At 43.8% G+C, this 72,089-nt stretch overlaps 1 long non-coding RNA gene across 1 annotated transcript; it reads left to right on the top strand.

Annotated features, from left to right (window-relative positions):
- Positions 1 to 27,993: 27,993 nt before the first annotated feature.
- Positions 27,994 to 46,065, top strand: LOC133960281 (uncharacterized). Its single transcript, XR_009921906.1, has 3 exons — positions 27,994 to 28,262; positions 44,690 to 44,797; positions 45,595 to 46,065. It is a non-coding gene; the product is annotated as an uncharacterized LOC133960281 (long non-coding RNA).
- The last annotated feature ends 26,024 nt before the right edge of the window (positions 46,066 to 72,089 follow it).

Consider the following 72,089-nt stretch of genomic DNA (forward strand, 5'->3'; position numbering starts at 1 on the left):
GCACAGTACAAACCCACGATTGTCCTGCACACACACACACACACACCCACACACACACAAATGCATGCATAACAGCGGCAGGCTCTCAAAGATTTTCAACACAATAATTACATGCATTTAAATGGAAGAATGGAAAAATTCCACGATTATTTTCAAAATTCAATTTGATCATATACCCACAAAATCCCCGTATTTATTCACAAATGCCGACTGGGTCGTTAAAATTAACCTTTTCACTTGGCAGGTGTGAGACGAGGGAAATGTCCTTTTTATGTGGTTATTTAGGAAGGACGACACACACACGTCCAGGAATTACACATGCTCTGGCAGAAAGTAAATTCCCGTTTTATGTGGCAATACTTTCTGCTAATTGTTTCCCTGCACCTTGATCCCATAATTAGGCCTTTTACTGATTACCTAATTACCCAGCAGCAGAAGGGCAGGTTGACGGCAACATTTCAGCCATCGTTCAAAGGCTCATTATCCCTCTGAAAGTCACTCTCTCTCTCTCTCTATCTCTGCCCCCTCTTCCTCCTCCCCCCCACCCCCCGGCGCCAATTCCCTCTGCCTCCTCTCCTCTCCTCTCCTTCCATCCTTTTCCTCTCCTCCTTGCGTCACCTGCTCTCCTCTCCTCAGCGCGCCGAGGGGAGCAGGGAGGAGGTGCAGTGTGTGGACCACAACGCTCTGCCACCCCCTCGCATTTGTCAAGCCGTCCGTTACAATGGCAAGTTTGCCACATCGCAACTGCCCCTCTGACAGCCAAGTTTATATTGCAATGGGGAAGCGGCATGTCGAGGGGAGTCAGGCAAGGGGTGGTGGTGGGGAGGGGTTAGGCAGGGGTAACAGGCAAAAAGGGGAGCATATAAAGGGGGGGGGCAGGTGGAAGGGGGTGGAGAGAGAGAGAGAGGGAAAGAGAGCTAAAGGAAGAATGAAAGAGGTAATTTATAGGTGGTGGGTTTGATTTGCACTGGCGCTCTTGTCTCACGGCAAGATATATGTCAGCAGCGGCTTGGAGGAGGATGGAGGAGGATGGAGGAGGATGGAGGAGGGGACCAGGGAGGGGATGTTCCTGCTCGAGCTCTCCCGACGCCTCGGGCCCCTTCCTGGGCTTGCTCAGGTGCACAGAGCCTCTTCTCATTTCACTGCACAGTGGGGCCTCCAGACACGGCAGTGCAATGAGCCCCGGGGACAACCCCTATCTTGTTGCTGTCATCCAGTCCTGTCCCCTGCATCCCCTCCTTTTTCTGTTTTTAGGATCCTTTTAAACTGAAATTCTTCGACGTTACTGTTAAGAGAATCCATCATAAACCAACCTTTGCTTGTTTATATGGAACAGAATCAGTTGCCATATTGCCACCCCCATGTGTGACAGCACAGCGGAAACAGAGGCATGAAACTTTGAATACAAGAGCATCAGAGTCTTTCCCTTTTCATGCAGATGTCTGTGACTGTCTCCGCTGCTGGGGAAAGAGCTGAACAATAACCCCCCCATGATTATTATATATATTTTATTAATATTAAATATGAATAAAGACACAACATTCCTGCCTTGACCAGTCTGCGCAAAAGTGGCATCAGCTTCTCCCTCGTCCTCCGCCCTGCACACACCCCCCTCGCTCCCTCATCCCGGGGCCCCTCCGTCTCTGTCCCAGCAGGACGGGCCCCCACAGACCAGGCACCGAGCGGCTTTTTATGTCGCAACAGGGATTTGACTCAGTGTGGGACAACACGGTTAATCACTAATCCAATTTTGGGGGCCCTGTGTGTCAGCAGGGTAGAGGGTCTGTGCTCCTGTCACACTTCATTAGGGCCATTACAGGCCATTCTCCTTTTTTCTGTTTGCAGGGTTAATGTTCTCGGTGACACATTGAACACCTAGAGGGCAGGTGGGGGGGGGGGGGGGGCACACAGTAGAGGGAGCTAGAGAGATGTGAGGGCAGGGATCAAAACCATGCATAAACTAATATACGAATAAAATTAACCAAAATTTGACTCAGCAGCTTGGAAAGGAGTTTCAGTGGTAGAAGTACACATATTTGAGGACTGTTAAAAAGTTCACAGACAACTACATGAATTCGGAATAAGTTATTTGAGTATTACAGTATAACAGCATGTGTATAAACTAATTTACAGAGATAATTTAGTTACTCAAGATTTTACCCGACAATCATTAAGCCTCCGCACAAGTGCTCACAACCAAAAGTATTTGTGCGATGTGCAAAGAATGCGTCTCGTCTCCAGCCGTGTTTTTGTGCGACCAGGCCCGGAGCTGCCAGTGCATCTGCTGTGACTATATCACAGAGTCTAATTGGCATGAAAAGAGCCACACAGAGCGCCATAGCTCGCAGGCCGGCCGTCCCATTATCCCCACGGACATCTCATTTAGGGGGACTCATGCAGGGAGCCCGGGCTCCGACTTGCATGGTTTAGCATCTTTGACAGGAACATGTCCCCCTGAATGCCGCTTTAGTGACGCTTATTCAGAAAGCAGTGGGGCGTGCAGAGAGAGGAGGATATATATTTACGGGGACATACTCACAAAGGCCTCTATGTTTATAAGGAGTTTTTTATTCCTTGGTGATTTGAGCGGGTCTTTCACGATAACAAGTAGGTTGGGGAATTGATTTAGAGGAAGGTAAATGATTAAATAATGAATATTATCCCTTATTGTCTCCTTTTTACTGTTTGGTTCATACGTGATTCCTGGTTTTAGCTTAGTAAATAACCATAAAACTAAATAAACATTAAAAGTTTGATAAGTAGAGGGATTATTGTATAATTGGTGAAAGATATTTGACATTATATACATTGAAATCATCAAATCAGAATGACTATATATTTCATTGGATGTTAATTGAGGTCAGGAATCCAGTTTTTACCCAGAATACCTGGAGCTACAGAATGATACCGTCACAGGGAGAAGTGCATGTGTCCTGAGAATAGAGAGCTCTGTGACAGAGGAGGCTTGCAGCAGGTTTTGGAGGAAGCATCCATCTCGTGGTGGGAGATCAATAAGAGGCAGTGGGGCCGCTCAGCGATTGATCCATTTTAGACTATGCTATCAGCTCAATGTACAATTCAATATAATTTACTAGGCATGTACAATTTAACAGTTCTGCATATGTAATCGGGGTTGTAGTCAAATAAACAATATATGATTTTAAATTTGCAAATAATATTCTGTTCTTCTAGTCAAAACTGAATTTAATTTTCTTGGCTTGGGATTTCCTGCTTGTCTGTTTTCGCTGTTTCCCACCAGTTTACATATCTCATATTCCCAGTTAGACTTACCTCTATGATATGGTCTATCTGTCTTGCCTTTGCCGACTGACTTCCTGTCTCCCTGGTCTTTATTCTGTCTTTATTCTGTCTATATCTACCACATGCCTGAAGGCCCCGAGCAGGCCTCCCTCCTGAACAGGCTCTAACACACCACCTCATTAACGCCCGTAAATAAAGACGGATGGTCGGCGATATTCCCACAAATTTGTTTCCCATTACACTGGGGTCAGAAGTAATTGCAGCTGGCGCACTACTCCCCCGAGTGTGCATACAGTTACATTCATATTACAGTAAATCAACAAGGGGCTAACAAATTGTCCCGTAACACCCACCACCCACCCGTCCATGAGGGGGGGTGGACGCTCATTCACGACGGTCAGCTGTACGGTCGCTGCTGTGGGAGGGAAAGTGAAAGAGAAAGAAAGAAAGAAAGAAAGAAAGAAAGAAAGAAAAAAGAAAGAAAGAAAGAAAGAAAGAAAGCAAATCTGGGTAATACCCCCCTTTCGTCTGTCTCTATCGCTCTATTAGTCCTGAGAGGGCCACAGGGCCTACTTAGCCTGTCCAGGCCTCAGGCGTCAGGCCTTTGTGTGTTGAATGCAACTTGATAAATGTGAGAACTTGCATGTGTTCAATATGCACTCTGCATACAGAGTAATCCAGTATTTAATATAATATGGCAATTATATCTTTGATGCATGTATTCAGTTGTTTTTACTGTGTGCTACTTGTTCTGTCTGTGATGCAGCTGCTCTTAAAGACCTTCACGTGCTCCTCACTGCTGCTTTTAAATGTGTCCTCAAAACAATGAAATCTATCACAGTGTTAAACATGGCCGTCTCTACTGCAGGATACCACTGAGGCCCATTTCAAGAAATAAGAGCCTGAGACTGAGGCTTCAGCTCCTTTTGCTGCTCAGTATAAAATCCAGCAAAACAGTAAAGCTGTTTTCAGACATGAACAAGAAAATGTCCGGAAAATTAGGTACAGACATTTTCCATTGTTTGTCTCTCACATATGAAGAACCCAACAGGAGATAGTCCGGGTCAAATGGTAAAATGTTCTTAATATTCAGGCGTCTGGGACGTATCAACACGGCCTCTATCGTCTAAAGCTCTGGACTCTTGTTGTCTTTCCAAGTTAACATCTTCTTCTGTGTGTTTTTTGACTCGATTCTCTTGACATTGGCTTTTTTACTTGGGTGCAAATAGTTTCGGGAATATGTCAGGAGTAACCGGCTCAGACGATAACATTCCTTCGTACATCAACTCTAGAAAATATCAGGAAAATGTGCAGACTTCATTTTATGTCCGAGAGCGTCTCATTAATGCAGAATTCAGATTAACTGATTATATCACAAATATTCCACCTTCCATGTTTGTGCTAGATTCTCACAAAACATTAACCTGAAAGAAACCTCTTCCTAATTCAATTTGTATCTATTACATCTTAATCTAAAATTGGTTATAGCCAGGAAAATTGCATTTGTATTTTTCTAAAATTAAATCAAATATGCATCTCAATTAAAAGATAACTGAGAGTTGCACAACCAATCAAAAGAATCGGATTTTCTTTCTGTGAAACTGGTTCTTACAGCATGTGGTGTTGGGGAGAACCTGAGACGGAGAACAGGAGAGGGTAAAAAAAAAGAAAAGAAAGAATCCCTGTCTGTTTCTGTATGCTCCTGTGAACTCCCATGATCCATCTGGAGAGGCTGAGGATGAATGAATGAGCGCCGCACCCGGAGAGAGAGAGAGAGCACCGCGATAGTTTCTTCAGTTCCCACCTTATTGATTTCTGCAGGAAATATAGAGCCCCGGGCGCAGAGGTAGAAGAGGGAGGACCATACCGATATTAAGTCGTTTTCCCATCTTTTCCAAAAAATCTTTAATCAAAGTTTAAGTGAACTACTAACATGCCACTTGACGTGACCTTTTAGCCCCTGTTATGAACAACCCCCTATTTGAGCTGGAGTTCGAGTCGCCCGGAGCGGTTTGAGATATTTACTAATCACAGAGCTCGCGCTGCAAATAAGTAAATAAATAATACATTTAGTGGCAGAGCTAAATGGCCACTGAAGGGCTTGTTCGCCATTGACCTTTGACAAATGCTAGATAACAAATCTATGTTTAAAGCACTCGGCCAACTGGATTCCTTTATAGCACTAAGTGACTCCCGGGAGAAGCCTCGGAAAAGTGACTCCAGCTCGAGCCAAGAAAGCTCTCGTACATCCGAAACAGCAGAAGACACAGAGCGGCCCCTGCACAAACACGGCTCTACCAAGGAGGATTTACTGCAGAATATGGAGGGGGGGGGTTACGTATCTGCAGGGACCAGGCCAAAAGGAGACTATTCGTGAGCATACGAGCGCCTCGCGTATAATGACAAATATGAAATCAATATAGTGACCTTAATTTGCCCAAAGCATAACCGATGTAGTACACGGTGTTTCGATTAAAAGGAGGTATAAAACGATGGTGGCCGCGTGTCGCGAGGGCAGAGAGGCCGTGCCCTTTTGAACCCCGGCGCACACGCACAGCACGGGCGGCCATAAAAAAACGGCCCTGTTTGGTCATTGAATAGGATCCTTATGGCTCATGGGTAATAATGTCACGCCTCGAGACGCTTTTTAAAAAGAGCCGGCGGAATGATAGCTACCAATGTGTTCCGCAACACTGGCAACATTATGGCAGCGGAGGGGGAAAAATATAATAGCTTGAATATGCTATGAATAACAAAGCCTGTCAATACTCACCTCTAGAAAAATCGCTGATCAGACACAGTTCACGTTAAATGTACGAGAGAATTTATGATATGTGTCCCTATATATGAGAGTGGTTGTGTGTGTGTGTATTTGTGTGTGTGTGAAAAAGTGAATCCCATTCTGTGTGTGTGTGTCTGTGTGTGTGTCTTTCAGCGCGTCTGCTGAATTTGTGCCATGTAATGGATCCAGCAAGGTGTCCATTTGAATTCCCATCTGCTGGAATTATAGGCCCATAGCAAATCGGCCATTTTTTAAGCAAAATCATTGACCTAGCTGTTTTTTAAACAGCCGAACAACTTCTTGGCTCTAAATAACTGTTTTGATGTCGTCCAGTCAGGATTCTTCACCTCAGCACTGACACAGCTCCAGATGAGATCTAAGACTTTCTGGAACGTTATTAAAAACGGGTCTGAATCTCAACTCAAAATACAGGAGCCACTTTCAGAGGTGATTAAACAGCTGATTGAGTCGATATGACATGAAGAGTTCCCCAAGGTTCTATTCTGGGGCCTCTTCTGTTCGAAATCGATGTGCGCCCACTTGCACAGGAAACATCAAAAACATATAGGTTATTATGCAGATGACACAAATTTACTTCACCTTATCAACAGGGGTCTCTAATCCTATACAAGCACTAAGAGGGTAGATAAAGGAAGAATGACTGGAAGTCAGCACTGAGCTTCAATCAGATTATGTTTGCAGGTAGGTATTATATAATTATATTATATTATTATATTGCTTAGGGGCATCGCTAAAAGAATGAAGCAGTGAGTCGCTGATTGACTGCTAACAAATGTTGATGGATAGAAGTGTAATAAAACAGTTATCAAATTCCTGTATAAAATGTTTTTTATTTCTATGTATTTCAATTTTTTCGCAGACATGGCTACTCTCATTGAGTTTAATTGACGAACAGTACTTGCACTAGATTAATTGGTCTGCAACAACCAGTGTGTTCTTGGGTTGTGTTGTGTCAACACAATTACACCACTCCATAATTACAGACTCGACACTGTTGTGACGCGAGTACAAGTAAAAGCAGGAAACTACCAACTTTCACTGAAGCAAACAAACACTCGAATTGCCTTTAGGAATATTATCATTTCAATTGAGTAAAATAAGCTGTTATCTTGAGCATCGGCCTTGGGCCTGCACCAGGCTTCAGAGAGGAATCTTGAATTGAGGGTCTTCTGTAATTGAGTAACTCAAAGTGTCGTTGGAGCACAGCAGCACTGAGCCGGTCATAGAGCCTGTAAATGACTCCATCTTGTTAGGCCCTGCACCTGGGCTGTTAGCAGCCACGGGCAGAATGGCTCACACAATGGAATCATTCGGTTAGAGCTTAGGCCTTAAAACAACATGCCACTCAATAAGCTCAATGATCCTCCTGGACAACAATGCAGGGACACATCAGTCAGGCCTGTGTGGGAGGGACTTTGGCAGGGGGGGACAATGACGCCCCCTGTGGCACCGTCCCGTTGGGAAGACGTTCCCGACAGGACGGCTCTTTTCACAGCCTGACCTGGAAGAGAACAGTATGTTTGAGGGAGTGGGGGGGGGGGGGGGGGGCACAGCCAAATCATCCATCTTAATAACCTCTCTGAAGTTAGAGAACTATGAAGATTCTGGTTAATTTGAGAAAATTCCTCCAACCAGCAAATTCACCCTGGAAGCAAACCCCAAATTCTCATTCATTAACTCATTAGGTTTCCTCTTGCTTGCTTTTTGTTCTATGACAAGAAACTTAACAGGATCCATCTCAGTTCCAACAAGCCCCAAGAGCCTGGGGAGAATATTCCAAATGTTACGATGCTTCAGTGTTTGTACTCTGAGGCATTAACTTAGTGAGTCAACAAATACAAATTAAGAAATGATGATTAAAGAAGAAAAATTTTGAGATTTTTTTGGAGCTGATATTTCAAAGGTGTGTTTTTGAAAGGGCTTAGGGAAACGCACCACGCCTTAGTCCAATCAAACTTTCACATTTACCATTTTTGTGAAGGATAAAGACATGAGAGACTAACACGGAGGTAAAGAGACAGTCATTTTTTGGGATAGGGAAGACATGAGAAGGATAAAGCAGAGACCCCCTGGGTCATAAATACCATAAGGCCTCCAGCATATATATTACCCAGTGCCAGGCCAATCTCTGTTCATTACCACTCCATGCTACTCAGCACTTCATTTAAACCTCACATTCCTCTAATTAACACACACTGCTGGGTACAGATGAGCCAGCACAGAGCCCTGTCTGTCTGCCCCTTGCTTTTACTGCTCACTCAATTATGTGTCTCTGTCATCACATATCTTCGGCTCTTTATTCCCTTTTCTTCCCTCCGGTCATTTAATTTCCTGCTTTGTGGCAATTTCCCTCTTAGCTGAGCTTCTAACTGACTGTGTTGCTCACAATATAAAGCAAACATACGTCAGTGCTATTCCTCCAAGTACATTCGATAAATGCAATTAGACGCCCAGATATAATATTTTGGTCTTGTGACGGCTAATAAGAGGAGATAGGAAACATGGCTGCATCAGAATCTGAAGAAACAGTTTGTCCAACAAATTGGATGTGGTAAATGTTTCTTCATTTGTCATATCAGCCAATTACGCCGCGACAGAATTAGTTCCATTACGGCAACAACAGGCGAGTATTTAAAGAAGGAGAGCCACGCCGATTTCTCCGCTGCACTCAAACCTTCACGTCGGCTTATGTTATGTGACTCCGGGATGTTTTTCATGTTAAATGATTCCCGCGGAGTGATACACAGCCATCTGCAATGATAGATGCACGAGGCAGAGATGAAATCTGGAATTTTTATAATGTCCTCCGTGTTCCAAAAGACACAGGGGGGGGGGGCATCCATTCATCTGAGCCCTGCAAAGCTTTCAGAGCACAGTGTCTGCTGTTATTAAAGGAGTCTTCTGTGCAGCTTTAAGTAAATGATTCCGCTTCCATCACGGGCGCTTATGTAGATGAGCTGATGCGTCTGCTGATAGGTTTGTAATGGACTTTTCCCGTTCATTAACTGAGTTATAGCGCCGGGATTTTATGCCTCGCAGTTCCAAATTGAATAATACATCTCCGGCGTTTAAAGTAATATTAATATTTTCAAAATCAATGTTAGTAAAATTTTATGTACACAGTTGTATTTGTTGATGGCCGGCCGCCCGCGAATAAAGATGAGATTTATGAAGGGGGGGGGGGGGGGGGGGGGGCTCCTCTCGCCTGCACTCTTATAACAAGTGAAACGCGGACCATAAAAAACTTTAATTAAAATTTTAATTAACACCGGTAATCAATAGGGTGTAACATAACATCTCACATATTCTCAGTGGCACGGACGAAAATGTAATCAAACAAATACAGAGGGACCAAATATGATGATTTTATAGGCTAATAAGCTCAAGGTAAGTGTGTCAGGGCGGACGAGCGGGACGTCTATCTCTCTTTTTCCCTGTGGTGCATTTTGCTGAAGGCTTCAGTGCATCTGTTTGTCTGTGGGCTTGGAACCATCCTGGAATCTTACACTAGAATATATCCCATCTTTAAAAATGCCTGTTATTAGATTACGTCAACCCTATACTATGTTATATTACAAATGTAAAACAATAATAGAAGGTTGAATCCAGCTACAGCTGTGAAGAACTTAATAGTCAGTTTACATTACAATACTTTAAAGACCCTTTAAAGAACTGCAGGTTTGTTTTTCCATTTCTGATTCACTTGTTCCTGTCATGACCAAAAACCCCAAATCAGAAACCAGAGCTCTACATCATATTGTTCAGCCTTCAAACAACAGCTAAAAGAAAAGATCATCGACAGCCAGGCAGCTGTGGCGGCATCACTCCCATGACTCTAATCTCCTGTGTTACCATTGTAGAATATCATTTCATCCTCGATAATGTTGCAGTACACCGCTGTATTATATTTTGCACACAGAAAATCATCAAAACGCAAAGAGAGGTTAATATCACTATGTCTCAGGTAAATAATCAAAATGCAAAGGGTCCTAAAGTGTGTAAACATGCACATATAATGATCACATATCTTTTCATTTGTAAACGCAGCATTAATGAACCTTAAGTCCTGCAGAAACCTTGTGAAAACCCTGGATTGACGGCGAACCCTGTGCTACATACTCTATTAGGGGTTGAGTGGAGCTGGAGTGAAGCATGAACGCTGAACGAAGAGAGAAAAAGAAAGTGAAAGAACAAAAACAGTGAGAAAGAGAGAGGGAGAGGGAGAGTATTAAGGTAATAGTCCCTGAAGATTGTCTGCCACTATCATCGTCTGTCTGCCACCATTTCTCTTTCCTTCGCCCGACGTCTGCAGAGGTAATCCCGCCACAGCCCGACGCGGTTATACCTTGGCTCAGCCAAACAATATATAAACTAGATTGGCCACAAAATTGCATATAAGGCAATAAAGCAAATTTCAATCATGCTCCATGGGGCTTTTCACATCGTAATGGAGGGTAGGTACACTTGTCCATCCTCGGGTCGTTGAAGGAGAGAGACAGAGAGAGAGGGGCCACGCGTAGAAAAGGAAAATCTATATGAAAATGGACCTTCTTCCACTTAACTCAGTGTGACTCTAAATATATATCTAACATACTAATAGAGGCATAATGCAGGTAATTTAGTATAGTCTCAGCACTTTTGGATATTTTAACTTTTGCACATAATTACACATAAGTGCACTAAAAATACATTTTTGATAGTCAATTATATAATTTTTTATTCAATTTTTTTTTTTTTGGTAATATTCTGAGCATTACTATAAGAGAGCCTGTGACCCAGTCACTTATTGCCAGTAACTGCTTATTATTGTAATTGTTGTGCATTTGACAATAAACTCTTAAACCTCGAAACTTGAGTAGAATAATACAGATATTGGGCCCTGTGATTATTCCCCAGAACAATGGGCCAATCCTCTGGGTGGCTGTGGCTCAGGGGGTAGAGCGGGTTTAACACCTGTCTTCCCCATTCCGCATGCCGAGGTGACCTTGGGCAAGATACCTGTATGAGGGATGTATGATATGAGAGTTGATTCCTCCAGCTGGAGAACAGAACACGACCTTGAGGAGTCAATTCAAAATATCATTAAAAAGTATATATTCTGTTCAGTACAGCTGCTGCATCAGACGCATCAGACTCCAGTTCACTTGCATTTCTGTAGAATCTGTGACCTTTAGTCCTTCCTCCAGCTGTGTTGTCTCAGCGTGTGTAGCCATGTGAAGGTATGTGTCAGGATGAGCGTCAGGAATGAGGGGAGACAGTGCAGGTTTGTGCGTGTGCGTACGTCCTGTGTGTGAGTGTGTGTGTGTGTGTGTGTGTGTCTACGTGTGCGCCGCAGACAGTGATAAAAGGCCTCGCTCCCTGGACCTCAGAGTAACCCTGCGATGACAAATAGTTTCCCACTCTCCCGTCTTCTCATCACGGCCCTCGACCCTAACTGTGAATTTCATCTGCAAACAGCTCGATTTGATTGGCAAATGTTTGTGCGGCTCGAAAAAAATGGGTTGTTTTCAGACCGAATATTTTTTAAGTCAACGTTTGCACAGTCGGTTTCTACTTTTCTCTCTTGTTTTGTTTCTCTTCCCATTTTTTTTTGTCCTTGTTCTCTTTTCCTTGGGGGTAAAAAAGAAAAATCATCAGGAAAAAATAAAATGTCCTCTCAGGGTGTTTTTAACGTCATAACAAAATGGGAGCAGTTTGGTTTGTTTTAAGAGTTTTGTCGTTGCAGGGGGTGGGGGTGGGGGGGGGGGGGTTGTGTCTTTTCAGTGTCGGGGAACAGATGGTGTAACTCTCCCTGGAAAAACCGGCTTGCTCCCTTCTCCTTCCCCAGTGTCAAACTCGCCGGCCAGCTTTGCAAACGGAACAGATTTTTTACTGCTCGCATCTAATAAATATTTAGGATTAACTCAATGAAACGATGCAAACACAAATGAAACGTATTTAATGGGCATCCTGTCCATTGGAGGAGTTTCAATAGGGCACCATTGAGGTGTGAAATGGCTACAACAGGCAATATAACACTCACATGGCCTCTCTCTCCATCCCTGTGTCTCTTTGTCTCTCGCTCACACACTCCGGTGTATGCACATACACAAGGGCAGGCGGGCGGGGGGTGAAAAAAAGCAGCTAATATTTTCTGTCAGCAGGATTGTGCATACCCCCCAACCTTCAAATAATTTACTGCTGTGTGTCTACAGATGTTTGGTGCCAAAGTGTCACTAAATCTCAGCCCTCAAAGTCAAACGTCAGGTAAACCGCGGAGAAATAATGTTTATTTTCTCTCAGCCCTGGCCCTGTTCTTAACCATGCTGTCAGCGCACCAGGAGCTCGTATATCTCACAAACTCCCCTATGATCTGTACAAGTAGCCTTTGAAAAGTGACTGAAAAACACACTCCGGATGATTCTTTATTACATAGAAGTCCTGGAACAATGAAACACATTCCTACCCCTGCAGCTTCTTAACGATATTCACATTTGTAACTACAGTATGATTCAAATAAACATGTTTTACTTATGATGTAGAGTGAATACACTGTGCGGATATCCTGAGTGTTATTATAGATCCACAGACTCAGAGGTTAACACGCTGAAAAACCATCCTGGGCATTGGCGCCTCCATTTTTGGTTTACCGATGGTCAATAGCAGAGACTGTAAATAAAGATGAACGATATGACATCTCCCCAAAAGTGAAGCCAAAGAATCTGGATCTTTACCTGGTGGGTTGACTTGCAGTGTAGTTCACATCCACCTCGGCCCTCCTGTTAGCAGATGGGACATAATATTAAAAACACAAATGTCATGATCAACAACTGCACCTGACTCACGATTTGCTCATGGTTACCAAATATATCAATGGGACCTGCACATACACTGGGTCCAAAAACATGTGGCGTCCATGTTATTCTACAGTTGATTTCTTGATTGTAAATATTACATTTGAACACGTACTTCGAGTTTCAATGTTTAATTTCCACCTACATTCCAATTAATGTTAGCATTGTGAATATAAAGTGAAAACCCTCTTGTAGACCTGTAATAACCAAGTCTCTGACCAGGTCTAGCCAGAGACTTTTTTGCGTTACCAAGCTATTAGAACTCCTACCTGCATGATGCTCAGTGTCCCTTTCTGTGTGTGTATGATGTGAGGTTTCTATTTTTGTGTATTTGTTTTTTTGAGACATACAGATGACAACACTGCCCTCCCTGCAACACAGACAGACGACTCCCCAGTTCTCTAAATGATAATGTCTGCTTGTGCTTAACCCAACAACCCCATTCGCCGCTCTAATAGAATTTTTCATCCCATTCAACCCTCCCCTAGCTACCCCCCCCCCCTCCCCCCCATACAAACAGTCTGCCCCATTTCACTTAAAACCCCTATTTCATACATGTATTCACACAATCCCACAGTGTGAGAGGGGAGAGAGTAAGAGAGATGGACAAAAGCAAGCAGGTGGATGCAAACCCCTCTCGCACGCCCACAGCTCACCCTCCACCACTGTCATACATACTTGTATCCCCGCTTACAGATTCACAATAGGGCATACTCTAATAACAAATCATTTCTTTCAGAGTATGCTTTTTAATCTGGCCGTGCTTGACAGGGCCCATCCTTTCCGCTGAAGGGGAAGACCACTTAGAGGCCAGGCCAATAATGCCCGGCAGCCCCCTGGCCTGACTGGGGTGATTTGTCAGGTCCCTCTGGTGCGCCTGCGGTGGTCACACCAATGGATTTATCCCAAGGTAAATGGAGATAGCCCCTTGCCGGCCGTGGGCCCCGGCACTCTGATTACAGGAGCCCTCTTCAAGTTGCGCTGATAGATTCTGCTTGTGTTTATCTATTTACAATGCCACAAAATCTTTGAAAACAATATCGCATGGGCAGAAGACTCAGGGGGGGGGGGGGGGGGGGGGGGGGCGCTGAGGAAGAGAGGGAGCGACTCCCGCGTGGGTTTTGATTTATGCTATGCTATGCAGAGCAATAGAGAGACAGCGGATGAAGGTTCTGCGAGGGAAACCGCTCGGCGGGGCAGAGGTTGTGGTTTTGCATTAGGGTCGGGGGGGGCGCTAGGATGAATCTCATGCATCTCTCTCACTGAGCGCTGTCCACCACGCCATAAGAATAACAAACACTCAGCAAAAGGAAACGAGAGGAGCATTTCAGGCACACGGGGCAAAAACAGAATGTACTTTCACAACAGCAGCGCGGAGCCAATCGGAGATGCACAGTGGTGAACATTCATCCCCGCGCTCCCACATCGGTGGTGAAGAGTAATCCCAGCCAGGCACAATCACCGGGACAGCTCCCAGTTCAGACAGCCTCTTCCATCTCATTCCCATCAAGCCCAAACCTAAACCATCGCTGCTCCACAGCCCTGTGAGGAACTCATCGGGTTACAGCTTTGATAAAAATGGTTTTGGGTTCAAATAAGCAGGTTTTTGAAGCTATGTCTTTTGTTGTCTTAAAAACCAAGAAGCAATGTTGGAGATTCTACAGAATGAAAGACACAGACTGGTGACGAATATACGAAAAAGACAATATATACGGATGAAAACATGGTAAAATAAATACAGCAAACTGCGTCCCAGTTGTACATGTGTCTGTGTCTTCGGCACCATGCATGTAAACTACATTTGTTCTTTGTGACGTGGTGAAACAAGGTTTCGAGCAATGGGCCTTGATCTCCTGACTCTTTCTTTTCAGTCTTTCAAGGCTACAGATGATAAACAGCAACATTTTGTGCCTTGACTCAAAATATCATCAAAACAAGACCAAAGTCAGCAGCATTTCAAGATCCGGGACGCAAAAGTGGGACAGTCCCGCATCGACCTTGCTCCCATCTGCCCTTTGGACAATGTCCAGTTTGAAAAATGTGAAAACAACAAGTCTGCCAAGCAAAAGGTAAGTCAATGCTATGAGTCTATAGACAAATCACATTGTAGGCCTACGGGTTCCAAAGTTTCTACTTCAGAAGCCTCGGAAACAACTATCTGCCAGTATAAACCCCAAGTAATCCTCAGGACGGATCACGGATCAGTGAGTCCCCAGAAGACCTGGAGGAAGAGGCAGGGGAGGAAAACAACAGCGCTACCAAGTCACTGCCATCGTGACTGTGACCCAGAAGAGTGGCTGAAAATTGGAATATGGAAAAAGGTTGTACAGTAATCAAATGTTAATTTTTTTGCAATTAATAAAAGGGTAGACAGGAAATAAATGATTGCGTCCAGAGCTTAGTTTTGACATTATTAAATTATTTTATCGTTTTTTCACCTAACATATGCATTTGAGCATTGATGTCTACTTTTGTCATTGATCAACTGAAACTAGTTTGACTCACCGCATGTGGACTGTGGCTGTCAGTCTGCCATTGGCAATGGATATCTTGCAGGATTCTCTTTCCTTTTAGCTTTCTACCATTATCAAAATCCCCTTCGCTACAGGAAAATAAACTGCAACTTAAGAATTAGAAACCTAAGATGAACACAGGGAACCATTTAGTTATAGTACAGGAGATCCTTCCTCCCTATGGTAGAACGTTCTAAACTGTGGAGATATGAAACGACCCGAGACAGTGATGTCGATTGTTAGAGTAGGTAGAGTGTGTCTTGGGCCACAATTTTCTGTTAGGATCCCTCCAGTCCCAAAAGAAACCAAAACAAAATCAACCTGGACCCAAACCCAACAGGGATTCCATGACCGAACATGACTAGAACCTTGTTACCATTTCAAAATGTTTGTCCAAACCTGGATTGACCCGTCAGTTTATCATAGGTCCCAACGGGCTCGGGTATCCAGACTACAACACAAGGATCCAGGATCTATGGGGAACATTGGATGTCTGTGATACATTATTTAGCAGCTGCTTTATTCAGACTATAGAATCCTTGAGGAGGAGCTCCTCTCTGACTGGAAATGATTCTCTCTCCACCCCCAGAGCACAGTGGTCATAACCTTGTCGTACCAGTATCACTTGAACCCATTTAGATCCAGCTGTCAAACCTCAAATCTTCCCCAATAAAACCTGATCCCCCACTCGTCAACGGCGGGTCCATCTTTGTTCGATCTCCGCCGGCTGGACGGCTACATGCACAAACACCCCTGTTATTCCTAACCACAGTACAGTATCCCCCGACCGTGCACGCCCACACACCCTAACAACCCCCCCTCTTGCCCCAACCTCTTGGAAAGCTTATGTATGGCGCTCTTATTGTTTCCTCAGCCTATTGAGGTAAAGATAACTGTGGGTTGTGAGAGCACTGACTGATTATACATCAGTAAAATCACAGGGGGTATATATCACTGCCATTGGGACACACCCACTGGAATGAATTCGGTCAAATGAGAGCAGTGCATCGGGCAGGGCGCACTGACAGTTACTAATGCACCTCCCATGGCCACTAATAGGAGTGTACAAATTGCTAGAGGTTTGTAAACTTTGCCTGTTTGGGGCAGGGGCAGCCGGGGTTTGCAGGGAGCTCTGCAGAAGTGATACAGGTGTGTGACTAAATCAACACTTGAGCGGTGCTAGGGGACGAAGGGGTTGGACTCTATTCAAACCAAGAGGAGGGAAGCTCCTTCTATGAGGATCAGTCTCAGCCACAAGACAGGTAATCGGGACAGAGACAGAGGATAGAGAAGATGGAAGTTAGGTGAAGACTGAAAGAAAGAGGCCGAGATGGACTTCATCATCATCTTCAGCACCCAGACTTGGAATAAATGTGGATGGATGATATCTGTGTGAATTTAAGGAAGCTGGCATTAGAAATACAAGCAGCATTTCTTTAAAATGTTAAGAAATAGTGAACAGAGTAGAACAAGGCTGAGGAAGGAATGTTTCTTCCTGCTTGCACGATAACACCAGAGAACACAGACATGCCCGACTTGAAGGTCATATAATATAATTTCTTGCATGTCATTCGTATAAATACCGATCTATGGTATGAATGTGTAATGCAAAAGGAAATACAAAACGAAAGCAGAAATTATACACTGTAAGTTGAGAAAATGTGCATGACAATGATCACTGGTATGATAGTATATACATAGTGTAAGCATGTGTCAATGGTCACAATGACAATCGAGTGTTTGTGTTCTATAGGTCATAAGTCTGCGTTCAGCTTGTAAATAGGTGCATCTGACCTACAGGTTTGTCAATCTGTATAATTCAGTGTTTAAGAAAAGGTTCTTCAGAGTCACACCTGTCTGCTGCAGTTTGCACCGAGGCGAGGGGAAGCCCAACAGGCCTGCAGTGTCTACACACGCCTGTGCACCTGGGCGGAAGGAACTGATGGCTGCACGAATAGAGCAACAACACATAGAGAGGAGAATCCCACATTTATTCTACCCTGCACGTTTAAGCATAATTTTCATCCTACCATACAGTATAGTTTGTTTACAACCCTTTTGAAATCTAGGCTAAAAGTTCTCTTGCATCACTGCCTGAAACAACTGTACCTTCACTTAATAAACATCATTAAACTAATGTAAAAGACCATATTAATCAAATATCGGTATCTGTATTTTCAATTAAAATAAAGTTCACATTGAGATATCAGAACATTGTGTAACACTTGAATTCCCCTATATCTCTTGATTTATTCACGGAAATCAATTCTCAGGAATGGTCAATACACGGTCACGCCTTTAATGACTAAATAAACCTTTATAAAGTGAATGGGACTCAGAAGATAAGGTTTGCATCCTTTGGTTTTGATTCAAATGACAAATTCTCTCCTCATGCAATGTTCAGAAATCTGCTTTTATCTGATGCATGATCTGCAGCCGCTGCAGGCCGAGGCCGACACGCTGCAGCAGCAAGAACTCGCTCTGCTCCGCCTAACTCTATCTCCAGCTATGTACCAGTATAGTGCGACTTGGCCTGTGGCTTGGCAGTGGACCGACACTATGAAGCCCTGTGAGTGTATGTGTGTGTTTGTGTATATTTGTGGGTGTGTGTGAGTGTAGGAAGCTGTGACCTTAGATGTGTACAACACCTGTGTCCACTCGGCATTAGATGTACTGAAGACCTGCAGCTGCAGAAACCGACTCCCTCTCTCTTTGCTTTCACTGTGTCACGGAACCTGCTCTCATGCCACACACACACACACACACACACACACACACACACACACATTAATGTCAACACAGAAATTCTTATATATAAACAGAAAAAGGTAATTTACATTCTCTAACAGCTCATCGCAAAGCAGTGAAAATTGTATCTTCACACGGAAACACACACCCCTAGACCATGTTGTTGGCTACTCTCTCTCTTTCTTTCTCACACAAACACACACACACACACATTTTCTCCCTCTCTCCCTCTCTCTCTGCAGGATTATGACATGTTATTAATTGCCACCATTATCAGCGACAGCTTGCCCGAGAACCAGGCCCTTCTCCGGGGGGCGTGAGACCCAGCGTCGCAGAATACAAAAAGTGAGAGACAGAGAGAAAGAGAAAGAGAGAGAAAGACACACAAAGGGAAAAGGGCACATTGAAAAAGTGAGTGAGTGATGATGGGAAGGAGAGAGGAGGGCGAGAAGGGAGGAGAGAGAGGCAGAGACGGTGGATGTGTAATGCGTCACGCGGCGCGATGCAACACTCTGCCCAAAAGGGATTGTGGGATTGTGAATAATTTATCAGAAAACATTTTTCTTGGTCCCTTCCACAGACTCACAAATCCTCCCTGAGCTCTCTTAAGCCCGGGCTGGAGATAATGTAGTGTGTGTGTGAGTGTGTGTGAACATGCGAGCTGGAGGAGGATAACAACTTCTGGCTCAGCTCTTGCATACACACTGAACAAACGTCCACATGGCAACACAAAGTGCAGATGTAATACAAATTAAACTGTTTGCACCACTTTCTCCGGTTAAGCTAATATCCTGATACAGTGCCTCCATCTTGTGTTTTTAAACATAATTAGAACCAGACACTTTGCAGGATAGTGATCCTGGTGCAAATATATATATATAAATATACAAATATATACATGTGATAAAGAATTACGAAAAAAATCGAATTTAGCTTGTCCCTTAACTTACTATCTTTGGTCCATGTCCCAACTACTAAACTTGGATTTATGACATACACTGTAGTTATAGAGCTAAAGAAGAAGCTGTCATGTTGTCATATATAAATACAGTTTATGATATAAACTAATGCGCCAAAGTACCCACATGCTGTAGCTGTAAGTACCCACATGCTGTAGCTGTACGACAAATGCCATTGGACGGTGTATTCCTTATTTGACTAAATGGCCGACTCCTGCTCCCACGTTATGAAAGCAATGATAATGGGCGGATTCACAAACAAAGACATCATCAAAGTACTAATCTCACAGCTGAATCGGCGGCACAGAAATCTGTGAACCTCGTCACAGGCTCACTGGCCCGTTCTGTTCCCTGCTCATATGTACACAGAGAGAGAGAGAGAGAGAGAGAGAGAGAGGAGAGAGAGAGAGAGGGAGAGAGAGAGAGAGAGAGAGAGAGAGAGAGAGAGAGAGAGAGAGAGAGAGAGAGAGAGAGAGAGAGAAAGAGAGAGAGGAGAGAGAGAGAGAGAGAGAGAGAGGGAGGGAGATAAATTGATTGGACGGAGTTTGAAGGAGAATTCGATTGTCAACAGCGTCCTGGCATCAACTCAACATCCCCGCCCCCCCCCCCCCCCCCGCCCATTCATCTGTAGCAGCAGAAAAAACAGTTACGTGAACTGTCACACCCAACTCTACTGTTAATTCAAGGTAATTAGCGAGCGAGTGATTCCCAATACATCATGGTGCAACTGGCAGACTCCACAATATCTCACAGCCAGTCTGGTACCTTTGCAGCCCTTCCTCCCCCCATCCCCCCCCCCCCCGCCTCCCTCCTCTGACTCTCTCGTTTTTTTTACATGGTAACTGTTTACTTTATAACACTGCACATGCGTGAGATCCGGGGAAAAATACTTCTTCTTTTCATTTTACTGCATTGGGCCGGGACACAAAGATCAGAATCAGTATTCCTCAACCGTGTGTTCCGTGCCCGGCTGGATGCTTTGTTTTTATTGGACCTGAATAATGTTTCTTTCTCTGCAAACACCGTTGAAAATAATAGGTTTAAGGGCCAAGTGAAATTTCGACCAAGTGTTATATCCCTGTCAAGCTAAGGTAAGAGAGAAGAAAACCTCGGCTTCGTTTGAGAGTCCCCATGCAGAGAAGGTGTCAAAATAACAGCTGCCTGCTCCACAGACATCACTTTCACTTCTGACTAAACAAACAGATGTCACATGTGTACTGAACATACCGCTCCTCGGCCAGAGAGCCTTTCAACTCTCCCAGTTCAAAGACGGCGCTCCGGTGCTCGGGTGCGCTCGGTTTGGTTTTTCGTGTCTGAGAGTGTTTGTTTTCAGAGTCGGCGCAGCTGTTAATTTGTGTTTGAGTGAGTCTGTAAATTTACACACAACAGCAAACACTGCGGGAAAAGAAAGTGTGATGACAACATCTGGGTCGTATTCACACACCTGGGAAACAGGACGAGGGATGGTGGAGGAAGTTCTTCAAACATATTTCTTATATTATACATATACAATTTAATTCATATTAGATTAATGCAAGCTGGCAGATGTATTTTAAAGTATTAGATTTATGTTATGATCTGAGGGGAAATGGAATTTATTTTTGAGCAAAATAATCTCTTTCTATTGCATCTCCTCAAATGTATTGATCTTGGGAGTATGGGAGTGGACTTGGTAAGTAAGAAGTCAATGTAGGCAGTTTTTGAATCTAGTGAATCTGCTGATACCCTTAGAAACAGCAGTTGGACTAAATAGACGTGTAAATGCCCAAAGTGGACGTAGTGCTCCAGACTCATCGAGCTAATAGTTGTATTATGTCCAGCACGGTGAGGAACGGCAGCAACGTTAGCCCTCGGTAGCTGATGGAAAATCCATTATGGAACCAATAGTTGCATGCACAAACAGCCATTACAGGGAAACTGGTTCAATGGTGTACCAGTTTAACTGGGATCTGTGTCTGTGCTGAGTCTCAGACAGTCAGTGCTGCAGCAGCAGGCCTGTGTCTCACACAGAGCAGCTGGGGAGGTGTGAGGCTACTTTAGCTCGCTGCACCACATCAATCTCTCCGAGGATCCGAGACATTTACACACACACTCATACATGTGCACGTGTCACACTTTCAATCATTCATACACTCACTATAAAAAGCATTGTGTTATAACTCTGTAATTGTCAGTAGTTTAAGTTTACTATAACGATGGTCATGGTGCTGGCAACGGTGTGATACCATATCACTGTTATAAGCCGTGATTCTGTAATGGTGCACTAATGCATATCAAAATAAAAAGTGGTCATAATATCCTCTACTTTGCAGAGGGACCTGGTGTGTAACCCGATTTATCCCTTTAAGAGAGTGAAAGGTTTCTGAACAGGAACTGGGAGTACTGGTCTCTAATCTAGGTTCGATGAGGACTGGCAGTAAATTACTCCCTGTCTGCTTTAGTAGAGGTGAAACCTCCAACCCAGAGTAACGCACGGGACACTCGACTATTTATATATGAGGAAGATGTACTGAGACTAATCCAACAAAATCCTAGTGTCCCAGCAAGTCACTATGAATATGCAGAACAAAGAGAGGACATGTTATATACGCTGATGGATGGATGATGACAAAAGCTTGAACTATGGACTTCAAAAAACAGTAACTCATTAACTCTTAACCTTAAATACACATGAATGACACAGTGAGATCAGGTTTATGGGGAAATGACAGCAGCAGCTAGCCCAGCTTCACAATTAGCTTCCATGAACTTAGCTTGCCTCTATAACAGGTGCGGCGCTAAGCTAGCCTGGATGCTAAATGGTCTCCCACACCGAACCAGCGGCTGTAGGCCCTCTGGTCTCAGAAATGGTTTTGAAATAACGATACAGCGAAAAGTGTTAAAAGTGACTCATGCTCAAAACATGGGTCAACAGCCGTGGAGCTCAGGCCGAGCACGTTGGGGTTGTTGGGTGTCTCTGGAGAATGAGAGATGATTGCATTCGGTTCTCATCAACATTGTCTCAGTGGAAGTGAGACGGAGAGAGACACAGTGAGGGAGATCGGGGTCTGTAACAATCTTCATCTGATTTGTTTTTCCTCCTCTTCCCTCGCTGCCTCTTCTATCTTTCTCGTTCTACCTCTTTTTCCATCTGAGTGGAAATGGGAGCGGACTGGGATCATCAGGGTTGCTAGGTAACACACTGGGGGTCCTGGTCCAGTTTGGGTTGTCTTCTCATTATCGCTTTCCAGTTGATTTGCCATTCACCCTCTTTTCTCCCTGATCCCTTGCACCATTTCATTTTATTTTTCTCTCTATTCCAGGTCTTCTCCCTCCTTTCTTTCTTTCTGTCTGTGTGACTGCACAGTGGAGGATTCTGCGCCTGGAAGATGTGCAGCGCCTCCAGCCAGCGTGAGCAGCAGCAGCAGCCGTGAGCATTTATCAAAGCTGTGCTCCGTAATGACCACTCAGCAGTGGGGAAATTGAGCTGACCCCGAGGCCAAAGCTGTTAGAGGGGACTGGTGGGAAGGCCAGCAGGGTCAGGCCATCCTTGTCCCACCCACTTAGCTGGCAGTTAGCGCTGAACCATTAGTTTACTGTTTGGAGGCCTCACCGCTATCCCTTGCCCAGTACACACACACACACACACACATTTGAACTAACACACAATGTGGACAACAGCCTTCGCCGTCTAATCTTCAGCACTTCAATGTTTACCTGACACAAGTTGTAAAAAGGAAAAGAGTCAAAGAAACCGAGGAGGTAAACTTTGTTGGCTGCCAGTAAATGCTTTTGGACTGGGCACCATCAGAAAGTGTTCCTCTGTTGTTGCACTAGAAGCAGGTCAAGAAGATGTGGGCATCGTAAGTGTAGCTTTATTTTACATTTTCCCCTTAAAGATTTGGTGTTAAATTAAAACGACGAGCTGCGATGAACACTGAGTTTTAAATCTGAGCCGAGCAGAGACATCCTTCCATGTTTAATTGAGTGGCTGAACAGGTTGATTTGATTTACTTTGTCTTTGTGGGCCTTAAAATAGACTAAAGGTGTGACCTAAATGTTTAAGGTGTTTGTGTTTTCTATACAGACTAGCTATATTCACACATGGCCTGTAGAGATTGTCTGGAGAATGCAGCGGGACATTGTCCAGGTACCACAGGAACATTTCTGAAACATTCAGGTGAGCGGTGGTAATAATTTGTGTTTTTCTCTACAGCACCTAGACACCAGGATGTTATCACCAAAATCTCTTGGATTGCGTAGTTTTTCCAAGTTGATATGTTTGTCAGCTTTCTGCACGTGAGAGATATTTGAGATTATTGGTATTCTTTCAGTTCAAGGTAATCATTGACATATTTCTATAATATTCTCACATCCTTGAAAGTCCAAGAAAATGTCAGTTAAAGTCCAGATGTTATGATGTCACACTGGATGAATCATCGTTCTTATATCATACAATACCTGTTAATACTGTACTATTCCATATATATTTATTAATGAACATATCTTATTTATTCACATTCCACTTTAAATATGCACAGTACTCTGCACTTTTACTGCCTTTTTTTGCACTTCTGGTTAGATGCTAAACTGCATTTCGTTGTATAAGTACTTGTACTATGCAATGACAATAAAGTTGAATCTAATCTAATATAGTATAATCTGTGACGTCTGAGGTCGGTGGAGCTCGGTGTGCTATGGGCTTTCCAATCATTTCACACTTATTTTGAAAAGGTCTAATAAATAATCATTCAGTCCTACTACATTTATCATCAATATTTGACCCCGACATCAGCTTCCAAAGTCTTGAAAAAATGAATTACTGGAAAAATACACATTTAAAAAAGACTGTAATTCATCCGCTCACTTAGTAAAACATTGTCTGTGTTTGACCATATTTGACCTCTGGTGATCTCTCCCTGGACTCCGAGGAGAGCTTGTTAATGTCGGTGAAGCTGCACTGAGACAGATCACTGGCTCTAGTTAACATTATTTAACTCAGCTATGTCTTCAGGCACTTACACTGACAACAGGTCAGGGGCTGCCGGGGGGGGGGGGGGGGGGCGAAGAACCGCAGGGGAGCAGACAATCAATATGGACGCAGATGGGAACAGAGGCAGGGGGGGGGGGGCAGAGAAAAGATCGAGCCGGAATAGTCCTTTTCGCTTGAGAAGGCGCTCCCTGGAAAGCCATGAAATAAAGATCTGAACTTTAAAATTGATAAGGATTGATTTCGCTGACACGCGATCATAACATACACCCCTTTGGAGACTGGCAGCGTGAGGGCTTACAGATGCCTGGGCGCATAAAGGAGAATGGGGAGGATGTAAATCTGACTGCAGAACAGCAATTAGCCTTTTTACGGTGGAGGAGATATGGAGAATCTTTACTGTTTCATTAAATGACATTAGGCATGCTCCGGGCCCGGAGGTTTTCGCGGGGAAGACAAATGCTAGAATAAACTTGTTTGGACAGATGGATTGGATGGAATTCTTCACAAAGTTCACTATTTTCCCTCACAGATCCATATAGATCACGAGCAAATGGTTAGTTCATTTGTGGCTTCTATTAAATCTCGATAGCAGGTTTTGAGCTGCAAGCAGGAGACGCTGCTCGCCCCTCCATGACATTTTTTTTCCGACAATGTTTTCAAAGACAAAGTGCTCTGTCAGATGCAGGAGGTTTGTTTCATTGTTTACTGGAAATGCCGAGTTCACGGGGGAGAAATGAAGAAAAGCAACACAGAAGGAGTTTTTATTCATAGACTAGAGCAGTGTTGTTCTGAATCTGCCTGTTTTGGAATTGGCTGTTTGCTTTGTCTGATGCTGATGCTGAAATTGAGCTGCAGCGAGGAAAGGTCCCGGCTGCAGGACTCAGTCCACAGAACCTGCACCTGGAGCTGTTCACCTGTTTGTTCATAGATCAGCTCGACTCATTTCACAGAATCCCAAACTGGAGAATCTGTTGTTGTTTACATTGAAAGTGCCGCTGTCACTCATGTTGCTGATTATTCAAAGTTTATTAACATGAATATCGTAGTATTATCAGGACTTCACTTTTTTTTTTTTTTATTAATTAGTGACAATGGTGACAAAAAAAGGGACAAACAAGATAGCTAAGATGTTAATAAATAAGGATATAATGAGAGGACAGAATATAAAGCAGTAATAATGATATATATGACAATGATTGTTAAATGATGGTTATGAAGTAGGTGTGTGTGTGTGTGTGTGTGTGTGTGTGTGAGAGTGTGAGTGAGTCCATGGTGCATGTCCATGTTTAGTGATCTTGGATGTGGTGTTTATACTATAGCTGTAATAAACAATAAAGCAAGATCAACATCATTATAACAGTAATGATAAACCGATGTGATGTAAAATTGTTGCCATCACTATTATTATAAGTTACTATATAAACATAAATGAACATGAGGGAAAAATCATTCTTAAATGTCATATGTTTATTGTTATATACCCTATATAGTATATAATAAAATAATAATAAACATCCATCTCCACAGTGGTGAGGTGTGACCAGGTGACCTAAGAGGTCCTGTACAAACCTCCTGATCTCGTTATGAATCAGATAACGACACCGTGTCAGTTGTTCCATCATGTGCACTTTCCAAAACAAGTACTCAGTCCCCAGATTCTAATGAATCATTATTCAAATGAGAAGCACGGAGCAGAGAACGTGATTAGTCCGACGGAGAAAGAACTCGCTGCTAATTCCTCCTCAGATGAGTGATTGGGAGGAATGAACAGGGAGGTCCTGATCAAAGCTAACACTGTAAGTTAACATTGTACTATATGCTGGTGAGCAGATGGCGAGCCATAAATCCTCACCCGGCCCCTGACACATATTAGCATTTAGTTAGCAGCCCACAGCTTGCCAGCCATTTAGGTAATATCTCCATCAGATGACTTTGGAAATGGTGATGGAGCGAGTTGGGGGGGTTCTAACGCTTCGCTGGCAGGAGCTCCGGCTGCGTTGTGAAGTGTTGCTGTTCACAGCCGAGGGACTGTGGACAAATATCTCTCGTCTCTGCACATGTAGCTGCACAAAGCTTTCAGTTATACAAGCAACTCGTTTATAACAAGTGGAATTACTAGAAAGGTCATTATAGCCAACTGACTGGTGGCAATAGGGTTCACATGCTGGTAGAAGTGAGTTTATAATACGTGTATTTTAAAATGTAGGTCAGCTCACACAGGTGTGGTGTTAGGGAGCGGATCTGCTGATCGCCTGCCGCGGAGCTTCTACGTTAGGTTTCTGGTATTATACTGTATTTTCTGGAATTAAAGTAAGTCTATGTTCTTAACTAAACACAAGGACACTACGTATGAAGCTGCGTATCTTCTGGTCGTACAAATATCTGTAGTGAGTCGTGCGGCTCTTGCTATCAGCCACACTGCCTGCAAGACGCTCCTATCTCCATACCCTGCCCCCCCTCTGTGGCTACCTGTCTGAGCTCCTCCACCCCCGTCCCAAGGCCTCTGTTCCTTGGGCACAGGTCTGCTCACCGTCGTCCACTCTAGCCTGAGAAACTACGGTGGCAGTCATTGTTGTTGTCCTGGCAGAGACCCACAAGGTCCCATCTCTGGACAACACCTCCTGAAAACACACACACGTGTTCGTCAGGGCTTTTAAACACTAGTTTCTCTAATAAATATTACTCCTACTTGAAGGGCTCTATACACATTCAAGTGATGTTTGAACAAGGATTTGAAAAAGATATATTAGGAAATCAAATGTTTGCCATTAAAACCCAGACACACCTCGAGTCTTCATTCAAATAATACAAAAAAAGCTAGAGCAAGACGTTTACCGAAATCTGATTTCGGACAAAATGATGTTGTTGCAGAAACATCAAAGGAACACAACATTATCTCTCGTCATCTGTCGTGTGTGAGTGGAGTCGAACAAGTGCATGTGTCCCTAAAGTCCAGACAGAGTCCAGACAGCCTGGTGACAGATCAGATGCAGCAACACTTTGATTTACTCAGAAAAAGACAACAACATTTTCCTCTTTTCTTTCTTCTTCTGTTTTCTTCTCTACTTTTGGTCAAATACCAGAAAATCAGATCTCGTGACTCTTCATGAAATGAGAGGCGACAAATATTATAGAGTTTATTGCTTTATTTAAAAACTCAGTGAATCATTTTCATGGTATAACCTCTTCAATTCCTGATAGGAGGCCTTTAAATATAATATTTTATTATTTCTTTTGAGTTTAGCTTCAAAAAGAAAAGTTGTTTTAATCAAACTTTTATTCTCCTCATCTTTGGGTTTAGGCTTAGACCTCTCCTTTACGTCACTCATGCTCCATGAGTTTAACATTCAACCTGACTTTCCTGTTCATCTGACAATTATTATAACTTTGATAATTAAGAGGCACGGCCCGAGTGTATGCAGTTATTTTCATGCATCGCAACACACACTGCAGAAATGCTGTAAACTCCCTCGCTGACACACACACACTGACAGACGGAGTGAACGACCCTCCTGCTGCTCGGATCAGGTTGCAGTGTGTGAGCTGATAGTGAAAGGGCAACAGCGGCGAGAAGGAGCGAGACAGGGAGTGCAAACTATGTGTAGATGTCTGTGCACGTGTGTGTGTGTGTGTGTGCGTGCGTGTCTGCATGCATTAGTGTGTGTGTGAGCATGCATGTGTGTGGGGTTAATTGTGGTTCAACAGTGTGGAACAGCTGAGAGAGCTCATATATGGTGCAGAGGAACAAGCATGGTGACAGGCAACTTGACAACACAACCTGTTTTATGGTGACGAGTGTGTGTGTGTGGTTGTGAGAGAGAGAGAGAGAGTGACGGGTCGGGGGGTGAAGTGTGTGCTAAAGAAAGGCAGGTGATCAGTGAAGTGCCCGTCTGCCCACCCAACATGTTCACACGCCTCCTTTAAGAATAGCAAAGAGTATTGGTAAGCGATTTCTACACCAGGGTGCTGATGGGGAGGATTGTGTAACCGTGTGTGTGTGTGTGTGTGTGTGTGTGTGTGAGTGTGTGTGTGTGTGTCTGGATAAAGGAAAGGAAAGACAGTTGACTATCCTTCACCTGCCGCCCAAAGTACACCAACAGGAAGGGATCTAAGAGAGATCACAGGCTGCCTTCTCCTACCCATGAGGCTTAGCGGGGGACGACAGCAGTCAAGGTATACTTTACACCGGCTTGCAAAATAAGTATTTGCGCTGCTTTTGTCTGTTCCTGTGCCTGGGTTGCAGCTGTGTGTGTGTGTGTCCGTGTGTGTTTGTGTGTGTTCTTGATCCATAAGCACGGGTTCAAATCATCAAAGCAGCCCTGGTCAGCTCAGTTTTCAGTAAACAGCTAAAGGTTAGACTTATGTGTTGCTACTTACAGTAACACACCAGGATTCCTTTACAGCGTATCATTACCGTCACACAACTCACCTGTCAGTCACAGCAAATTGAGCAAACTGGGTTATAGTTAGTTATATTTTTAAGCAGATGTCTATTTTTGTTACAATCATTTACCAAAAAAACAAGACGACAATATTCTCTTTTTATCGGAACTGCTGATATTGAGTTTTACGAGATCTTTCTGGTCGTATCCATTCTGTTCAGCCTCATTCTCTTCATATTCTCTTCTGCTTTAATTGTATTGAATTAAATTGATTAAAGTCATAATGAATACGTACTGTTTTTGAACTGGCAGCAAATAATAATAATCTGTGATTCAAGAAAAACAGTCAAATACTTGCCGGTCAATTAAGCTGAACTTTGAAGACATCGCTTTTAACCCCTAGAAACTACAAGTGGCTTTATTCACTACTTATTTGAAATTGTACAGATTCAAATACAACCTACAAAAATTATATATGAGGACAATTGTTAGTTGTTTCCCTAATTTCTAAATCTATTTTTGTCGAGTATGTTTTTAATATCTGTTTTATACATTCTTTAAATATATACTTTGATTCCATATTAGTGTCTGAAATATGTTATCAGCCTGAGACCCCTACTCCCATAGAGCACTGAACCTTTGAAGCTCATTATAAAATTAACTTAGACTATATGTGTTTTTCAAAAGCTTATGCACCAAACAATTGTAAAAAGTTTTTAAATGCATGTTTGAACTTATGATTGTAATTGTCCAGGCTGTGTAAATAGGAACTAATATGACACTATGAGTTTATTCCTCCATCAAGGCCCAACACTGAAAGAACATTTAAATTCACCAGCTCCAGTTTTTTTATTTATTCAAACCTGTCACTAAATTGCACACACTCATAAAACTCAGTTTTATTTTATCCAGATCCATGAATTATTCCCTGAGAAATAAAACATTTTCTAACAGTGTTAAAGAAAGTGGAAAAAAAGTCCAAGCAGAACAAAACACAAGCTCCTTGTTGGAGGGAATCACATAATCCCACTGAGAGAGTTTGATTTATGGTTCTACAGTCACAAATTAAAACTACATTTCAAACATGATTGAGATTCAAACAGGCAACTTTTACATTTCAAATAGAGAAGCAAATTCTGACTGCCATTTAAAGGAAGTCAAATGAATTAACTGTGATGATTAGAGTCCCATCCAAAGCAGCTTCTACTTTTCAGTCCCTCCATCCACTAAAACCAGTTGGGGACTTTTTACTTATTAAATAATTCAGCTTTGAAAACTTATTGGAGAAGATGCAGTGACGAGGACGAGGCGCCGCGGCCTGAATTCAAACCGACATCGTCCCGGTATGCGTCCCAGTGGTCCCAGCATGCTGAGCCACCAGGACGCCAGATCTGGTCTTTGAAGCCACGCAGGGTTCCCTGAGGCCAGCCGCAGCAGCAGGGCCGGCCGAGGGAGGGGTGTGTGTGTGTGTGGGGGGGGTATCGAATGTGTGCGAGCTGCCCCACTAATAAGATAAGTGGGCTAATGCTAGCTCTAGAGGTTTGCCACTCATCTCAATCTGTCGTGTTTAACAGTCTCGCAGGAATAGCTCTCAAATTTAAATGCTGGACGGCCGCTGACGGAGTGGCAGTGTGCGTTTCTGTGTGTGTGGGTCGGGGGCCCGTGTCAGTATGTGTGTGTGTGTGTGTGTGGATACTTGCCGCTTGGGGAGCGAGCACGGGCGCAGGCAACGTAAGACGCTGGCCACGTCTCATGGAACATCAGTTGACACTAGAAAAATACAGCTGCCGATAAATCTCCGACAACAGCCCGGGACTCGGGTTTCGCTCCCTGATTTATCCGAGTTGTTCCTTTTAGACTTGCCATTTGGGAGCCGCGATCTCTGTAGGTCATTTGTACAACTTACTGTGAAACTTTAATACTAAAGCGAGCACAAATGTGGAGGGAAGGGGAACCTGGCCTTTCCCGGAGATTAAACCAGCGGGAGATCATTCATCTGCTCTTTTCCTCTCTTCTCCGGCCCGACCTCTTATTTCTTCCACCGCACTTAAAAAATTGTCTCAAATAATCAATGGCTGGGTTTGGATGTTTATATCTAACTGCTGATGTACCCGGCGGCTTCTCTCAAAATGCCAAGTGTCTGTGTGGAAACCCGGGGCTTAATTGGAATATGTGTCTCTTAAGGTGGAAGCTATTATTCTTGTTCAGTCTTTATTGATCTGCGGGTTGTTGCACTGATGAGTTCTGCGCCGTGTTTATCAGACAGAGACGATTTTCCTTAATAAACATTTAATAAAGGTGTTGTATGTATTTTAATCTGATACGTGGGAATTGCTGCATATCAGTCAATGTCTTAACCCCTACCCCATGATTTAAAAACTTTTAGATAACTTCAATGACACAATGAAATATGAGAAATTCACCAAATAACTCCACTTCGCACTCGGCAACCGTTAGTGTGGCTAAATGTGGACAAAGTTGTGTAACGGATCCCCGCAGCACAGACCCGATACCCCTGAACATGTTTCGTGTTCGTCGCACACGTCAATGCGTCGTTACTCTAATTATATTCACGCTGTTCCATGACATCACTCAAGTGAGATTTCAAACCGGCAAACATTTTAATCACCGTCGCCTCGTCATCAACTCGGGTTCTGATCGTCCGGGTCACACGTTTAATTATAATTATTAATGAGGGATCGGTTTTCTTAACTTTTGGATTTCACGGTATCAGCTGTCACAGGCACAACAAATACTTTTGAGGATATTTTTAGGTACATGTAAAAGTACATCTACCCTGTTATTGTACTTCGGCAGGTATTTCATTACTCTGTGCTTTACTTGAACAGCTTTATATTTAGGTACTTTTACTTCATTACATCTGTCAGCAAATATTTTTACTTTCTACTAACTATATTTAAAGAAAGCATTGCGTTACATTGTTTTCTATATTGTTAAAATGTATTAATAACTAATGGGGAATTGGACCACTGATCCAATCAGAGCTATAGTAATGAAAAAGACCATTGTGGTACTTTTATTTTTAATAAAGTATTTTCTTCAATTAGTTATGTTTACTATTGTAGTACTTTTGTTTTCGTATAATGTGTGAGTACTTCCTCATGTAGTGTAACGCATTCATAGCTTAATGATAACACTAATGTAACAAAAGAATGTTTGTGTGCTAATAAACACGTTTTAATAAAACGACTGTGCCCTTGTCTTCATCAGATGTTGTTTAACATAAATGTTTTCACAAATAAAAACAGCTCTGGCACTAATCACTCAGCTGGCCTTTAGGCTGCACTGAATCTGATCTGAGCACCCCCCCCCCCCACCCCAAAATCTGTTTGCTAACGGCTGTGCAGCAAACAAGACAACCTGGAAACCACCGTCCGAGTCGGAGGACGCTGGCTCTCCATAGTTAGCACTTCAATTACCAATGTTATCAATCGCAGGGAAAGAGAGAGCTTAGCACTTGTGTCTGTTTTTCTCATCAGCAGCGGAGGGGGGGCAGCGGCCAGAGGACAGAGAGAGAGAGAGAGACAGGGACAGCAGTTTGTACATGTGTGTGTGTTTGTGTACTTGTGAGAGTGCGAGTGTATGTGTCTATCCTCCAAAAACTTGACCCCTCGCCCTCCCTGAAATATCCCGTCGCCCTTCGCTGTTCCCTTCTTGCCGCTCCTCGGTATCGTAGCCTCCGTGCCCTCCGCAAAAACCTTAAGAACATAATCGTCTCAAATTCAGCCCACTGAAATAATTAAGGGGTTGCATGGCGCCAGAAATAAGGGTGTGTGTGTATTTCTGAAGCGGGGGGGGGGGGGGGGGGCGTTGGGAGTCTCTGGATGCCAGGGTGCCTCCGGCCGGGTTCAACTTGTTAGGAAAACTGGGTATTGCCTTACACTTCCGTTGACATGACTGCAGTATCAGGGGTAGAGGGGGGTGCAGGGTTGGGTGTCCGCCACCCCTTGGCTGACCCCCCCCAAGGATGTGCTTGTTTACAGAGGTGTTCTCACAAACATTTGCCCAGCGCAGCACGACGTACACACCCCAGCGGGCATTAGGAGATGTTCACAATCGTCACGCAATTTGTCGCCATAAGCACAAAACAGACATGCAGCGTTGTTGAGGCGACACATGACGGCGAGTTGTGACTAATCGTGACACGTATGTGACTTAACATGGACTTTTGACAAAACCACAGGCGGACATGTTGTCATGTACTGTGTAGGACCATGAAACTGGATCCTGAGAGGCCCGGTTCAAGTTTCATAGATAATCAGTCGCTAAAACGCCGCAGAGTTGTTTATAACTTAGGAGACGGGATTATTTTACAACTCAAGAAGACGCCAAAGTTGTTATAGTGGCGATCATTTCATCCTCTGTCACAACGATCCCAAGTTAAACTGAGGAAGTCGCTCACGTCACAAACTGATCCACCAGGAACGTCTCTGGACTCGTGATGATTTGGCAAATACAGCACCCGGGTTTTTTTTTTTATGTCATGGCTGTACTTATATCTACAACAGCCTATAGATTGGTGGATTCCATGCACCTCAAAATGAAAAGACAGGGCAGCTCTCTTCCCCCCCCGCCCCCCTCGTGTAATGATCCTCCTATGGATCCCTTGACATTTCAGAAACGGAGCACGGCGCCTTCAGCACGCAGTATTTTTAGAGAGCAGCTATCAGCTACTGCACAACTGTGTGGTCATGACATGTTGAAGTTTTAATGACGTGCATGTAGGATTCATACTGTCTGATCACGGTGAATTAATTATTATTTATTTTGTTGTATGAATCAGTGAATGCAGAGAGAAGGGAGGACTTTAAAACCTGTGCACGACAAATACCGAATCAAAAGTGAGATATGCAAGAAATCTTATGCTCAGTATTAGAAAACTACTTATAATATATACATATGTGTACATATAATTTATTGTCTAGTAAAAGGAATAGGATATAGTCGCCTGTAATCACCTCTAATCAAAAAGCTCAAACCTCTCACCAACATGGTAACACAAACGTAATAAAGCATACTTCACATAAACCAGTATTCATGTTCACATACCAGACACGGACAGTGAACAGATCACAGACATATTGCTCTCTCACACACACACACACACACACACACACACACACGCACAAACACGCACACACACACACACTTCATAAGCATGCAGACTGGGGAGCAGGCGTCCTTTTGTTGGAGGGAGAATGGGAAGTGTGAAGGACGTGACGAGGGAGATAAGTGTCCTCCAGGGCCCTGAGGTTACCCTAATGGTGTCATACATCACCACTCACAAAGCCATGCAGAGCAAAGTTGTCAATGCATGAATGCTGCACTATTACTATCAGCCATTTTAATCATGGCACCTGTCACTGTGCTAATCAACACCATAACTTCACACTGGAAATCACTCAGAAAAACTCTGTAATGCTGCTGTGTACTGGGAACTGTGTGTAGCAGCGGCAGTAAGTCACGCTGAGGGCGAGGCGAGGGCTTGTGGCTGTGCAGTGCATCATTGCCCTTGTTTAATGGAGGCTTGGCTTTTCCTAAGCAGTTGTTGTGACAATGCTAAATGTCGCTTTTATGAACGTGCTAAAAGCCCCCCCTGTCAACACCCCCCCTTCCCCTCAACACACACACACACACACACAAACACAAACAGCCTGTCCAGTGTGGCCTCCTGGACACACACTGAAAACACAAACAGTACCTCGGAACAACTTTCCACAGAATCTAACAACGCTTCATCCCTTTGATTTGGCAGAAGTCACAAATATAAAATGAAAGGGTTCAAAGGGGAAACTCTGAGGTTTACTTCAACTGGTTTCAGACACAAACCAAAAGGAAAATATCCAGAAAGCTGCGTCCAGACCTTTTCTGGGGTTTGACTCTTACATTTGAAGAAGGCAGCAGGGGATTGTCCAGGTCAGACACGACAATAAGTTGGGGCCTGAGTTTGCAGGAGGAAGAACATGACGGATAAACTGTGCTACAGAAAGTAGTGTTTTGGTTTATTTGAGAATTTTGGCGTTGGCTCATATTGAAAGTTGTTGTCTTTACAAGTTGACATCTTCATCGGTGCCGTCCACGTTAATAGATGCTGATATTTTCTGGATATTTTACCAGGGGCCTGGAAGGAAAAGTAACAGAAAACTTCCAGAGCAGCTCTGGAAGTTTTCAGTAAAATGTGCTGTTTCTCCTGATTGTTCAGAAAACTCATGTCTCTTGTTAAGGTCAACTCACCCAAAAGGACACAAATCTAATATAAAACTAGAAGGAAATTTGTTTTGAAACATCAAACGCTGACATTAACAAACAGGGTTTCTGTAATTGTTGTTTTTGTAAGACGTGGTTACAGTGAGAGCTTTTCACAGAGACTAATGAGAACAGCCGGGCTCGCTGGTTTCATAAGGACGTAACTGTGAAGAAAACAAAAACTGTGGCCTGGCACTCAATCTGCAGCCCCGGTGGAGACCTCTGCCAGTTTTCATACAACTAACATGAAGCTTGTACAAATACTGGAATGATCAAGTAAACACATGATGAAATAACATGTGGCTTTCAATGGACATTTAGCTGCAGCTGGTCGCCTCTTTGAAAAAATGGAAGCACGGGATCTGTTCAATTCACGATTAATCCAGGAATTAATTGGATAAATTGTTGGACATGATTTTGTATATCATGTCCAACAAAGTATCCCTCTGTGTGTATCTGAATCATAACCTGACCTCATTACCAGGAAATCCAGATGATGTGGATCTGTTTACCCCAGGACGGCTGCTCCGTTAATTACTGAGCAAACAACATCAGCCATCAACCTATCAGCCATGTTCAAACTATCAAGAATAATCCAGGGGTATCTGGTAAATCACCTATTTAAAGCGTTTCTCTTCAATAGCCTGCTTTCATCTCCAACCTATCAAAACACAGCACGATTTAGGCCACTACTTGAATAATAAATGACTGAGATAAAGAAAACAATTTACCATCCTAACTGTTAGTTGACTGGATTGGTTTGGATGAGAGTTCTGCAGCTGGAGACAAAAAACAGGGTAAAACCAAATCAATGTTTCTGTCCCTCACAAAAGAAGTTCCACAGGGGTCAATACCGGGTCCCGTTCTATTTATCATTTATATTAATAACATTGTTACATCCTTAAATGATCATTTCTACACAGATGATACCATTGTATGTTGCGTTGCTGAATCTGAAAGCCTGTAATCATCTCTTTTTTTTGCAGCTATTGATCTTATATTACTACTAAATGCAAATAAGGAGAAATTGTTATATTATTCTCGGGAGCAAGACGTATTGATCGCAAAACTTTGCATAATATAATTATCATGAACGGATCGCACCACCACTGATGGGAGAGTCACAGGAAATAAATAAGTAAAAAACAGGATTAGCCTGTTGCACACAGGTTTTCCAATGATAAACAGAAACGGGTTGTTGAGGCAGATTTCATGATGGTCTTGGATTATGGAGATGCAATCTTCAGAGCTGCGGCTGCCTCCATTCCTAATCCCCGTGGATTCTGTTGATCATCCCACCCTCAGATTTATCACCATTGATGTCTGTGCTTCTCACTTGTTGTGTCCTTCACAACTCAGCTGGGAGGAAAACGCCTGATCTACTCTGGCATTTTTTTTTCTAAATGAAGCCATTATCGGAGATCTTCAACCTTGTATTACTTCTTGATTGGCTCGCTCATCTGGTTCCCATCACACTGATTGGTTTACACTTCAAGCCGCCACTGAATTTGAAAAATCTTCTTTTAGCTTCTGTGACCCCAACTGCACTTTAAAACTCATTACACTGATATTATTCAGAGAATTTATTTCCCTTATAATTCTCCAATAAATTTACTTTTACTTATGTGTTTTAACCACCTTTTTAAGGTGTGACCATTTTTGACGAAGGGTGGTCACTCAACAAAATTTTAAATGAAGGCAATGTCTATTATTTCTCAGGTATAAATAAAGATTCTTTATTTTTTATGTAGCACATTTGAAGTAAAGGCGTTTCATATAAACTGTGTTATAATAAGACACAAGGTACGATAAGATCAGGAGCAATAACCAAGTAAAACCACAGTGTTTAGCCACTGGCAGCTAAAACTATAGACAAAAGATAAAAACTACTTCAAGCTCGGTTTTACAGGGTTTATGTTAATATACAGTATTCCACGTTACTAATGGAGAAAATGAGCAAAAAAGCCTAAAGTGATTTGCACCTCTGCAGTTCGTCTCCGGATCTGTTGAAATGTCAAAAATGGAAATGTTGCACATCATGATTGATGTTCTCCCGTCCACTGTGGGCTCTGCTGCGTCTCCTCCAGTGGCGTCATGTCAGCCGCTCTGTGTATCTTCTTTCAGACTATGAAACGCCGCTGAAGATGCGGGACCCGCAATAAGACGGATATGTGGCTTGAGACACGGCAAAGAAAGAGTTATGGGGGGGCAGCTGGACAAGGGCCGGTAAAATATGGAGGATTTCTAACTATAAAGATACTGATATGTGAAATCGAGTGATGGAACTCGTGTGGTGTTGGTTTCCAGGCTGGTTGGACGGTCCTGTTTGGGTAGCGCTGGAGAGACACCGGGTCGGGTTGCAACATATTAGCATTCCTCTGGACGGAGGCTGTGACACGGGGCTGGCAAAGATCTGCTAGAGCCTGGCCGTTACACAACCAGGAGAGGAACCAGCAAGAGGGAGGTCAGGGTGGAGAAGGGAGAGTGGGAAGACACTCAGGTTGTAGACAGAGGGCAGAGTAGATTGAGAGAAAATAAGTGGGAACACCATTGTACGAAACAGAGAGGTCTGAGCTTTGGTATCCACTACTACAGACCTTACATTCAGATTTACAGGGTTCCTACGGTCATGAAAAACCTTGAAATGTCATGAAATTGTTAAGTGTGTATTTCCAGGCCTGGAAAAATCCAAAAGTTTTGGAGAAGTCATGGAAATTGTTATATTCATATTTTCATGTCGTTCATTTACGCAGAGTTTTAAATAATTCATATGCTTTAAAAGAAATATGCTGAATATATAAGCAGGCATACTATCTCATACTAATTGAAAAGTTCGGTGGGGAAGCAGGCGGCATAACACACTATGCCAACGAAGTGTAGATTTAACCATGCTTGGCTACAAATGGAAAAGTACATGCCATGGTGTACAATAGATAAAGACCTCAATCAAACTATTGTCTCATTCATTTGTGTAATTCAAGGTATACTGTATGCTTTGAAATTCTCATTGTTAGCTTTTATACAAAATGTGTGGTCATGGACATTTGGTTTAAAGTCATGGAAATCTGTTGGGCAAAATGTGTATGAACCCTGGATTTAGTTCACCAAAGTTGATAGAAAAATGCTAAATGAAACCATTTCAGGACAAATGTGATTGAAATGATATTTCTACTAATGCTCCTATTACTTCAGGGAATAATCAACGAACCTTATTTGTTTATGCCCAATTTTTTTCTTCAGTTTCACAAGCATTTGGTGTCTCTGATTGTTTCCCACTTCGGAGGCTGCATTTGAAAACCAGGCCGTACCACTTCCAAGGCTATAGTACCAATCTAGTGTCAAATAATAATAAATTAAACAACATATTTCACTAAGACCTGTGAACCAAGCTGAGACGCCATGTTGGATTTCCACACAGCCTGTGGTTGGATCAGGGCAGCACAGTGATGGTTCTTCCTGTAGCACCGTGTCATTATGAAACCTGTTTTAAGTAATGAGAGACATTATTGTTAATCACCTGCTCATTAGGAGCGACGTGTTGAAGACAGACGCAGCAGTTGTGGACACATGGATACACACACACCCACACATACACACACACAAACACACACACACACACACACACACGAAGAACACACACTTGCTAATTTTGTCGTCCCGAGTGCACAAACATGTTGAAAACTCATCAACCACAGATTACCCACACTGTGTATTATATATATAATCTTCACAGCTCCTCACCACAGCTCCGAGGCAGATTAGGTGGTGTCTCTCTCTCTCTCTCTCTCTCTCTCTCTCTCTCTCTCTCTCTCTCTCTCTCTCTCTCTCCCCCCGGGCGAGAGGCAGCCTCCCCTGGATTAAGGATTCAGAGATTCTGGTTAATGACACCCAAAACCCCCCCCCCCCCCCCCCCTTCATCCCCAGGTACCATTAGAGCCTCATTTTAAAGGAGACTGATGGGCCCGGGCTCACGGGGCTATGTGGCCCCATCTTTTAATCATAAATGAGACCCCTCCCTCAGTGCCCCCTCTCTCTCCTCCTCTGTGGGTCGGGGGGGAGAAAAGTGCTGTCTCAGCGTTCTCCCCCTCCCCTCCGCCCCCTTTCTCTCGTTCTGTCTTCATGCTTTTCCAGCCCATCGCTGATCGGGGGGCATCAGTTCCACAGAGGTGACTCCATCGCTGTCACTTAGGAGCGGCGGAGTCTGCTGCTCTGTCCGAGAGACGGGGGGGATGGGGGGGGGCGTCCTGGTGGTGGAGGGGTGACAGGAGGGTCACGCTAACGACAGGACGTCTTCTGAGGAGACTCGCTCCAGAGTGGACGATGTTATGACTTCTATCCCCGTGAAAACTCTGCTAAAACATTATCTTTATCCAATGGTACCGAGCTGCAACCCCCCCCCCCCCCCCCCCCCCCCCCCATCCCAGCAGTCTATTACCTCTGCAGATTGAGCAATATTTCATGCAATCATTTTTACACTCTCTCTTTCTGTCACACACACATATACACACACAGACCTTTTCTAAAAAATGTTGTGGACTGTTAAGTTTATGTACAAGTCAAATCAGGAAAAAACTGTAGCAGCACTTGGAAAGTTTTGCAAGAGTTATCGGTAAAAAAGGTGTTATGATACAAGCTCACCTGCAGGCCTGTGCAATGAAGTCCTTATCACCACACACACACGCACATGCACACAGACACACACACACACACCATCACCACCTCAGTGCCCCCTTGCCTTCAGTCATTGTCTCTCGCTGCAGTCCTGCAGGGGGTAAACGTCAAACTCTCCAAATTGGATGAAACATTATGGGAAATATTATGAGGCAGCCTGCTGCTGTGATGGCTGGAGGCTTCTGGTTAATTGAGTCGTTGCCCGCGCTGCATACTGAGCAGGATCAGTACATGGCAGATAAGTCGGGGTGTGACACTGGCTTTTTTTTTTTTTTTTAAAGACATTATATCTTTATTGGTTGTTGTGCAGTAGAGTCAGAGAAAGGCCAGATGGAAGAGGAAGAGACGAGGGAACGAGCAGAGTGTTTCACACCATGTTCTACAAACTCTCAGGGAACGTCCATGGTCCAAAGACAGGATTGGGTTTTGGTCAGACTCTGAACTGAAGGGTGATGTTGGCTCTTTGTTTCTGTGTAGCTGCCCTCAGACCACTGAGGGGTTGTATGTCCAATTGAAGCCATGAGAGAATGCAGTGGCCATGTTGATGACTTCTCCACTTGGAGAGACGAGGGGATTCTGGAGCTTGTGGTGATGGGGACCGATGGGACAGCAAGAGACTCGGTTGGAATTCGTCCTGCCTCCTGTTTGCTCCTCCCAGGTGCATCTCCTCACCTGAAGGCTCCTTCCTGTTCTGAACTAGAGAGTCGATTTCCGACCCAACAAACATTTTAAAATTATGTTCTGGTTCAGGTTCACTCACCTTGACTCCACTTTTTATTTCGCAAACATCTAGTCCGACATCCTCCTGAATTCTCCAAATATTTGAAAAGGGCCTATGTTGTCCCGGCTGTCCCTCCACTTCTTGTCTCAGGAAGAAGCGATGTAGATTAAAGATTGATGAATATTTCAAATCCAGTTTGAAGAAACTACACAAAACTATAATTAGAACATCCACAACTTCAGAGCCGTTCCCTCTTGCGGCGCCGTCAAAAGTTTCCGCGCCGGAGTCACTGAATGATTTCCCCTCTTTAAGCCTGACACACAGAAAATCTTTTATCCACAATATTAGTCGGAAGAGGAAGACAGAACTGAAATTTTAAAGAGAAGGGGGAGAATAAAAAAAGCCGAGAGAAGTACTTTTGATCATCGTTGAGACAAGTCTGAGAAGTAACATTTAGTCATTAATGTCAAAGCGGATATATATGCCAGGATTTATCTATTAGCATTAAGAGAAGCCTATTAGAAATGCAGCTCATCCTTACTCGGGGTCACCAGTGAGTGATAATCTTCTGCAAATATATTCTGCTGGGGAATCTTTTTTCTTTTTTTATTCAGCCCAGTCTTTCCCACTGGATTAAAAACTGTGATATTGTTTATGATTAGAGAAGAAGAAGGAAGCTGAATGACATAACACATTTTGAATCACAAAGAAAACATTATTTTAGGTATAGTACTGGCTCGAATTTATTTTAAAGGCTAATAAACACTACATATCGATTGGTCTAGTGGCAGAAACTTGGGCTATGGGCAGAAAAGGTCTCTGGTTCGACTCCACGGAGAAACAACAAAAAGACGAACCTGGATTGATCTGTCCAAAAAGAGAATTCTCCCTACCCTGTCTAGTGCCTCTGAGCAAGGCACCTTACTCCCCCAACATCTGCTCCCCGGGCGCTGTACATGGCTGCTCACTGCTCTGTGTGTCCTGCACACAGATGGGTTAAATGCAGAGGTTGAATTTACCTACCATTGCATGAGTGTGTTGTGCATGTCTGTGCATGTGTTTGGTATAAATAAACGAATCTTAATCTTAATCTTTAATTGACTAAAATGTAAACAGTACAAACATTAACTTCCCAGATAGCAAACTGATGTGGGCCACTTCAGGCGATGATGCAGAACTTCTGTATCTAATGAACAACACATTTCCTGATTTAAGATTTACTCGATGCAAGTTGCTAAAACAAATTAACCTCCCTCTTGAAGCTGTGTAGATAGACCTGATGATATTCCTCGATTGACGTGATTAGTTTGATTAGTTTGTTGAGATTCACAGTTATAATGGGAATATAAACGTCCTCATCGTCGTGTTCACGGCTCCGTCGCAGCCTCAGAGTGAGGAAGAGTGAGTTTCCTGGCGGGTACTTCATCAACATTTCTCTGCGGGTCAGTGTCCTTCGTTGGCAGAGCACATCAATTCAGAGGGGACATCGATCACCGCCGCCTCTCGTCACATTGACCAGCTCATTAGATGGACTTAATATACGCCGAGGGAGCAGCGAGTCCGACCGGCAGTCTGGAGGAAGTCGACTCGGAGATGTCAAGGTTTGGAAAAACAACTCGTACAAGAGCAATGGAGAGATGAAAGTCTGTTTGTTTGTGTCAACTGTTTATTTTTTTAGTCTTTGATCCATAATCAGGTGGGAGAAATGTAGATCCAGTAAAGCTGGCAAATGAAACCAAGCTCCATGTGAAATTTGCAGTTGAAATCGATACTGGACGACCTTCTCTTTTATATCTAATACCAACGTTTTTGTACCATTCCAGGAAGTAGTCTGCCCCTTATTAAGATTAAGATATGTTTATTCATACCAAACACATGCACAGACATGCACAACACACCCATGCAATGTCAGGCAAATTCAACCTCTGCATTTAACCCATCTGTGTGCAGGACACACAGAGCAGTGAGCGACCATGTACGGCGCTCGGGGAGCAGATATTGGGGGAGTAAGGTGCCTTGCTCAGGGGCACTAGACAGGGTAGGGAGACTCTTGGATTTTTGGACAGATCAATCCAGGTTCGTCTTTTGTTGTCTCTCCGTGGAGTCGAACCAGAGACGAACCAGAGACCTTCTCTGCCCATAGTCCAAGTTTCTGCCACTAGTCCACCGCCTCTCCGTAACAAAAAGTAATGTCAGGTGTGTTGGATGTTTGTACAACACATGACGTTTATTTCCCTGCAATTCACTTTTGCTTTTTTAAAACGTGTCACAAACCATCTCTAAATTATTTGATCTTATTTTAAGAATTTATATCTTCTGTTGCTTAACCCTGAGTTTACCTCACGGACTGATATTCATCACTTTCTAAATCAAAGAAGTGTTTGGTTTTGCAGAATTGAGCAAATTTCAACGTGATTGTCCAGTGATGAGGTTGAATTTGCCCAAAGTGCTTTCAAGTTATAAAGTAAAGCTGTTTTCATCTGCAGCAAATAGGAATGTTTGTCTTTCTCGTGTAAAAAAATGCAGCAGGAGATTATCAGGATTTCTATTCTTTATGATTTTTTTCACTTTTGCGTGTTAGAAACTTTATTGACATCCTCACCCACTTTGTTAAATTCACGTCCTCACATAAAGTTCAGTTCAGTTAAATGTCAGTTCAGTGGACGTGTGCAGAAATTCTAAAAACAAGAGGTAGAAGAGGTAGAAGTGCATCCTCCATATTGTGAACCCTTCATTTTACTGCTATAAAGTAAACCATCAAATATTTGAAGGTGCAATCAAAAACATTGTTTCTTATAACCATGGGCGGTTTTCCCCATCTGTATTCCCAGAGAAAGTTGTGTGTATCATGGCCCTCTGGGTTAAAACAATGCTCCCTCCCACAGCTGCAAACATTCACTCCAGAGCAAACCAGAGCGTCCCAGCTGACTGCTCTCCTTGTCGGCCGGGGCCCACTCACAGACGAGGGCCACATTGTGCCTATTGTCTGACTAACTGCCGGCCACTCACAGGAGAAAGGGGGGAAACTTGTGTAAACAAGCTGCGGCTTTAGCATCTCAATGTCCCTGCATGGGTGTCTGCTGCCACGCAATGTGTTGTGCTCGCTGGCATCATGTGTTCCCCGCCCGGGCGAGCCCTGGACGTGATCCTGCCCTCCGAGCCTCTCTCCACGTCTTCAGAGGACATGCATGAGGGGGAATCCAGAGTTATTACATCACATAGAACTTCTAAAAGTCTTATTTATCAATGAAACTGAGCAGAAAGGAAACACAGCAAAGCGTATTGAACTCTTGGCGCCCGCAGCAGCTGAGTGTGTGGACACAGCCGGTTGTGTACCTGGCTGGAGGCGGCCACATGAAAGGATATGCAGGCTCTTCCAAAAGGGGAGTTTAACATCTCTATAGCGCCCCCTGTTCGCTTCCTGTTTCCTGTTATCAGGAGGTCAGGTTCTGTCACTTTGTGTTTTGCATCCAGCGGGTTAGAGGCACGAGTAACACATGTGCTGAAGCCTCATCCGGCCTCTTCATCGCTGCTCTTCATCACAGTGTGAAGTCGCTACACACTCATAAATGTATACACACTTTTGACCTCTGCGTGTCCTTCGTATATTTACCTTTTCACACAGTCACACTTTAAGAGAGACGCGGCTCTTCTGTCTCTAATAATTACCGGCTGAAGACATCCCTTTATTAGTGTCTAGTTTTGTAATGCTGCCAAATAACACTTTATTGCCCTTTAATTAAATATTAATGGTGGTGTCATTACGTCCTCATTCATAATTAAAGCGCTGCTAACGACTGATATTGCATATTAATGTAATTAAACACCAGCAGTGTTTGTGTGTGTGTGTGTGTGTCTGTGTGTGTGTGTGTGTGTCTTTGTGTGTGTCTGTGTGCGGCCAAGCCTCCCTTTGATGTTGTGATGTTCGCATTTGATTGAAACAATAGAAATAAATGTTTTTATTTACAAAGCAAAGCCCATGACACTAAATACAAATAAACATTATCTGTACTTTGCACAATACAGTCTCTCGTGCTTATTTACAACATATAGCAGAATCCCCCCCCCCCCCCATAGTATTTTTACATTTAGATTTTGTTTCCTTTTTTATATTTGCTATATTTATACTTGCACAAATACACCACAGCAAATTCCTTGATTGTGTAAACCTGCTTGGGAATAAAACCCGATTCTAATATATTTTATATAACTTCATCAAACCTATGAAAAGTAGGATACAGCAGATTCATGCATTTGGATTTTACTCCAGGTAAAATTATGCATCTTCAGATAATACTGCGTATGAGGTGATTAAGGAGATAACAGCACTATTCTCCACCACACCTCCCACCAACAACTGACCCATTGGGAGGAATGGTAAGTAAAAAAATTAAAGAGGCTCCATCCCGACTAAATTGACCCCCCGCTGCAGCTGTAGATTACAGGACTGGCCCCTCACCCCCCCCTGCAGACGACTCCATGACTCCCTAAGATGTGCGAGTTGGTAATAATGCATGATAACAAGGCAGCTTTTGTTGTTCTTTTTTTTTGGCAAACAGGAAGTTTCTGCCCCGGGGGCCGGAGTGAAGAAGAAGCAGCAGCAGCAGGATCGCCATCTTTTAAATCCTTCCTTTGGTGGCGTGACCCCTGACCCGGCCCCGGAGAAGGTCAGGCAAAACTTATCTCTCAATGAATAAACTGGTGCCCCCTTTAAAGTCAGCACGTTAATAATTGCCTGGAGTATCTGCTTTTTGGATTCTCCAACAAAGTGGTACATGGGTTGATGTTTAATGAACAGGAAGCAGCGGTGGTTAGAACATGTGGACCGAATTATTAAGGACACGTCTGGTTTATTCAACTCAGTGTCTTTTATTATTGAGGCCATCGTTTAGTTTCCTCATGATCTCACTGATCTCTAAAGGAATTAGTGCGATGTGGTAATGTGGTGACGTTTAAACCAAAAGTAAACAAATCCACCTCGTCAGCAATGGACACTATTACAAATAAAGTCAATGGTCAAAACTATACAAAAATAGTTGAGTAAAAATTATCCTTTAAATTCCATAAAACAGAATATCTGACTAACTGGAAGAGAATAGTTAAATTGGTTAAACTGAAACATTTATTTCTATTCAGGCCATTTAAGTATCCTTCATTATTTCAAACATTCAGAAAATCTGTCTAACAATAACGATTGGAAAAATTAAATAAAATGTATAAGTCCAAATTGGGAAATTTTCTCAAGGGGCAAATGTACGTGTCGGTTGCTGCTGAGGTTTTCTGGAGCTTCTCCTGCCCCGGCCCATTTGCTGCTCATCTTCTCAAATCGTCTCCATCAGAATAAGAGCACAGATCATCTCTGCACTCATCTGCAGATTATTCAGTCCGACTACACGGGTCTACCTCCAGTATCGGCTCAGTTCTGTTCCCAGTCAGCTGATCCTCATTTCTCTGCCCGCTCCAGGTTCCCTTCTGATTCCTTCCTTGAAGTCACCATGAACCAGCGTCCTGTTCTACGCCACGTCCCACCAAACACGACACCTCCACCAGAGACCTCCTGCGACCTTGTCTGAGCAACACCACCCCTCATTAAAGTTTCTATACTTTGAGCTCTTGTCTGAGTTTTGCACTCGGGTCCAGTTCCTGCTTCAGCTCCTCACACCGACCTCGGTATCAACTCTGCAGATTAACAAACAAACCGAACCCGCCGCTTCATCAATTCTGCACGATCCAGCATCCTCATGTAAACCGGGAGATGATGAGCGAGTGTTTTCCACACAGTAATGAAAGTCACATTCACCGGGGCCCATCGCAAACACAACACAGGCTGCAGCCATTAAAAGTCGATCGGGGCGCGTGCTGCGTAAACAAATACTGATGATTATTCCAACCTGCCGCTTCCTCTGACAGCGTTAAAACATCCTTCAATTAGAGGGGGGGGGGGGGGGGGGGGGCGCGGAAACCAAGCTCTCTCTCCGGCGCTCTGTCACGTACCGTCAGTCCCACCACTCCCCCCCCCCCCCCAATCCTCGCACACCTTTCACTCATCACGATGTGTCAACTGTTTGCGGGAGCAGGAGCAAAGACGGCCGTGCCCTTTGACCCGAGCCGAGATGGAGACGGTGCCCGGGACACTCGGCCTTCTGTGGTGCTGGATCGGTTTTTGGAGAAAACACCTGAGGGTCTTTTCGTGAACTTTGGCCACACAGCTGGACGAGGGAGAGAACAGAAGAGATCTAACTCTCTCTCTCCCTGCTCGCCCATTACGTCTCCGGGCTGTCGTGCCAAGCTAGAATACAGGACTCTATAGAGGCTGTGATTGGGACTTCAGGGAATTCAGCACATTGAGACCACAGCCCTCAAAGTTTGTGTCTCCGTGGGAGGTTGTGTTTTCAGCCCCTTGCCTGTTTGTTGGTTGATTTTGTTTGTTTGTCAGCAGCACTACACAAAAACTACCGAACGAATTTCCATTAAAATTGGTGGAAGGACGGGACGTGGGCCAAGAAAGATCCCATTAAGTATCCTGGAAATCTGTTTATCACATTATTTGATATTGCTAGATGATGTTTTCACCAATTTCCTGCTTTGACAAGATAATTAATGTGAGAATCGTGTTTTTCAATTAACATTTGTCGAAATCCTCTGGATGATACCAGTCAAGTCAGTGTCACTGGTTATTTTTTCCTTAAGTTTCTATAATGTATAATGCCATTAATAACATGAATTACTACATTATTACAATTTATAAATGATAAGATAAGATTTTCCTATTTTAGTTTCACAACAGGGACATTTACAATATTACATTAGCAAGTAAACTATTAAGAAACATGTTAAACTTCTAAGTGTAATAAAAGTTACAATAAACAGTGTGAACAAAAAATGTACAGAATATGTAGCGTGTGAGAAATTGCTGCTAAAGGCACAACACTTGGAACAATCTGTCTTTTTTTGCTGCATTCCGACAACAACTTGTGACACAAGATAATTTTTCAGAAATAAGTTTTCATATCACGGCTTCAAGTTGTAATCGTGTAAAGTTTCAAGCGTCCCAATGTGTCTCTGTGTCTCCGTCAGGGCCCTGAGCACAGCAGCTCCGACGTCCAGTCACAAGAGAAGCTTTTTCTGTCTCTCTCTTATTTCTAGAGGACTAATTGAATCTGGAGCTGATTCGATTATTTAAGTCGATTCATATACTTTGTGCAACATGTGACGAGCCCACAAGGGATAACGGCCTCGCCTTGAGTCAGCCCCATGTTTCTGTCAGCGCCACAAACCCTAATCCAATTTATTATCATTATGAAACTGTTCAGCCCATGTGGTTGAATTTAACACAAGTTCAAATCCAATATATGTGGTATTTTCTCAAGAAATAAGTCTGTTCAAAGTGAAATTACGTCTGAAGTGCCACCACATCAGTGAGCGGCCATCTTGGGCTGTGGAGGCTCGCGGCCACATGTAGGTCAGTTTGCCTGAAGAGGAGTCTTTGTGTTTCCTCTCCTCACGGCCGGCGTGGAGCTGCTGCCTGACGTCTGGTTCACTGACGGACGGAAAAGACTGGAAACCCGGTCCTGAAATGTGAAATATGAACATGATGATTTTAAAACGAGGCAATTTTTGCAAAACCCAACTTGTAACGCCCTTTCAGTGAAAACGATGAACTACCTTAATTTCTCAAGGACCTGAGAGGTCAGAGATGTATTATGTAGTTTCCTGTGGCTTTTCAGGTTTTAATGCCATGGGTGTAGTTATATTGATATTAATAAACAAAAAAACACAACATTATTTATCCATCACTCCATTTCTCATTGTCTTCTGCTTGCCTGAGATGGAGTTGTGGAGGCATTCCAGACTTCCCTCTCCCCAGCTCCGCTGTGCAGCTCCTCATGGGGGACCCTGAGGTGTTCCCAGGCATGATGGGATACTTCGAGCCCTCCACTGAGTTCTGGGTGTCGGGCTCTGGCTCCTCCCAGATGTTTTTTCACAACCAAAGTTGAGTGTTGGAAATCGAAAGCGTTGCCTTGTGGCTCAGCTCCTGCTTAACCTCAATGATCCGGTCCGATGCCCGGATTGAACAATATTCAGATTATTGAAGATTGAGAAGGTAAATCTTAAATAAGTGCATCAGCTTCTGCCCACTTAATCCAGGTTAGGAATTTAGTAATCAAGACTCAAAGCCCAGAGTCAATAATCTTGATCTTGAATCCGAACACTGTTGTTATTTCCACGGACCTTTCTTTACTGAGACATGTCAGACTTTCTGTATTTGTATCATTCAGTCACTTTCATTCAGGGAACAACCGCAGAACATAGAACACAAGTCACAAGAGTGGTGATGCACTGCGCTCGATTCCAAACATTATACCAGGGAACATTAAATCATATAGTCTGATCTAATGTAATAATACGTAAGTCGGCTGAAGTGGAGGAAGAAGTGTCTGAGGACGTCTGATAAAAGCCATGTGCTTCTCATCTGTACATATTCTGACACTGGAGGAATGATCACCAAGTGAGGTCAGAGTGTACGTTCTGCGGCTCATTGGGATTGACACGCTACGAGAGGGGAACGACTGGTTGGAGCTGATCCTCGTCACCGGGCCCACACACGACCCAGATTTCACACTCGAGGAGGAAGTTCACAGGTCAAACTTCAGAATGATCACTTTTTAGAGCCAAAAATGTTTAATTTCTGCAGAGAGAGTGCGTGTGTGGAACCGTTTGCGACTCAGCTGCGCACGAGCAGATGCACGACCTAGTGGAGACTGAAAAGCAGCCGAGCCCTCGTCGAGTGGATTACCACCGGTGGCTAAATGCCTTGTTTAAACAGTCCTTTGCATTAGGAATCACCACGGTGCATAGGAGCTATACATTCATTTACAAGCTGGAGCCGTGCCAGAGAGGTTTGACACAGTAACTAAACATTTCACGCTGGATGAGAGCTGCTAAATGCGTTGTGACAGCTTGAAACACGGTGCGCACACACACTGAGGGAAAACTGAGACGCACACACACGCGACCGAGACGCAATACATGCATACGGTGACAAACACATACACACCTGCTGTCCACACACACAAACACACACACACACACACACCTGTGCAGGTACCGAAGTCTTTCTTTGTCCGTGGAGAAATTACGGAGAAGACAATGAAAAATGTTAGGTGTTCAGAGGAACATTAGATTAAGCTAATCGAATCTGAGGAAGAATTGTTGCAGAACATCATGGGAGAACATATCTATTATGAAGACGTGTTAGCAGTTTCATTCGTCTGAGGTTCCTTTCTTTCTTTCAAGCCCAGACTCCTCAATCTGCTTTCCTCTGCTTCAGCGTAAATAGACTCGCAGCACATTTAATTTCCCAAAATATCCCAAACTTAGACGGTCAGACTGTTCCAAAGGTCACAGACTTGGCAGCGCGGCGGTTTTACATATCTCGCCGGCTTCCCTTTGTGCAAAATAGATTTTTTTATAACTCAATAAACTTGTTTTGAGGTAACCCGGCCTTTATGGTAATTGAATAACTAAACAGGATGCTCCAGTGCTACTGCAACAATCTCCACCCAGGCGAGGGCAGAAGGCTCATTTTGATTGGCAGCAAGGATACTCCCTATCTATTAGTGCATTCAAGGCAAACCAGTAAATGGAAAGTTTCTGACCTATACGAGCAGCGAGCATCCGCACAGAGGGGGACAGTGTTGTGGGGAGCTGCTGTACAGGAAGCTGAGCAGTTGCACTGAGCTGCTCTTCTGGCTCCTGCGACCTTGACCTCTGCGCAGGTCACAAACTTCTCACGTCCCAGCTGCGGTGAGTAAATCTCTGAGTCTGAGACAGAGACACAAAACACAAGGGTACAACCTCATAGTGTACTAATGCAAATCTGCTGCTTGTTTTCACGACATGAGCCCGGAGCTGTGTGGGCACCCCTGTCCCTCACCTGGGGAGGCCCCCCCTCTGTTCCGTTTCAATCTGATCCCTGTGCACAGAAAAACCAGGACTGCAAAAAATGTTTTTTTTCCCAGTTTGGTGTGTAAGAAGTTGACTGGCCCGCTCGGAGCCCTGACCTCATCCCTGTGTAACACCTCTGGGATGAAGTGGAACGCCAGTCGTGAGCCAGACGTCAGTGTCCCACCTCAGCGCTGGGCCTGTGGCTGAGTGAGAGCAAATCCCTGTAGCCGGGTTCCGTTATCTAGCGTCAGAGCCTGAAACCAGAGGAAGATGAGATCAACAATCACATATGGATGTAATGTTTGAGAGGCTGTGTAGTGAAATTAAAACGGGATAAAACAGCTGTGGAGAGGAGCGTGACTCAGGCCGCATGTTTTCTGTCCGATACAAACTGAGCCGGAGGGAGAAGGGGCCGAGCAGGACCTGGGACCGGCAGGCAGTCGGGTTCTAATGTCCCAGCCCTGTCATGCAACACATGCAGCACATGCACACGGGTGAGCACCTTGTGAATGACGATCAAATGGACGCACACATACGTTTTTTGGACACATAGAATCCTGCAGTTGTGTTGAACACTGACCGTATGTAAAGCGAATGCTCGTCTAACTTATCCTAATTCGCCAGATGAAAATAATGTAATGGCGGCCACTGCAAAAGAAGTTGAAGCACTATGTGAAAGGAAAGCCTGGTAAGTTGTTTCTGACACACTTTATCTAAATCACATTTCTTTGAATCCTCTCTGCCTCCCAATAGCCACGAATGATTAAAGTTGGTTGGAAAAAAGAAGAAGACAAAAGAAATGATTGGCTGGTGTACCTGAAGTTCATATGGGTTTTGATGGGAGGGGCGATGGGAGGGGGTGGGATGTATCTGTTGTATATTTTCAAACTGCAGCCTGCCTTTGCTTTCTTTTCCAGGATAACCAACCCGAGCTTTAAGCAGGTGAGCCCATCCTAATAAGTGTATCACTGATCCCGGTTGAGAAGTGATCAGAACCCGAGCCCGACAGGTATTTATGTTTTTCTGTCCTGATGTTCCTTCTCTCACCGTCTGTTTACCAAACACGATCTTCTCTCTTTCCCGGAGAAATAATAAATAGCTTGGGAATTGTGAATGATTTTTTTTTTATTTATATACTTTCACTTTCTCCTCTGTTCATTTCCTGGGACACTGATGTTCTCATTCACGAGTCCCACTCTTAACATATGACTCAGTGAAACAAACCTCCAATGTTCTGTGAAACCTCCTGTAAGGCAAACTGGTTTCCCTTTGATTCTTCTTCCCTCTGTCGCCTGGTTCCCAGTGCGAGTGTGTGAGTGTGTGAGTGTGTGAGTGTGTGAGTGTGTGAGTGTGTGAGTGTGTGAGTGTGTGAGTGTGTGAGGCCAGTTTCACAAAGACAAACAAGGCCGGTGTCAGTCGACTGTTCTGAGAAAAACAATCCCCACACGGACAAGGCCTTGATTAACACACACGTGGGCTTAACATTTGCAATAACTCTGCTAATCTATGCAAACTTTCTTTAGCCTTGTTGCATCGATGAATGCCTGAGCGGCCGTGCAAAGGCGTACGGTTAAAACACACTCTGTAAAAGTCCGACAAAGAGCGACTTCTCTTTCCGGCCTACAAAGGATTCCAAGTTTTCGCCATCCTGCCCAGCTGCTGAGAATAGACAACACAGCCTCTTTTGTCGGGGTGAGTCAATCTGTGTGGGTGTGAATGCATTAGCCCTTCACAACAGAATTATGCCCCTGGACTCCCCCGCCTGGCTTTCAGATATTCTGTGATAGGTTCTCGTTCGGCCATGTTTGGATCACTTCCGGGCTGCGGTCGGGCCGTTAAAGGGAAGATGAATGGTGGCCTTTGAGACGCTGCATAATTACACTTGGACCTGGGAGTTGGGGAACACACAACCCTCAGAGGGCAACACGACAAACATGTTTTTCGGGGGCCTTGGCGACACAGAGCGTGTTCTGAAGTGACGGGGCATGTTCCCTGGATTTAGTCATGAGGCCGGGTTATCAGTGCGGTGCGTGGGCCTTCACTCGCCCTGTTTGTCCATCCCTGCACTTTGCTTTTCTCTGTCTGACTAATAGATTGATGTGTGGGAGCCCCTGTGTGTATGTGGGGGTATTAGTGTATCAATACTGGCATGCATGTGCTCATGTGTGGCAGTGGTAAGCGTGCACCCGTGTGTGTGTTTCATGCATGTGTGTGTGTGTGTGTGTCACTGGAGAGGAATGGACCACAGCGGCAGACTCATCTCTGAAGTCATCGTTTCCAACAACAAGCAGAACCACTGGTCATTATCACACACACGCAGCATCTGTGCAAATGTGAGTTCTCATGAACGTCCATTGAGAATGAAACACACAATCAATCCGTTCAGAGCGGCCGGGACAGCCACAAACCTAATGATCTGTTCTCTTTGTCCAACTGCAGAGTCCAGACTCCACTGGAATTACTGTCGCTCCAGATAGAGACTCTGCACAGATGTGGATTCACACAGTTTAAAGGGAGATTCCTGGTATTTGTCAACTTGAGTATTTAGTCCAATAGTTTACTCGACACCTCCATTGTAGGTGTGGATGTGGGACTCATGCAGAGATACTTGTTATTTGGGGCAAACAGTGCAAACGAGCTACAGATTTAAAAATAACGCCAGTGCAACAGAAATAATCAGCTGTTTTAAGATTCTCACCAAAAAGGTCAACGTGACCTGTTTTCAGAGATTCACCACAGGTTTAGAAATGTTTTTCTCGAGACACTTTTCTTTCCGGAGTTTCTCTGAGTCTCCTACGTGTATGGATCAAAAATATTTGTATATGCTGTATTCTCATATGGGCACATTCGAGGGAGCTTGTAGGACCAATTCTAGAAAAACATCCAGAGCAACCGATTCAGACATTTGTGTTTTCACATACATCTGGGGAGAGCGTGGCCTAGGGGATAGAGCGGGTGCTCTGCAACAAGAAGGTTGCCGGTTCGAATCCCACTCTATCCCATCTGCATGCCTAAGTGTCCTTGGCAAGATACTGAACCCCTAAATGGCCCCTCATAAATAATGAGTGTTCTAAAAAATGTAAGTCGCTTTGGATAAAAGCGTCAGCTAAATGACATGTAAATGTAAACATCCCCTCAAGAAAGTTTCAGGATTCTGTGTTCTGTCTGAAAGCAGCGACAGAAAGACTTCCCCATTGAGATCCATGTCACTGCAGCTTGTAACAAACTGGTTTGGCCCTATTAATGTGGTTCTTACTGGAATATCTTACTGGTAATAAAAACATTATTATGACCAAGTGTCGTAATATGTCAAAATAAAAGATCGACACAGATACGGACGAATTGAAGGTGAGGATGTTAAATCTGTATAAATCTAGGCTCATTATGTTAGATATAGAAAATCACTATATACACTATTATGTACTCATCTCTATTTGTCTTCATACAAATAAAATTCATTGGAGAATCAGCCCGTGATGCAAATTACAAACCATCCATTTTCCAGCTCACACACACAAAGACGCACTGACAAGCATGCAGGCCTTGGCACCTCTGTGTTCATGCACACACACACACACACACACACACACACACACACACACACACACACACACACACACACACACCACATGCGTACATCACACACACACATGCACAGCTTGGCTCATTAGCGGTGACATGTGACGTTTCGACGGGGCAAATGAAGCTCAACAATTGATGTCAGAGCCTTACAAATTAAACAAATGGGGGACCGCCATGGTGTGTTAGGCACCCCAAACCCCCCGATGGAAGCAGCCGTGGCACACGCCAACACAACAACAACGTCTCGCTCTCCCTTTCAGGGCCTCGCAGAGTGAAGGGCGGCGCAGTCGATGAGCGGAATGAGACTAACCGCCCATTGATCGCCAATTGAGTCCTTCGACAGGCAAATAAACAGCAGCGTTCCCGGGATCAATGTGACTGATGTGTCCGTCTGCCAGTGAACGCATCGCAGACTGTAAAGCACAGCAGGTCAAAGAATGGACGTCAATGAGTGAGTCTTGTGTGTCTGTTTTTTCCAGTTTTTCAGTTTTAATCAAGGTTACAAATTCGATTCACAAGTCCAATGATATTTGTGTTATAAAAGTTGTGTTTCTTGGAAAAACAAAGACTCAGCATGGTCAGTGATGGTTTGGGTTTTGGGTGTTGATAAAATTACATTAGCCAATTTGTGTGACTGGCCGATATTCATTTTCGGGCTAGATGGAGGGAAAATACAGATTAGCTATTCTGGTTCAAATATACAGAGCTTCTAATATACTGCAGGAAAATAAACAAAGTGTGAGATTTTTATTTCTGCATAATTTGAATTACGACTTTTATGTAAATGTGGACAATTTGGAATAAGGTTTTTTACAATTTAGAGAGCTCTATATCTGAGCATGCAATATGATTGAAAGCTCCTCACCATGATGGATTATTTTGTTTCCAACTTCTTTTAAAAAAGTTCCTCAGTGTTTCAAAAACTGCAGATCTCCCTCAAAAAACACATTTTTGAATAAATTCTTCAACTTCAGACCCTGACATGCACAGTATGTGCGGCATCACCCTGCGTGTGCTGACACACAACATGCAGCTTTTTCCGTTTGTATCTCACGCGTGTGTGTGTGTGTGTGTGTCAGAGCATTTGTTAATCCATATGCAAACACATTGTCCATCGACAGACCTTCTGAGGGGTGAAGCGTCCTGGGATCCGAGGAGAGGAGCGCTGATGAGTCACGATCAGGATCTCTACGATTCACAGCACCTGCACACACACTACCTGCCACACGCAATCACGTCCAATCAAACTGATTGCAGCACACACACAGACACACACTAACACACACACCATTAAACAAAATATAAAGAGTTAGTGGCACTAGTTTTGCACAGAAAAGCACAATAAGATCCTCCAGATGCACACCTGCAGTGAATCCACAGCACCACACATGCACATAGTAAGTGCACATCCCCACTGGTTCATACAATCACACATGTACACAGGTGTGGCAGGTCCATTTTGTTTTCACTTACCCCCACAGCCCTTTGAACAATCCCGAGCAAATAGGACCTGATGTTTACCGCAGTAGATACACGTGTACAATCTCTTCTTTGGCTCTGTAAAAACATGTTGTAATGACAGTGAGAAATTGTGTTGGGAATAAATGCATCATCTGAGTTTGGGAGGTACGCCTCATCACAAGCCATCAGACGGTGTTTGTGTGTGTCTGTATGTGTGTCTGTGTGTGTGGAGAGATGAGGAGAAGAGAGAGATGGAATATCTAAAAGGGGTTAAGTGCCAGGGTTACCCATCCAAGGAGCATTAAATGAAGGCTCTCACTTTGATGGACACCGGCACCGGGATCCCTGATGTCCCAAAATATTAGGTTTCTCTTCTAATAATGTTGGAAATATTGCCTACTGTCATGATTAATCTGGCTGGCTGCGGGGCCTGATTGCAGGTGACGCGGTCACAGCACAGTGCCTGTGTTAGTTTCCACACACCGTCAGCTTCGCTCCACACAGAGCCGCAGCCAGGAGCCCGGCTGATAGCAGCCAGCGCAGCTGCCACTAATGCGATGTGACGGCAGAGAAGGAAACCTTTATTTTAATTCAAACAACAAAAGCCAAACAGCCAAACTTAACCGCGCACCCAATGTTTTCCCCCTCCGACCTGATGAGATCCCCCCCCCCCCCGTCTTTCCTCCACCAAAGTCCCTTTAGCTCTTTTCATCTTCTCCCTCCCTGTGGTCTGTCGGCTGAGCCGGTTCCTGCTGGACGAGGAGGAGCCCGGAGGAGAGGAGGAGAGGCTGCAGAGAAGCAGTGGAGGTATTTGCAGATGTGGAGGAAGGCACAGAAAACATTTGTCAAATCAAAGGCTTGAATTATTGCACACAGTCAGGTCAGTTTCACATGCCACTTAGAGCCCCCATTGTCCTGACGTGGAACAAGACCCTCTTTATGTGACGGGCTTGAAAAACAACGTTGGCCCTTCTCATAATCGAATCTGTGGATCCCGACAGGCCAGCAGGCCCTGCCACTTGGAATTCTTTGCATTGGCCATGGTCAGGACGTGCTGTTTGGCCCCAACAATGGCAACATTGATTTTAGCGCCATGAGAATTTTGGTTGAGCTGTAAAAACTGGGACCGGGGGGGGGATCACCGATCTTTGCCTTTCCCAGGAGGGTGTGTGTGTGTGTGTGTGTGTGTGTGTGTGTGTGTGTGTGTGGAGCTGCGGGGGGAAGGTGAGTCACTCGTAGGCTTCGAGGCTCTGACCCGCTTGGACCTCTGGCTTAATTCAATCAGTCCAAGCATCATTAGCCTACCATTATCAGACATTATCTCCAAGGCTACGCTGGACAGTTACCCTGGCTCCAGCTTTTTTTTTTGGGGGGGGGGGGGTATAAGACACACACACTTCCTGTCCTCACTCTGCTTCCTCTTGCACGCCGATGCGCCGCAATCGGAGGCTAATTGTCTCGCCACAATCGGGCCTTGTTTACACGCACGGTTTTGAGCGAGTGCAGGCCGGTGTTTTGGAGAAAACCGATGTTGCATTGATGTCTCGTTGCTATGGGGCCGGGGCTAAGGCCACGGCATGGAGGCACGACCTTCCTGTTCGGCTGCACAGTCTCTTACTGAGTTGATACAAATTACCCTGCTTTTCGATCTACCAATTTAGCTGCTACTTAGTGGGCAGGGGTCAAACCGAGCCCTTTCATGTGGGGCATCTTTTGAAGTGGCTTGCAGATTACTGTGAGACTTTGGCACCCAGCATCTCGATGAGGGGGGGGGGGGGGAGGAGGAGAGCGCGGAACAATGGGCCCCCCTTTAGAAAAGCCTCTAAATCTCGGTGGCGAACTTCAAAAGAGCCCCCGGTGTCAAAGCCTGTGTTGTGGCTGGAGCTGGACACGCTGTTTTGCTGGATATAAATGTTTTAGTAGAGGGCACACCTCCTCAGGCTCACCCTGTCGCTACCAGAGGTGGGAGGAACAAGGGGGACACTGTTTGGCCCCCTGAGAGCGACATTAAACATAATGGGGCTTGCATGCATGCACACAGCAAGATAAAGTTATGCATCAAACACCATAATATGTTGACTTTTTTACAGCTTCACGGCCGGATTTATATTTTAACCTAAGGAAAAGGATCCTTTTTTAATATATATTTGAGGACGGTGCAAAATGGAGAGAATACATGTATTTTACGATTTGCACAGCATGAGATCTTGTTCTCTGTTCCACATATTGAAGCCATGTCTGATGATAAAGTGCCTGAAAACTATCACATGCTCATGATGATGATTCGGGGTTTTGTCATATGCAACATCACGTCGCCAGACAAATATCACAATTTGCTAAAAAGTATACATAATTCATCACCAATCCGTCTTGCCTCCCCGTGCCGACTCCTGTGTTATCCCACAGAAGATAGATGTGGGAGCCGAGCCCTTTGAGATCCAGATGGTACATTCCCAACAATAAGGTTTGGGCTTCCTTTGAGAAAATGATCCTTTTCCTGTGTGCGACACTCATGTATCATCGTCAGCCGGTAATGAGGTGATGCCTCCAAATGAAAATTATCCCCCCCCAAAAAAAAATACATTTTCTTTTCCGCTTCCAGTTTTATCTGGGATCAAATTAGAAGCAAACGTTCCACCTTTGCTCGCCTGTTAATCATGCGACAAACTGCATGCATTTCAAAAAAAAGAAAAGAAAAGAAGAAAAGAACATGACAGGAAATGAGAAGAAGAGATGACGAAGGCAGAGCCAAAAACTCAATTATCACGGTTGCACCACAAACTCATGTCTTTGTATAGCGTGTGCAAGTTACCAAAGGACTAGAACATTGGGGAGAATGTGAGGCTTTTGATTTTTATTAGTTTATTTCCCATTAAATTCTGTTCCGTGCTGTCTTCTAGCTGCAGAGGCGGCTTGTTGACCTTGTCGACCTTTCCCCTGAGCTTTGATCGTGTCAATCCGAACCTCACTCGGCCTCTTTTTCTTTTTATTTTACAAATTGTACGACACGATGATGCAGTCATAGAGGCAGAGCTGTTTTGGACATTTCCTATTTGGCTCTCCCTCTCCTGACCCCTATTACGCATTCTGGACTTCACGTCAAAGAGATTTAACTTGTTGACGATTGCCACCGATCTCCGTTTAAACGGCTTTTAATTGATAATGGCAAAGGGAGAGCGGTGAACTTTAAATAGACATTCTAATTATCGGCTTTAAGAAGCAAGGGCTTTTTGGGAAATGTTATGGCATTTGAAATGGGATTAATGGGCGAGCGAGGCACCGGCCACCCTGCAGCTAAATGACATTAAAGCGGGAGATGAGTGGTGCCGCTGAAGGGAGCAAACCCACTAGTCACAGGAGCCGGGGCGCCCACTGCCTTGGGCACACACACCGTGGGGGTAAGGTGCAGGGGAGGAGGTGGAGGAGGTGGTGGAGGAGGAGGAGGAGGAGGAGGGGTGGAGGTATTACATTATCCAGCGCTCCCAGACTCTGATACAGTGCGGCCCATTCCTCACACATTCAGTGATCTTCTGCTGATTAACAAAAACCATTGAGGAAGAATCCCCGACTTCAAACCAGAGCAGATAATATTGTTTTCCAGTTACAAATTGTTTCATATGATTTTCTCATCTGACATCATTATGCTTGAATTAGGTTGGAGGGTTTGAACATGGGGGGGGTGACTGTCTGGGAAAAATATTAACTTGAAAAAAGTTGGGAGGTAGAATTGCATAATGTTGTAATTCAAAACATCTGATTGTTTTTAAATGTGATGATGTTCCGCACAAGATGTTTTGTTGTGCAGCTGTAAAATCAGTCAATTGGGTTCAGTGGTAAGTTAGTTTAATTGTCAAGTAGCATCGGCCCAGAGATACCGACAAGTGACAACACAATAAAATACATTTAGTTGTAAATGCCTACGTAAGAAAACAACGCCAGATATTCTGTATTTTCAATTTAAAAAATGTTCTTGGTACAGAATGTGACCTGTCTTTGATGTTGGAAATAGATTATAACCATCAATTATTCTTCCTTTTTATAACTTGTTAAACTTTTCCAAGAAATAATCAGAATTAAAAGAAAGTTGTTTTTTTTGTTGTTGTTAAAATGACAAGGACATAAAAAGCTCAGAAAATGGACATGGGGTTTTAAAGTCAGAGAGAAGAGACACTTCTCTGTTCTCAGGGATCTCATACTGAGTACATGCTGTATTACATACTCCTCATAAATGTATAACAACACAGACACTCCAGACAAAACTCTACTATCATTAGTCGAACCGTCTTACTGCAGATGCTAGAAAATGTGTTGCCTAACTAGTCTAACTCGATGGGGTCTTAATACACACCTCTGGCACCATAATAGCCCGAACTAATTCAGCCCGGCTGGCCCTCAGTGGGTCCCAGTGGTCTTGCTGGGTGTTCCAGACACAGATTCCAGTCCCCTGTGGTCTCAGACTGGAGGCCCCGGGTCTGCGGAGGCTGGACGCCGGGCAGCAGCACTGATGGATCAGATGCAGGCCGACTGGGGGGGATCGAGCCGAGGCCCCGGGCGCTAAGATGAGACATAATGGAGGGATTGATGGTAAAGCCTGCAGAAAGACTCAGGTGAGATGGAATCTGTGGACTGGATAAACTGGGTTTTACTCTGCTTCTCCACACAGAACACGACGTGTGTCAGGACATGTATATCTGACATGTAAACAGAAATATATACAGACACATATAAAGGAAGGGATCAGATAGTGAGATGTGATCTCAACACTCTGGTTATTTCTATTCAGATCCTCGTGCATCCTGAGGATTTTTTAACATATGATCGAAAGGCAGAAAAAAGGAAGGAGGTGTAACACTTTTGAGGGTAAAAGATAAATAGCACAAACTGTACCAAGAAAGAAAAGTAAAGAATAGCAGATTGAGAGCTCAATTATCTTAGCACATATCTGATAAATGTTGATTCTTGCTCTGTTATGACATGAGCCAATCACACATACCACAACACCCATAGCCTGAGGTGGATTCCCCATTGATCGTCCATTAAAACATATAAAACATCTCACACACAAACATCTCAAACGCTTGAAGAAGAGCAGCCGGATTATTAAAGACCCCTTTCACCCCAGCCATAAACATTTTTGCCTGCTGCCATTTGGCCGACGGTACCGCTTCATCCGGGCCCGCACCACCAGGCTCAGAGACAGTTTCATCCCCCAGGCCATAAGACTTTTAAACTCCTCTCTGTGACATATATTTGCATATTTGCACTATTGTTGTTTTATTTTCTCCTCAGCTGTTTATATATATATTTAGATATATATACTTTATTTTCTATTTAAAATTTTGATATTCTATTTTATACTATTTCTATTTTATTTTATTGTATAGGTTGTAATTACTTGAGCATTGTTAGAAGAGAGCCTGAGACTCAAGCATTTCACTGCCAGCGACTGCTTAATGTTATTGTTGTGCATTTGACAATAAAAATCTTAAATCTTGAATCTTGAATCTATCAAAGATGATCAAAAAGGAACAGCTATTAAGCCATAGATATGTAATTTAGTAGCTAATGACATCTTTACAAATGGATAATAAACTAAAAAGGCTCTAAAAACCTTTCATAAAGAAAGGATAAGGACAGGTTAATCCCACTCCTACCACACACTGAAACAGAAACAACAGGGGTCGTCTCAAGAAGACGTCGACTGTGTGGAGGACCAGATCGGGCCTGTGGACTTCACTTTGCTCGGCCCGAGGCGAGAGGATGAGACCTGGGGAGAGTTGAGATGAGGCTGTCACACTTCCCATAGATCAGTCATTATCTCTAATCCAGTCACAGCGCTGGGATCACCACCAGGCCCATTCATCTAGAACCGTCATTAAAGAGCTAAATGAGAGCTGCCTCTGCTAATGAGGTAATGAGAATTTCTGTGGGCCTGTGTGTGTGTGTGTGTGTGTGTGTGTGAGAGAGAGAGAGAGAAAGAGAGAGAGAGAGACAGGAGAGGAGACGCTCAGAGACACATTTAACTCCAGTGAAGAAGCTTTAAGTTATAGCTGGTGTATTAGAGCAGAGACAGTTGGACGTATAGAAGACAACAAGACGTGTCTGCCCCCACCCCCCCGTCACATGACCTGTATCACTCAGTTCTGTTTACCGCTCTCCCTCGCCACGCGTAAACAAAATCTCACGTTTGTACTCGTCCACGATCGCCCTTTAATTCGACGCAGCCTCGAACATGCAGCTGTTTTCCTCCAGTTAATTGCGATTCCACCGGGGGTAAACATTATCGTCCTCTCGGCTTCACCGCGGCCCCGACAAAACAAAGGCCCGGCCGCGGCTGTGTGAAGCGGTGGATGTCGTGCTCTGCTGTGCGGCGTAAATCAATTATTTCTCCCTACGAAGCTTCAAAATATTTATCTTGCCCCATGATGTACAAGGCCGAGGCCCTCAGAGAAACAAACAAGACGTTTGAATCAAAGGGTGTAGACGGCGGAGAGGAGAACACAATGTGCGACCGCCCGAGGGGGGGGGGGGGAGCATTAATGACACTGTGGTGAGAGAAGATTGGGAAAAAGCTTGTCATCGATTTGCAAACGCACGTCAAACAACACAAGCAAAGCGTGTTAGGGCAGATGATAACGCTGACATCGCAGATTGGAAAAGAGAAAACACATCCTGGTTATATCACTAAGCTTCATGATCGAGTTATGGTTGGGTAACATGAAATCAGCTCAAAGTGTTGTGATCATAAACAGCACAAGCAAGGGGTGGGGGGGGGGGCAGTGACACATCTGGCCACATTCACACCACAAGATCGACGAGATGCCACAAGGATCAACAATATAAAGAGTAATTACACACTGTAAATAGTATATCCAGTTATGAGACACACACACACGTGAACCAATCGTTTGCAGGTGCTCGGTCCTTTGTGTTATAACTGATTCAAAATGTGTCTTTGTGAAAATGTGAGTTTTTCTCGTCGTATCAGCTTTTGATGTAAAAAGTGTCACTGTTTTTTTAATTGTGGAGTTTTCAGTGTTCGGCAGCTAAACCTCTTGGTTCATTTAAAGTCTGCTTGTTGTGTTGAGTTCATTCAAATAAAAATAAAATTAACATTACAAGTTGCTTTGAACGTATATGTCTTTATCTTGAACAGCTTCATATTCATACATCTGCAAAGCTTTAGTTTTCAGTGAATCCAGTCTCATTGACAACTCACTGCTCTACAAGTTGCATCCTCACCAGCACTATGACAAGGTACGGATGTGTAACTTTTTTATCAATACATTGGAAAGTAATTTATATATCAATGACTCTATAGGACTGTGACTCAATGACTTTGACCCAAGAAAGAACACGTTCAATTTTAATGCGGAAAAAATCTGCTATATGTAGAAGATTATGAGTGTTTCAAAAATCTAAATTCATTCGAAATTTCCAGCTGCTAAACGGTATAAAATAAAAGCTAGAAACCATAATATCCACCGACGTGTAGCTGAGAAACGTGACGTGGCTTTTTCCATAAGGCTGAATTTAATTTGGCCCTGGTCGGTGTGTGATAGACGCCGGCAGAATAATATTATTTCAAGATGTCCACAGAAGGCTTCATAAGAACATCTAATCCCACCGAGCACCAGTGACCGTGCACCTCACATCTCTCCCCTTCCTGCTGTCAAGTGCGAGCCGAGGAGGGGGCGTGACCCGCGGCCTCATCACGATGCTAAGTGTTTACAAATCGTCCTGATCCTCGTCGTGGGGGGGGGGGGGGGGGGGGGATGCTGTTGACACGCCGCCCTCGTGGTGTTACACATGGCCCCCCATTAATAAACAGATGAAGGGCTCACCCTGGAGGTCAGCGGAGCTCAGCTGGCCCATTTGCCGCAGCGCATCCCCGGGACTCGCTGGGATCCAAAATGGCCGCCCTGCCGCGTCTGTCTGTCAGACGGCTTCTAACCTTGCTCTTCAGTGACGGGAGTGGGGGGGGGGGGGGGGGGGGCACACACACAAAGCGGGGCATGAGCTGCCTCTCCCTCCCTCCCTCCCCTCCGCTGATTAGTGTGAGTGACAAAGTGGAGCAGAGAGTCCACTCAGGCCTTCATAATAAATCTATCAGGGAGTAATAGAATTCCATCAATCCTCGCCCCTCGCTCTCCCTGCCCTCCCTCCTTGCTCCGCACCCCTCGGGGGGTCACCATGTCGGGGCGTGTAGTGTGTGTCTGTGAGGTGGTGGGAATATGTGTGTGTGTGTGTGTGTGTATGGGTGAGGGGGGGGCCGTGAGGGTCGGGGGGGGTGTCCAATCCTCTGGGATTGTACAACTGTTATTATTCAATTACGCTGCCTTTTCTTCTCAGTTAAAAGACCATGATATCATTATCACTTAATGAATATATATAATTGGATCACGGCCGCCGCTTCCCCCCCCGGTCTGATGAATACCACTCACTACTCATCCGGGCCCCGGCTCGGGCTCCTCTTCATCGCATCCATTACAGCAGAGCCGCGGCGCTGGAGACAACGATGATGATGATGATGATGATGATGATGATGATGATGATGATGATGAGGCTGTCAATACACAGAACTTCAAATGATCTGTGTTTGTTTAAAGTTGAACAAAAAAAATAAATTACAAAGAAAAGTTTTGGAGTGTCGGACCAAGTCGTGAAGTTTAATGAACTGAAGAAAGATTGAATTAGTTTAAACAGCGAAAGCAGCGAGTGATCAACAAAGAATGAGATGATGGTTCTTCGCATCGTCAAATAGATTTTAACTTTATAAACATTACTTGCTTTCCACATGTGATAATTATTACAATTTCCATGTTTTGCTTAACAACCCAGTGATCATTTCATTTCTGGTGCAGTTGTGAACAGACACTCATCAAGTCCACAGATTGTGTCTCCCCTGCTCGTGAAGAATTTGTTGAACCGATGGAGGATGGGAGATTTTGTTACAAAAGGTTCAACGCCACAGATTTAAATGTGTCTCCTGGTCGGCGTGAGTTAGGACAAACTCCCAGAGGACTTTAAGAGAAAAGAAAGGGGGGGGGGGGGGTGGGGAGAGACCTTGATAGCCACACTCGTGACAGTAATGGCTATCAATATGCTCTCAATCTGCCAGGAAACAATGGGAGAAGGGAGGGGATAAAGATGGTGATGAGCTACACTAAAAACATTGATTCAGCATTTGTCCACTTCATTTGAAGTGAGACAAGGGGCCGACAGGGAAGGGAGGGTTGTGAGGGGGGGGTCGGGGGGGTTGTCTTTGAAATCGAGTAGTGTTTGGCCTCCTCCCATTCAGATGTCGCCCTCTTGTTCGAAAAACCAAAAGCAATCGTCCCTCCCCTCCGCATTGTAGAGGGTAAATGTGGCATGGCGGGGGCTGAGCACGTCTATGTAAATCAGACACGGGGAGCGAGTGTGTGTGTGTGTCTGTGTGTGATTGTGTGTGTGTGTGGGGCAGTGGGAGTGTGTGTGCGTGTCGATCCACACATACGTGGAGGGGTACGGGGCGTACACTGTCATTAATCCTGCTTAAAGAAGACAGTGTTGGCAGAGTGGCAGCGCCCCAATCCAGCTGCTTCCCCCCCCCCCACCCCCCCACCCCTACACAGAGACACTTCAGACACCCCTATCTGACTCCCACCCGTCACCCCCCTCACCCCGTCCTCTCCACCTTTGCTCATGAGCCCCAATTTCCCATCATTCCCCCCCTTTCGCCGCCCAAAACCCCCCCCAGCTCCCCGCTCTCACTCACTCACCCGTCGCTGCCATACATCACTCCAAATTAAATTTACATTAGGCCCTCCTCTATCAAAGGGGGGCCGAAGAAGAGAGGGAATGAGACGGAGGGGCTGACATCATTACCCGGCAGCAGAGCACATGACCGTCATCTATTAAAACCCTTTTATACACATGTCGCAGGATTTTACCAAAGTTCATGCATACCTAAGTGCAAGTTTGTGTTAAAAATTAAAAGCTCTTTTAGGAGGACAAAGGAGTTTCTGAACTGTTGACTTTGAGAGGAGCTTTATTACCCCCAACCGTGGACGTCTGGCATCGCTACAGACAGCCCCCCGTCCCCTTCCTCTCCTCTCAGGTCTCTTTCCCACCTCCTCCTCCCACCTACAGGGTCCGAGGCCTCTTCTTCCTCCTCCCGTCATTTGGCAGCGTCGGGGTCGGCTCGGTGGATACTAGGTGGAATATTCCTGCCCGTGTTAAATTTGGAATCTGCGCTGTGTAAGATGGGATATCCCTGTCACTACTGTGTTCTCCCTGTTGACCTGTGTTGTGTCTTTGTGAGTCTGATGTTCATAGAGTGGAGTATTTAGATAATTAGGAATGAAATTCATCATTATCATAAATTCAACGATTTACTGCAAAGAAGAGAACACAGATTTTGTGCCAGTTTAAAAAGTGATGTGGTTGAACATAAGATATTCAGATATTCCCTGGAAAGGATAAATGGATTTGTATTAATATAGCTCTTTTCTAGTCTGGATGACCACTCAAAGCGCTTTTACATTACAGTTTCACATTCACCCATTCCCACACACATTCACACAGTGCATCTATTTGCAGCACTTTTGTTATTCTTTGGGGGGCCATTCGCGGTTCAGCATCTTGCCCAAGGACACTTCGGCATGCAGATGGTTCAGACTGGGGATCGAACCGCAGGCCTTCAGGTTGGAGGACGACCACTCTACCCCTCAGCCACAGGAAAGAATATTGCCTTTATTCAAAATTAAACTAGTTCAATTTTATTTTATTACTTTCTTAAAACATAATTTCTGTAGTCCTGGTTAAGGGTTTGAGTTAGGAATGAATTGAAGTCAATGCAAAGTCCGTATAAGGATAGCTGCACAAACCTGTGTGTGTGTGTGTTGTATTATTCATGTACCATTATGATGCATGTAACACAGTGTCTTGTACTCTGTTGTGTTGAATTCCCTCTGCATTGCATTGTGTTATGTTGTCTTACTTGTGTTTCATCCTGTGCCGTAGTCTTGTATTATGTCACGTCCCTGTTGTGTCAGCTCGTGTTGTACCACGGTGTGTCATGTTGCATTATGCTGCAGGATGTTGTGTTGCGCTCGCTCCTCTCACTCTGGATCAGTGATGCATTAGGACAGAGTGTTACCTCCCCTCGCCGTTGGGGATATATTTGCATTGGAGCGTCTGAAAGCAGCTGGAGTGAACCAGCTCGGTAAAGGCACCTGAGTGCTGAGCGCTTACTCTTTAATTGCTTCATTATCGTCTGAGCTAATCCCTCTCCAATTTCGACACTCTCATTTTCCACACTAATTTGTCCCAGTCCCTCTCCGGCTCTCTCCTCCCACCGTCCAAGCTGCTATGGCACCTATTTGCTTTCCAAGGCAATGATAACAATTAATGCAGCAGTCGGCGGCGCTCGTTTCACATAAACCTGTTTTAGCCGACTAAACAAGGGGCTGCTGATCAACAGACACGGAGCCGAGGCGCAGAGCTTCACGGCACCATTTGTCTCTCTAATTATGCTTTAATTACAACTGTGTATGCTAATACACTAAACATTTGCATAGAACATTCGCACAACTTTCTGCCTTCTCTTTAGGAGTGCTCCAGAAGGAGGCGAGAACAGTTGGACGAGGCCGGCACTGTGTTAAATTACATATGGGAATTGTGTAGAATTAAAAACGATGCCGCAGCACTCTCTGACAAACTGTTTACTTTGCATTGTTAGGTAACAGCAAACAAAGTCTGAGCGATTATAGAACGAGCTGGTAATTTGTTTCTTAAATGCAAAACACTGTGTTACATTTGTACAATAACTTAAATAATTAAAAACGCACTCTGGGACGTTTTACTCTAAATATCCTCATGAATATCTTTCTGCAGCAGGATGATGTCATACACGTTCTTTGACAATATGAGACCGACATTTAGCCACTTGGTTTTAAAGGTTTACAGAAATGTGTCTGGTTTTATTTGAATCCTGAATAATTCAGCATCAGATCTGATAACACAACAGCCTCTCTGAACAGGTGGATCATGCATGATCAGGGTTTATTGTGCTCTGATGATGTTACAGTGCTTCACTCACTTAGTGATAAGAGAAGAGACAAGAATGATTAGAATGACTTCTACCTGGTTATAATCATAGAAAATAAGGTTTCTAGTGAGCAGGTTTGCCAGCTGTTTGTTTTGTTTTTTCTGAAAAACAGTCAGTTTGTTGATCCATTGGTTTTTCATGCAGGTTTAAAGCAAAAACTACTCAACAGATACATCCAAACTTGGTGGAAGGATGGAACATGGGCCAAGTTAGAATATACTCGTGCAATTCGCTGTGGATGCAAATGAAAATCTAAATGTATCAGGTTTAGATTTCCATTCAAAAGGGGCCAAGCTTTTTTCGGTCGTTATTGGTTAAAATTTGTGATGCAAACATGTACCAACCACAACTGTGTATCATAGATAATATGGACTCGTTAGGGAATCAACAGTTTATTTGCATCTTGAATAGTTTTAAAGCTAAGTTGAAATAAACATGACGGATTTGGTGCATCAAATAAAAATCCAATTATAGGGTTTCACTTTCTGAAAACCCATCTCCCACAACTTAGGCTTAGTTAGTCAGTTTATTGTCTTCAAGAAGTAGTTCCTTTGAAAAGCTACATGACCACATCAAAAATCCAATGTGTTGGGAAATTGGAGTAAAATAGAGATATAGTCAGGGAGAGGCAGAAGGTCTGATATTGTGATTGTTAGTGATAACAGATCAGATTTTCTCTCCAGGAAATCATTCATCGAGTTGAACCAATCAATTTATAATCATACAATCATACGTCTGCAGCTTTTGGATCATGTCACATGATCTTCACGGTCAAATGCTGCCTGCCCACTCACGATGGGAATATTCATGTTCAAATTCACATTATTTTCACTTTAAACACTTAACACATCCATGTGCTGATGAAGATCATGTGATAAGATCTCAAGCGTCAAAACTGCTAATGGACCTTGAACTGGGACTTTTGGTCTTCCCATTATATAATTACTTCTGTAAAAGACTTTGTACTGGTTTTAAAAAGTCCTACATCGATCAGGTTGTCTTGTTTGCTCTCCGATCCAGTGAAATATTTTGTTCTGTTCTATTCTGTTCTAATCTGTTCTATACCTCCAACAGCGTTGTCTCCACACTTCACTCCAGCGAGGCGTTCAGCCACACACTTAAGTTAACTATGTGTCATTGAGTCATTAACATACAAATGACCTGCAGTTATCCTGTGAACGGGGGGGCCTCAAATGCCACCAAATGCTAAAGAATCACCATTTACAGAAAAACGCAGCCGGCTCTGGTAGGTAATTCCCCCCCATGCCGTTTTGGCTAAAATGAAAGCATGTAATTGGCCATTAGGAGGAATCCGTGTGACAGTTAAGGTTAGTGGTAGAGGTGAGGATAATGATAGTGGTGGTGGGCGGGTGTGAAACGAGAGCTGAGAGAGGAAACAGACACACACTCACTCTCAGTGGTAAACACAACACATAGCCCCTGTGTTGTCAACAGGGCGGTGGACCGTCTCTATAGGATGATGTCATACACTGAGTCAATCCTCACTGACACTGTCACGTGACTGTTTGTGTCACTGTTTCTGGGAAGACACACAAAACTGTACATACATGACACACGTCACATGATCACACTTTCCAGGAAAGGTTCACTTACAATCTGCGGGTTGAAAGCGTTTTACTTAACCAGCAATTTTTCATGATTGGGTTTACTCTCATTAAAATAAAATATGAATCCAGTCTATATTCATTGACTCCAGAGCAGGGGAACAATTATTCCTATCACGGGTCATTTCAATCTTTATAACATCCTTTTGATGGCCACACTAAATTACTTCACACACATCACCAGTCTAATGCGATTGCTGGAACTGCTCCTATCTGTTGAGGGGCCTGATGTCAGATGGTAGTGATGATAATGATGCCACTCGCAGCTACACAATCAAGTCCTCACATTAGGGTAACACATTTTATTTTAACATCTATAATCAAAACAAAAAACTCCATCTATAGGATCATGTTATATGATTATAAGCTCCTGAACATCTACTACTAGCTTTGTCTAAGATCAACAATCTTGTTAAAGTTACACAGTGATATAGTAGGGGTTTTATTTTCTAATATTGCATCATTTTGGCAAAACATTGGAAATGATATCATTATTAATATCTCATAACAGTCCATAACATAATCATTAACTGCAAATCATAACGAAACAACCATCACTAATCGGAATATTAAGAAACTCACATTTTCACTCATATCACATTTGCTGATAGAATATCCAGATGATGTGTTTTGTCACATCCACAGTAGATATCTCTGATCTCTACGCTTCATTAGCATTAAAGCTCACGCAGCTTTAATAAATATAAATATGTGAGGCTGAGTCACACCAACCTGCCATTGACACTAAAATTGATGGCTATCAGAATAATAAAAAATCCTCTTGGCTTCACGTTCGGCCTCCTGCGCTGTCTTTTATTACATTTTTGGCATCGGTTCCTCACACGCGGCACTCAATGGGACACAGTGTGTGACAGTAAGATCAATAGTGACCTAACCCCTCGGTCTGTCCAAGCAGGAAACCTAACAGCGATGAAGTATTTCATCTGGACCGAGCCGTAACCTCTGATCCTGAGAGAAACAGGCCTCCTCTCTCTGCGGTGCTCAGAGATCTACAGCAACACTGACTGAGAGTTGTTGCACATTTTTCACAATGTTGATGGCGACTGACACCGACCTCTTCTTCTCTTCTTGTCAGAAACACATTGTGCAAGTCATTCGTGGCCTAAGTACAGAGGTTCATGTACAAATGTCAAATTGATTTCAGCAGATTTGAGTTTAATACACAATCTCAGCACAGACGACACTGCAGCAGATTTACATTTTAATAATTATCTATAGAATTTCAATTAATTTGTTCATTAATCATATTTGCATTATTGTGATGTAGTGTTTTTATTTATTTGACAATTTATCATTATATCTTATCATTCAGTTATACTGATGTATTTCCTTTGTGTCATATTTCCTTTGTTGTGATGCCTTAAGTTTCTTTCTTTCTGCAAGTTGCAAGTTTTTACCATAGCCACAACCTTTGTGAAGCCAAGTATAAAAATTCAGGGAGGATTAGTATAGTAATTAATAATAATTAACTAATGACTGTCAAATATTCCTGCTAGATGTGGAGCTGCAGTATAGCAAACTATACACCACTTAGGACTTCAGCAAGGCAATGCAAGTTTATTTTTAAAGCAAATTTAATACAAAGAGGCAACACAAATTAATACAAAATTGCATAGGACAGAGCACAGAATAATAAAAAGTAGTGTTTGTGTAGGATTCATAAGATTTGGGGAGAATCAAAGATCTTTCTAATGTTTATTATGAGCATTTATAGATTAATAAGTCATCACCCTGTTTTGTTTGAACCCTATGAACACGGTGCAGATTGGTCCCCTGCAGCTTCATAAGAGGTCCAGTAAAGAAAGGCCCCAAAACCATTAAGTGATTTGTTGACAAGAAACAGTATTTTTTAGGTCAATTCTTTGGCTACATTTCTCTCCACTGTCATCGAAATTGAGACAGGAGGACGGAGGAGGACAAGACAAAATCAACAGAGAAAACAGAACAAATAATATTTCGCTCACACATCATCCATCTGACAGAAGGCAACAGAAGGAGAGAGGGAAAGGGAGGGATAACAGGAAAAATCTGGTCCTGCCCGCCAATCTTTCATTTGCTCCGCGCTCATCCATCCTGGGTGCACCTCTTAATTTGGTCCTGCCACGGACTGCGCAACAGAGACCTTCAGCCATTGGAAAAAGAATGATCTGGCCTGGGAGGGGCAACAACTCACAGCCGGCAGGGCAACACTACTCAGCCGCTGGGGTTTACTTTGTATTGCAGAGGCATGTTTGAACCCTCTGGCCAACCTGGTTTTTCAAGAGATGATCTGAGATGTGATTTCTGAGACATTGTGCAATTAAACTAAAGACCAAGACTAAAAAAAAACGATTTATCATGAATCTATTAAATCATGATATTTGTAGAGTCTATGGGCCAGGTTTGTTTTGATATGTTCAGCAGTGGCAGTTGTGTCTCTTTATAGTCTCTCTAAATATCATTTGAAACGATAGGCACTTGATTTTCAAACAGAAGTAGAAAAGTAGCCTCATTTCTCACTGGAGTGAAATAAACAGCTGAAAGGACAATTTCTATAAATTGTTGAAAACTAAGTAAGCAAATCCTGGCTACATGGGTTGATTGTGTTGTTATTGTATTGCAGTAAAAGGTAGCTCTGGTATTATAAGAAGTGTTCATAGACTTTCCCCATGACATAAGCCCCTTTGACACTCAATGAAAAAAACACTAATAGGAACTAACATCTGGCTTTTTTATTATCAGCTCCAGATATGATTAGCTGTCATGAGAACATGATACAATAGTGTGATGCTATGAAACACACGCCATGGAGACAATGGAGGTTTGTGACTCTTTTGTGACACACAGGGAAAATAAATCAGAGAGACGCCATTACATACTGGCAATAGAACATTTTGCTGATTTAATCCATCTATCAACTCATATTTATGTGTATAGCCTGTATTCACAAATCACATAGGACACCATAAAGAGCAGAATAGAGTTTCCAGAGCATCATACCAGAGGCGTTAAATATTCATATTTTAGCATAATTGTCATATCATGCAAATTATAACAAGAACAACAAGAAACACGTATCTATCGAGACAGACCCGGAGAGAAAACATTCCAGAATTTCTTCTACTGACACAATCTCCTGGAATAAAGAGTGAACACAATCAATTCCACTTCCACTTCCTCTCTCCACAATCCAGGAAAGTTGAATAATTCTGCAATCGAGTTCCGAGCGTTGCCTCAGTTTGACAGATTTGG

The sequence above is a fragment of the Platichthys flesus genome, chromosome 9 (assembly GCF_949316205.1).
Source record: "Platichthys flesus chromosome 9, fPlaFle2.1, whole genome shotgun sequence".
Lineage (NCBI taxonomy): Eukaryota > Metazoa > Chordata > Actinopteri > Pleuronectiformes > Pleuronectidae > Platichthys > Platichthys flesus.